The sequence below is a fragment of the Juglans regia genome, chromosome 8 (assembly GCF_001411555.2).
Source record: "Juglans regia cultivar Chandler chromosome 8, Walnut 2.0, whole genome shotgun sequence".
Lineage (NCBI taxonomy): Eukaryota > Viridiplantae > Streptophyta > Magnoliopsida > Fagales > Juglandaceae > Juglans > Juglans regia.
In genome coordinates, this window is record NC_049908.1 from 12066251 (window position 1) to 12123412 (window position 57162).

At 36.3% G+C, this 57162-nt stretch overlaps 3 protein-coding genes across 5 annotated transcripts; 2 read left to right on the forward strand and 1 right to left on the reverse strand.

Annotated features, from left to right (window-relative positions):
- Nucleotides 1-3931: 3931 nt before the first annotated feature.
- LOC108997982 (membrane-anchored ubiquitin-fold protein 3-like) lies at nucleotides 3932-7992 on the forward strand. Of its 3 annotated transcripts, none has more exons than XM_018974386.2 (5): nucleotides 3932-4064; nucleotides 4571-4714; nucleotides 5065-5289; nucleotides 5887-6057; nucleotides 7601-7992. In XM_018974386.2, exons 3-5 carry the CDS (start codon nucleotides 5157-5159, stop codon nucleotides 7648-7650), a joined length of 354 nt encoding a protein of 117 aa, XP_018829931.1. In that variant the 5' UTR covers nucleotides 3932-4064; nucleotides 4571-4714; nucleotides 5065-5156; the 3' UTR covers nucleotides 7651-7992. The 3 variants fall into 3 exon arrangements, with proteins under 3 accessions (XP_018829931.1, XP_035549551.1, XP_035549552.1); XM_035693658.1 differs by having other exon boundaries at nucleotides 3935-4064; nucleotides 4551-4714; XM_035693659.1 differs by lacking the exon at nucleotides 4571-4714 and having other exon boundaries at nucleotides 3947-4064.
- A 16517-nt stretch (nucleotides 7993-24509) lies between these two features.
- Nucleotides 24510-30637, forward strand: LOC108997981. The gene is made up of 3 exons (XM_018974380.2): nucleotides 24510-24805; nucleotides 29704-29813; nucleotides 30182-30637. Exons 1-3 carry the CDS (start codon nucleotides 24625-24627, stop codon nucleotides 30473-30475), a joined length of 585 nt encoding a protein of 194 aa, XP_018829925.1. The 5' UTR covers nucleotides 24510-24624; the 3' UTR covers nucleotides 30476-30637.
- Nucleotides 30638-35005: 4368 nt separating this feature from the next.
- Nucleotides 35006-38793, reverse strand: LOC108997972 (protein TRANSPORT INHIBITOR RESPONSE 1-like). Its single transcript, XM_018974361.2, has 3 exons — nucleotides 38181-38793; nucleotides 36411-36903; nucleotides 35006-36280 (listed from the first exon to the last, which is right to left on the reverse strand). The coding sequence occupies exons 1-3, from the start codon at nucleotides 38642-38644 to the stop codon at nucleotides 35483-35485; spliced, it is 1755 nt and encodes a 584-aa protein (XP_018829906.1). The 5' UTR covers nucleotides 38645-38793; the 3' UTR covers nucleotides 35006-35482.
- Nucleotides 38794-57162: the final 18369 nt, after the last annotated feature.

Consider the following 57162-nt stretch of genomic DNA (forward strand, 5'->3'; position numbering starts at 1 on the left):
AGGGAAGGTTAAAACCTTGGAAATTATACTATGACTTGGATTCAAAGTTGTGTTTTGGAAATAGACCAACGCATACCATCCACACCTCCTCACCTTTCTTTTAGAAAATGCATCCCAAATAAAAGAGAGAACAAAATCTACCTCTGAATATTGTACAGATCGAGTAAAACGTATATCCCACTGAATGCTTATATTATGGAACCGCGTATGATTCATCACCCACTGATTTTTAAAAATACTAGTCATAAATCTTCACAATGCGAAGGCCAAAATAATTGAATTGCTAGAACAATTTAGTCAAGCACCTCAAGTGAAAAGTAGTGAAGGGTTTTTTTCAACCCTAACCCGATCCGAATCACTCGATGAGTCATTTGAGTTCGTGTCATCCGGATTCGTTTCGAGTCAGCCAGGTTCATATCGAGTTAACCTATATTTCTCAATCTTCATACTCTTACATACATTTTCAAATACTATTTAAAAATATAATTATCATACATTTTAGGAAAATAATAGTTTGCCCTCTCAAGTGGTGTATTTATTTATTTTTTTTAATGATTAAAAAAGTTATTATTAGTGCATTTGTGTGTATTTTTAACATTTAAAAAAAATTAAAATGAGCTTGTGGTAACTTTGAGGGAGTTAATTGAGGTGGCACCCAACATTTTAAGTTACAAAAGTTCTGAATTGAGTAATGTTTATTTCACCTTACTAAATATTAGAAGTTATGTAAAAAAGTCAAAAAGGACAATCATTCTAATTAAACTTTTACAAACTTCAATTTTGAAAGAAATAACAAACAAACAGGAATACTAAGGCTCGATTTGAATTGAGAAATACTCTCAATCCATTTCATCTCATCTTATCAGTATAATTTTTATAAATTTTTACGTAAAATATAATAAATAATTCAATTTTTTCAAATCTCAAAACAGTAATAATATTAAAAAAATAATATTCTAACAATATTTTATTCAACTTTTAACTTTCATCTCAATTTACCTCATTTCAACTCATTATCCAAACCTAACCTAAGAATATCACATGTCATAAGATGCTTTGTGATAGCAAAATTGGTTTTCTTTTCAAAATTAAAAAATGTACAACTTTGCACTCCTATTACTCCTAAGTTCATCAATATATATATATTTATATATATATATAGAGGTCATACGGGTTAACCCGTGAACCCACAAGTTCAACCTAGATTTGATCCGATTAATACCGTTTCATATTCAGATTGACTTGGATTAATCCAAATTCTATTATATATATACACAATCCTAATTACCTTATTATATTTTAGTATAGAACTCACGAATTGTGTTAAATATTGACAGCCTTACCTTAAAATAAGAACCCAAAGACAAACCCACATCATCAATAGGAACTATCTCAAATTTGGCCAAATTAATCATCAATCCTAAAACTGCTTCAAAACACAAGAGAAGATCATTATTCATATATCATGTGTAATCATGCATGGCACATGCAGATAAATTTGGGTAACAAGTTCCTTTTAATTCTTATATATATATATAGTGAATGAATATACACAGAGGTAGCAAGCTGCATATCATGTCCAAATTCATCTTCTTTTATTGCAAAGAAAAAAACAGGTTGATTAGAGAGATTACAACGAGAGTAAGTTTCGACTAGAGATATGTTATACATTAGTCACTATTTACTTGACACTTGACGTAGTTTTTTTTTTTTTTTTATATGTCAAACCCATCACAGACCCATCATTCTAATTTCAATCTCTCTTTCCTCAAACTCTTTCACTCTCTTCGATCTCTCTCTGTCCTCAATCTCTCTCTCTCATCAAACCCCCTCTCTCTCTCTCTCATCCAGATTTCTCTTCTCAAGTTCTCTCTCACTGAACCCCCACCCCCTCTCTCGCTCTCTCTCTCAAATTTTCTCTCTCATCGAGTTCTCTCTCCAATTAAGTTCTCTCTCACCAAATCCTCTCTCTTTAAGAGAGGGGGAGATGAAGCCCATTCACACGTAGGATGTGGGACGTGGGATTTGGCACATGAGAAGATTTATTATTCCTATTCGAATTAATATTTTATAAACCGAAGAAAATGTAAAGCATTAATGGAAGGCACAGATGAGAAGATTTATTATTCCAATTAATATTTTATAAACCGAAGAAAATGTAAAGCATTAATGGAAGCAGAATAATGGTTAAGTGAGAATCGAGTACTGACGGGACAGACTAGTACTGATCAATGAATGTACCAATATTAATTGTTTAAAGCTTCACATTCTTATTAATTATTTGTAAATAATAACATCATAATGGGCCCTCTCAAGCAATTGATAATGGTTTTAGTGACTCTGAGAATCCACTACAAGTCAGTGGAAGTAAGCCCAACTTCTTTAAGATTGATTTTATTTTTATTTTTTATTACAGAGAATCATATATATTATATATTCCACCATGTTAAGAGAATAAATGTACTACTTTAATGACAAAAGTGTTCATAAAATTATATTCTGTTGTGTTGTCTGCAACATTTTCACTAATAACTCATGCTTTCAACCCCTCAATTTCATGATTTCCCAAACAAAGTATCGATACTTGATCTCGATGAATTAGTACCAAGTAATCTCGATGTACAGACATGTGGTATTCTTATCATATCTCAGAGTAATCTTAAAATTACATATTGAAGAATAATCTCACGTTACATGTGAATAAGGTCTTGAATATGTTTATAGAGAATAAACAATCTTCTTTTATAGAACCGATTTTATGAGATGAGTTAGGCTCATAAATTTCTTCACTACTTAATACCTTAATCTCGAACTAAAATGGTACGGGATTGCATGCAGACCTGACCCTATTTTGTTTGGATGCAGCTGTTTGCATTCAGATTCCATTAGTCCATACATCCTTTAACCTCCATCTCCTATATGGCTAGCCATTGAGAAGAAAGTGTGAGAGTTTGCAACTTTGCATGCATCTTCTAATGTTCCTAAAGAGTTGAGAATGCAAAGAACATTGAAAAATCCCACCAAGTTGGGTTTTGGGTTGGAGCATGATCCAATTTGTCTATAACCCCAAAGACCTAAAGAACATGATCTTTGGTGATCTAATACACACCTAATATCCTTGGTTGGTCTACTTACCTTCTAAGCTAATCCCATCATCCATCTCTTACCTTCATGTCAACAACTACTAATGATCACTACCCCTATATTTCCCTTGTAATCCATCTCTTTCATCCTTTTCTTTGTTTGTTTTTTTTCTGTTCTTTCCTTTCTATTACTCGTCTTGCTATGTTTGAGAGAATTTTTCGTAAAATGTTTACAATTTTTATTATTGTAAAATTATAATCACGATGAAATGTCATCATTATTGTAAAATGAAAAATGTTTTAGTCACAAGAAATCTTAGAAAATTAAATCTACAAACTAATATATCTTAATGTGATTCGTTAGATTATAAAATTATTTTTATTATAAAATAAATTTAACGTATCATTTGGAATTATGTCAATTTATAAAATTTTTTTTTTATAAAATTTATTTAAGAAGATAGCATTTCTCTTATAAAACAAATCATTTATTAGTGATAAATTAGACCACTTCCAACAAATATATTATTTTTAGAAAATTCTTTGGTAGGCTCTATAGGGATTGAGCCTAAAATCTGATGAGCAGTCAACGTGTTACCAAAGAGCAAATTGATAACCAACACTAACGGACTCATAAAGACAATTTACCGAACCCCAAAAGAAATCTTCACCATTGGATCCCCAAGATTCTCTCGCTCATCTAACGCTTTCCCGTCCTGATCTAGCCACGTCGCACTCAGCGGCGGATTATGGTAATTTTATGTGAAGCTCTTGGCGACGTGGCACACTTTGATTGAGGCAGAGCTTCGGATTCTTTTCGTAGCCACACCTAAACATATCCCAGACACACAAATCTCAGTATCTATCTCTGATCTGTACTCTCTCTCTCTCTCTCTGACTCTCTTGAGCCAAAATCGTAAGCAGACACTGAATCGAATCTCTGAACTCTGACTGATCCTCAATTCATGGCTTCTTGACCAGGTATCATCTTCAAATGGCCCCCATTATTCTCCGTTTGGTTCCTGAGAAAATGAAGGAAATTAATGCGGTATCTTTTTCTTTTTTACCTTTTTTTTTTTCCATGTCCTGTTGCAAGAAATTGGAAACCCAACCGACTTGTGATCTAATACTAGCTTTATTGGTGTCACTGCAGTCTCTGTTTTTTTTCTCGCTCTCTCTTTAACCTCTCTTAGATTTAGATAATGGAAATACTAGTTTCTTTGCCCATTATATATTTCCTTAGAAACCAAATCTAGCCTCTTATTTCTATCTCGTTCGTCCGTGTAATAAGCTAGATTTCGTAGAAATTTCTTTGGAATAGATTGCCTTGCATCGTCGTCCCTTTCGTCTTTCTAAGATTTATTTAGGAGGTTGTGATTCGATTTATTGTATTAGGGAGTATGGTATAAAATATCGATCTTTAATTCTTGGTGATCCTCTTGAATCCGAATCTTGATTTTAATATAGGTCTAAATGTATTATTCTAGAGATATTCTTTGGGGCACTATCGGCTGTGGAAGCTGTTCGATCATATGAAGTGCTTACTTGGCTGGATTGGTTCGATAGCCATCGAGTCAGATTCACATTTGTTTCATGCTTTCGTGCAGGATCGTTTCTGTAAATTTGCCCAGGTTAGCGTGAAAAAATAAATATTTGGTAATTTGCAGTTTTAAGTCATTGATATCTGGATACCCTTTGTTTGGTTCCCGAGAAAACTAATGAGAAGTTGAGAAAAGTGAGTTGGAAGTAGTAGATTTCCCGCTGTGGACTGAGAATTCTAAAAACTAAGCCCTGCCCAAGACTGTCGACTACGATTATGAGTCAGTTAATTCAGTTTTCCTAACCTTAAGGCAATGAAAATATAAGGGTTGTAATGAGTATTCTTTGTTTATTTATATTTTTTCCCCTCCATTTCCTCCAAGGCCAAAAGGAGTTGCATGCTAATTACATTAAGTTGGAGTTTTTGGGTATTCTTTTTCAGGTGGGTAGGGAGCGACTAGATTCATTTAGTAAGCACTGTTTTGGTGTTACATTGTGCTTTCAAGCTTGGCAAAGGAGGAAAAGGGCTATATTATGGGTGAAGGAGAGGAGGGTATTGAACTTAAATTCCGCATTTACGATGGTACCGATATGGGCCATAGTACTTATGCATCATCAATGACGGTTGCAACTCTTAAGCAAAAGCTTGTTGCTGAGTGGCCTCAAGGTTTGTCATCTTTTGCTGTTTAATTCTTTCTTGACTTCATCTATGTCATATCTATATGTTTTCTTGTCTTTGCTTTGTGTTCATATCTACAGATTGTATAGAAACACATTTTCTCTCGATCCGCTCTGATTTATTGCCGATGCCCAAACTCAATGAAATGGTTTTTTATGGTGATTGATTGATGCAATTAAAGTCTTCAGCTCTTTACTGTGTGGGTATATATGCTGTCTCTAGATTTTTCGACTTACATTGCATTTAGCTGGAAAATTACTCTCATAATGATCTGTTTTGTTGATTTGAGGTAAAGCGTTAACTGATGCCAAAATCTATGTTAACACCTTTGTGAGATGGAACCTCTAATTTACTAAATGAATGAAGTACATGAATACTTAACTTCAATACAATTGCTTCCATAACCAAGAAAGATAATTTGGAATGCCTTTGATGAATTGCCATGTAGAGACAATACTTTTCCTGACAGTATGTGGACCAATGCACATCCCCTGCCTGTATTTTCCTGGGCTTTGGTTTCACAGGGTCTCTATGGTGGTGCTATATCTTTATCTCAGTTTTTAGAGAGAGAATTTGTATTTGCAGACAAAACAACCACTCCAAAGGCAATTAATGATGTAAAACTCATACATGCTGGTAAAATCTTGGAGGATAACAAGACACTTGCTGATTCCAGAATAACTATTGGCGACCTTCCTGCTGGTGTTATTACCATGCATGTTGTGGTACAGCCTCCTGCCACCAAAAAGAAGACAGGTACATGTAGTTTATCATTCATTAAACATTGGGGTAGGATTTGTAATCATGCAATCTCATGAGTCTTGAAAGTTTCCCAAAACATTGATTTTGTAATCCCTTCTCCTTTGACAGAATCTCTGAAGGTCTGACTCTAATCAAAAAACCCTGTTAATTGTTCATTCATCACAAAAATTAATCTCAATTTTGGTAATTTTTGTTAAAAATGAATTTTGCATGTCTCTTTTTTCTACTCTTCTTCAATGATTTTGGTTGGTTTATGGTGATCTAAATGCTAATCTGATTGCCAGAAAAAATAATTGCCAATATATGCTGAAAGAAGAGGGTATTGTGATACTTTTTGCCAATGCTGTTCTGATTCCTGAAGGGATTGTAATAAGCTTGATTCATGGATGTAAATTTCAGAATTCTTTCTATTCTGATAGAGAATAAGTTTCAAGATTCCCTAAAGATGAGATTGGCCCCCAAAATAAAATAAAAATAAAAAAGTAAAAAGGAGGATATCAATTCCTCTGCATGAATCTGGTTAAAATCCAACTAAATGCTGGGTTTTCAAAACGTAAGTCAGTGATATACCCAACACCTTAAATAGGTGTGTGAGCAAAACTCTAATTAGGGCTTGTTTGAGAAATGAGATGATCTCATCTCAAAACTTCTCATAATTTCCTTCCCAAACATTACTCAAACACAAACACTTTTCAATTTCAAATTTTCAAAATTTTCATCTAATCATTACAACTTTCCCAAACTTCCAAACAAACACAAAAAACAATACTACTTTTTCAAATTTCAAAATAAAATAATATTAACAATTATATTCTAACAATATTTTATCTTTATAATATTTTTATTCAACTTTTCTCTCTCCTTTCCCAAAACCCAATAAAATATCGTAATTCAAATCATTTCACTACTATTCACAAACCATTTTACTACTATTCGTAGAATTTTCATCTTATGTCACTTCGCAAACGAGCCCTCTGTATAAGAACTTCAAAAAACTTTCTTGCTGAGAACATGTCAAATGAAGTTGATGCCAAAGTCAACTACCCTAAAGTCAGTAATATTTTTTAGTAATGCTAGTACAAATCTTATACAAGCTCTTTATAAACAAGTGAGTCCCACTAATAAAAAATAGTTTTTTTTACACTTTTTTTAGGTGGAGCCCACTTTTTTACAATGACTTGTATGGAACTTGTCTATTTAGTGCTTGTACAAATCATTTATCTTCATGAAGAGTAAAGGGATCTCTACAGGATTTGGATTTGGATTTGGTAACAGTTTAGTTACCTAAGTTGGCCCTTTTGTGTACCTTGAGAGTAGGGAGAGGAGCAACTTTATGATGGGAGCAATTTTATTCTGTTTTAGACATTGTGTTCTCAATATATTCAAGCTCTAGTTTTTGTTTTACTGATCAAAAAAGAAAAAAAGTAAAGATATTCAAGCTCTACTTTTCTGAAGTTTCCTCTGCATGGTTACAGTTATAGGGTCTAACATTCTATCTTCATTGTATCTTTCTCAATGGATGCTTTTGTGGACGAAGATGAGGAGCATACGCGAAAGATGAATTCATGCTCCTGCACCATCCTTTAATTTGCGAAGCATACTCTGTATGCTGTTGAAGATTTGAATCAGTAGTTTTACATTTTTGCTTTCCTTGAAGATGGAAGTGTAATGTAGCCTTATAAATAGCAATTATGATCGTGCGGGTTGCCCTTTTTTGTTGTTGTAATTTCTTCTATTGTCTTTCATTTGTAGTCATTCTCTTCTAAGTGAAATCAGAATATCTACCATGGTCCTTTTTGTCGAGATAAAGTTATGTTGTGAAATGTAAATGCATGAGAGAGAGAGAGAGAGAGAGATGATATTCGTGCAACCATTTGATATTAATGTTGAACAAAGCCCATATGAAGGGTTTATATTGTTTCACAAGTATTTATCAGATGTGTCTCGTGAAAACGACCCAAACAAGTTACCATCATCTGTGAGATCAGTCATTGATGCAATAGGCTATTAGATTCGTTGTATATAGACTGGTAGTGAAGAGTTAGGTTTAAATCAACTTCTTAATTATTCGATTGATCTGTCAGCATTTGGCTATTACCTTGCATATATACTCTAATCCTTTGAAGTACTGATATTCCTTAGTGTGATGCATGTCACTGCAAAGATCGACATGGCGTTCCATGTGTTGAACGGATTTGTACAGTTTTAGATATGAGACAATTTGATTAAAGAAATGCTTGGTTTACACAAACATAGTATAAAAATAAATTTAAAATCTAATGTGTTTTAATGTGGTAGGTCATATTGCACATCTCTTTTTATTATAAAGTATATCTGACGTCTCATATCGAGTTACGTTAGTTTATAAATTTGTTTTTATAAGATTTTTCATCTACCAATCATAAGATAATTAAAAGAAGATGGTGAATAACATCTTTCTTTTGACACCAAGAAACTACAATATTAGATATATTTCAAAATATTAGCTGCCGACCACGTCCAGATCTCATACCAGAAGCATTTACTGCTAGTCAAGTTGTATAATCACAAAGAACAAATACGTTTTCCTACAGGAATTAGCTAATCCCATAATATCATATACTTACTAATCTCCAGGTGCTCTTGTTTTAGTTTGAATTCTTGTGCACTCCCAAAACAGCAAGGAGCACAAGCAAAAGAAAGGTAAAAGACCCAACAAGAGACAGGAAGATGGCGGCTTCTATGTGGTGGCAATAGCCATCAAACACATCACAGACCTTTCTCCACTGCACGTGCGAGTTCCCGTCGCGGCCAATGATTCCGTGTTAAGACTCTCAGTGATGAACAGTAATGTAAAATGAACACAATGACGATGATGCACCACAATGATAAAAATACCTCAGAGATTCATACGCAGTGAGGGATTCGAGGTCCCCACTTCCTCCTTAAGAAACTAACGATTCTGATGAGAATTTGCTCCAGAATGAATACAACATTCTCCTGGCATGATACTTAACAAACAGTAATTAAAAATACAGAAAAGCCCCCCGTAACTACCTTCCGAAGATAACTAAGACTACACCGTTTTATAACAACTCAAACGGTGCGTTTACATCAATAACCCAACCCCTTATGTTGCCTAAAACTATGCCGTTTCTCTTAGCTAGGTGACGTCGTTTCTTGCCCATAAAAGAATTATCCAAAGCTGCGCCGTTTTGAGCTCTTGAAGACACAAAATCCCCAAAGCCTGAACTCCACTTCACTTCGCACACTTCCGTCTTCCAGCCTACTCACCACAAACCCTAAAGCTCTCATCTTGCCTTCCATGGATTCCCAACCTCGAGGACCCTAACATTCTCCCTCCCTTAAAAAACCTTGTCCACAAGGTGTGGATACAAAGCCCTCATTTTCCACACTTTCTCCCAACTATTTTCTTCCTCCGATAGCCCTATCCATTTGATCAGTATTTTGGACACTGCCCTTCTTCCTTGCTGTCTCATGCGTCGATCTCGTACCGCCTCTAGCTCGGGTAACACCTCGCCGTCGCTATTTGTGGGTGGCAAGGTGGCCAATGGTTGGATCCGATCTCCTAACTTCCTCTTTAAGCACGACACATGGAAAACGGGATGGATCTGCGACGTGGATGGCAACTCTAGTCGGTAGGCCACCAACCCGAGTCTCTGAGCCACCCTGAACGGCCCGTAAAAGCGTGGCGCCAACTTCATGTTTCGGCGAGCCGCCACTGATTTCTGACGGTACGGCTGCAGGCGAAGGTATACCCAATCTCCCTCTGTAAACTGTCGCTCCGTTCTATTTTTGTCAGCATAATTTTTCATTCTTACTTGTGCTGCCGTGAGGTTTCCCTTCAAAATGTTGAGAATCTGTGTCCTATTCCGTAGCAATTGATCCACTGTCACATTGTTAGAGGTTCCCGGGATATAATCCAGTAATTTAGGGGGTGCATACCCGTAGAGGGCCTCGAAATGGGACATCTTGGCTGAGCTGTGGTAGGTGCTATTATACCACCATTCAGCCAAAGGAAGCCACTGACTCCATCCAGTAGGCTTAAGACTTGCATAACAACGCAAGTATCCTTCCACTACCTTGTTCACAGCTTCTGTCTGCCCATCGCTTTGAGAGTGATAGGCAGAGCTAAAGTCTAGTGAGGTCCCCTGGAGTGTAAACAAACCCTTCCAGAAGGTACTTAAGAACACGGGGCCTCGATCTGGGACTATGCTTTTTGGGAAACCATGTAGCTTGAACACTGAACCAAGGAACACTTGGGCCACCTCTGAGGCGGTGTAGGGGTGTGCTAAGGGCATGAAATGCCCATATTTTGTGAACCGATCAACCACCACAAAGATAATTGAGTACCCTTTTGATTTCGGCAACCCTTCTATGAAATCCATTGAAATATCCATCCAAGCTTGTTGTGGTATAGGAAGGGGTTGTAGGAGTCCCGCTGGTGGCAATGTTTCATACTTGGATGCTTGACATATCTCACACTCCCTAACCCATTTTTTTATGTCTTTTTTCATACCAGTCCAGTAGAAGTCTCTCTTGGCTCTTTGATAAGTCTTCAAATAGCCTGAGTGTCCAGCCATGGGGTCAGTGTGTATAAATTGTAGTGCCTTTAGTTTAAAGGGGGAATCGGGCACGATAAGAATTCTTCCTTTTCTCAGAATCAGCCCTTGCTGCAATGTTGTTCCCTTAGGAACTTCATGATGATTCAACAATTTCTCCATCAAGGCAGAATATTCTTCACTGTTTAGGTAACTTTGCTTTAACTTCCCCACCCAATCAGCAGTCGGAAAGAAAATTTGTGCACACAACCCCACGTTTTCCTCCCTTCTTGAAAGAGCGTCTGCCACTAAATTTTCTTTACCCCTTTTGTACTCAATAAAAAAGTCGTACCCCATTAGCTTAGTAATCCACTTCTGTTGCACCTCAGTTCCCACACGCTGTTCTAGCAGGAATTTAAGTGCTTGCTGGTCTGTTTTAATGACAAACGGTTGTCCAAGAAGGTACGGTCTCCACTTTTGCACGGCCTTGACTAGAGCAAGTAGCTCCTTCTCGTATGTTGATAACAATAGTGCCTTACCCTTAAGAGCCTGACTGAGGTAGTAAATAGGCTGTCCGGATTGCATTAAGACTGCCCCAATGCCCTTTCCGCTGGCATCACATTCAATTACAAAGGGCTTGCTGAAATCAGGTAATTTTAGCACTGGTGGTTGGGAAACAGCTTGCTTTAGGGTTTTAAATGCCTTGCTGGCCTCTATGTTCCAAGAAAAAGAATTTTTCTTGAGTAGGGAGGTGAGAGGAGCAGCAATAAGCCCATAATTCTTGATGAATTTCCGATAATACCCAGTGAACCCTAGGAATCCTCGTAAGGCCTTCACATTTTTAGGCTCGGGCCATTCCAACATAGAGATAATTTTAGAAGAGTCAACCATAACACCCTTAGCACTTATGATATGGCCCAAGTAGTCAACTTCCTCCACCACGAACCGACACTTTGATTTTTTTGCATACAAGCAGTGCTGTTTCAACATGCTTAAAACTGCCCTCAAGTGATTCACATGCTCCTCTCGAGACTTACTATACACCAAGATGTCGTAAAAAAAAACAAGCACAAATTTCCTCAAGAAGGGTTTGAATACATCGTTCATTAACCCTTGGAAGGTTTCCGAAGCGTTAGTGAGGCCAAAAGGCATCACTAAGAACTCATAGTGTCCATCATGGGTACGAAAAGCTGTCTTAGGAATGTCACTAGGCACCACCCTCACTTGATGATAACCCGATCGTAAGTCAAGTTTAGAAAAAATCGCCGACCCAAAGAGTTCATCCAGCAACTCATCTATCACTGGAATAGGAAACTTAGCCTTTACGGTTTCCTTGTTAAGTGCCCTATAATCCACACACAGCCTCCAACTGCCATCAGCTTTACGGACAAGCAAAACCGGGGAGGAAAAGGGACTAGAGCTAGGTCTAATCACCCCACTTTTTAACAACTCAGCCACAATCTTTTCTATCTCTGTTTTCTGGTAATAAGGGTATCTATATGGCCTGTTTGTGATGGGTTGAGTGCCTTCTTTGAGAATTATTTGGTGGTCATGAGTACGAGATGGAGGTAGCTCCTGAGGTTCATTAAATACCTCTTTGAACTCATCCAACAGTTCTGAAAACTGCTCCCCAATCAATTCAGCCTTTCCTTCCTCTTTTCCTTCACATACAATTTGCAAAAGAATGCCCTTTCCCTTAGCCATAGTTGCTTTAAGCAACTATTGGCTACCCTCTACAACCGAGGGACTCAACTTCATTCCCTTTAATTCAATGATTCGGCCCTGCCACCCAAAAGTCATTATGAGCTTCGAAAAATTCCAAGTTATGTTGCCTAAGGTCTCTAGCCATTGGACTCCAAGTACGATGTCACATCCCGCTAGGTCCAATAAATGAAGAGGAGGGTTTAGCCAATTACCTTGCACCTTCAGCTGGGCTGTTTTGCAGATTCCCTCACTGCTAAGGCCTTGTCCATTGGCCATTCAAACCTTTAATTGCACTGAATAATCCACTGGCAGCTGCAATTTTGACGCCAAGGTTGAGTCTATAAAGTTATGCGAACTCCAGGAGTCCACTAATATTACTACTTGCACTCCAAGAATACTTCCCATTAAACGCATTGTTCGCACATTAGGAGTTCCTGCTATGGCAGCTAAGGAGATTTCCAGCACCTCCTTGCTGCTGGTTAGTGCTTCTATTGGCAGTTTTTTCTCTTTGTCCTCACCTGTTTGCTCCTCTTCTTCTTCTTCCACCTCTTCTTCATTCCCTTGTATCAAGTAAATGCGGGGATTTTTGCAAGTGTGTTGAGGATTCCACTTTTCCTCACAATGATAACACAAACCCTTACGTCGTTTCTCATCCATTTGCATGGAAGAAACTGGTTTAGTGCCCCCCATAGGCTTCCTCCACTTGTTGTACTGATCACTCGAGTAAGATCCTTGGGAATAGTTGCCCCCTATCCCAACAGAAGTTGATCTCTCCCCCATAGGTTTACTGATTTTCTTGATGCTGTTAAGGTACTCTTCTTGCATTTTTGCTAATCCATATGCTGCATTTAAATTTACAGGGTTTTGCATCCGAATCGGAATGCGAACTTCATCTCTTAAGCCACTAAGGAAGTAGCTGAGCTTGTGAGGATCTGAGAGGCCTCTCAAACAGTTGGCCAATGCCTCAAATTGGCTCATGTACGCAGCCACACTATTGGTATGTTTCAGTTTTGTCAATGCTTCCATCGGATCATCGTAAGCCGTGGTTCCGAAGCGAAGAAGTAAGGAACGGTAAAAGGCTTCCCAATCACGGAATAACCCCCCTTCAGAGGCATTTTGGAACCACACCAATGCATTCCCTTCCATATGGTAAGAGGCCATCAATAACCTTTGAGGCAGTGGAGTTTGATGGAACTCAAAATAATGGTTGGCCTTAAATAGCCAAGTAGCTGGCTCGACACCTTGGAAATGAGGAAAGTCGAGTCTGACCCCTCTTGGATTAAATCTTCTCGGTTCTGGAATTTCAAGGTCCAGGTCATGGTGTGGGGGTGGAGGAGGAGGAGGAGGAAGATTGTGTTGTTGATTGAACCAGGTGCGTAACATATCTTTGATTTCTTCGACATCCGTTTTCACCGTATTAACTTCTGTTTTCAACTCCAGGATTTCTTGTTGGTGACTCTCCACTTGATGTTGCAAGGCTTCTTGTTGGTGTTTAGATCTTGTGTTGTCGGCCATGGTGGTGGATGATTCTGTTTGGATTAATTTCTGAGTGTATGTGTCTGATAGTGGAATGCGTTTGTGTGGATATTCTCTGGTTTGGTGATGGATGAATATATCTCGGTAGGATATGTTTCTGGGTGGGTGTGGGTATCTTCTGGTTTTGGCTATGGATGAATGTATGGTTTTGGCTATGGATGAATGTATACTGATTCTGTTTGGATGAATTTCTGAGTGTATGTGTCTGATAGTGGAATGCGTTTGTGTGGATATTTTCTGGTTTGGTGATGGATGAATATATCTCGGTAGGATATGTTTCTGGGTGGGTGTGGGTATTTTCTGGTTTTGGCTATGGATGAATGTATGGTTTTGGCTATGGATGAATGTATACTCGGTAGGATCTGTTTCTGGGTTGGAAATGGGTAGGATCGACGGCACTTGATACCAATTGTTAAGACTCTCAGCGATGAACAGTAATGTAAAATGAACACAGTGACGATGATGCACCACAATGATAAAAATACCTCAGAGATTCATACGCAGTGAGAGATTCGAGGTCCCCACTTCCTCCTTAAGAAACTAACGATTCCGATGAGAATTTGCTCCAGAATGAATACAACATTCTCCTGGCATGATACTTAACAAACAGTAATTGAAAATACAGAAAAGCCCCCCGTAACTACCTTCCGAAGATAACTAAGACTACACTGTTTTATAACAACTCAAACGGTGCGTTTACATCAATAACCCAGCCCCTTATGTTGCCTAAAACTCTGCCGTTTCTCTTAGCTAGGTGACGTCGTTTCTTGCCCATAAAAGAACTATCCAAAGCTGTGCCGTTTTGAGCTCTTGAAGACACAAAATCCCCAAAGCCCGAACTCCACTTCACTTCGCACACTTCCGTCTTCCAGCCTACTCACCACAAACCCTAAAGCTCTCATCTTGCCTTCCATGGATTCCCAACCTCGAGGACCCTAACATTCTCCCTCCCTTAAAAAACCTTGTCCACAAGGTGTGGATACAAAGCCCTCATTTTCCACACTTTTTCCCAACTATTTTCTTCCTCCGATAGCCCTATCCATTTGATCAGTATTTCGGACACTGCCCTTCTTCCTTGCTGTCTCATGCGTCGATCTCGTACCGCCTCTGGCTCGAGTAACACCTCGCCGTCACTATTTGTGGGTGGCAAGGTGGCCAATGGTTGGATCCGATCTCCTAACTTCCTCTTTAAGCACAACACATGGAAAACGGGATGGATCTGCGACGTGGATGGCAACTCTAGTCTGTAGGCCACCAACCCGAGTCTCTGAGCCACCCTGAACGGCCCGTAAAAGCGTGGCGCCAACTTCATGTTTCGGCGAGCCGCCACTGATTTCTGACGGTACGGCTGCAGGCGAAGGTATACCCAATCTCCCTCTGTAAACTGTCGCTCCGTTCTATTTTTGTCAGCATAATTTTTCATTCTTACTTGTGCTCCCTCTGTAAACGTCTCAGCTCTTGTTGTGCCATAAACCACAGTGGAGACACCATCAAACACAAGCAAACAAATCGAAATCATGGAGACCATCATAAATAGCCAACACAAATCCCCTGTTTCCTCTTCGGCAAAACAGAGAATCGCTGCGTTCAAGAGAAACCAACGAGTCTCCACCACACCGAAGCAGCTATGGACGGCCCAGAATTTGCCGCTGGTCATCGTCGGAATACACCCACCAACCATCTCGCTAGAAACCACCCAGACAGCCACATAAACCACCACCCAAGCACTATCAGTCGGCCCAGATCCGCCGCACGTTGCTCTATGTTGTCGCACTCACCACCATCAGCCATGGCAGCAACCATGTCTCATTTCTCTTATCTCGACGCCACCACACGCACAAAGGAAGCCAACTAGCAACCATCGTGATTCTCAGCCCAGCCACCGTTCTTTCGGTCTCTATTTCTCTTGCATGGTGTCGAGTTACGAAGTGATATTAAAAAAAAAGCACAGCAAGGTAAGTAATTTAATCATAAATTAGGATCATCACAGTTCAGTTTATATATAAGTATTATTTAAGTCAGTTCATTGATAGCCATTATTTATGAACCACTAATGTCATATGCAAACATATCATCCAGCATAGCATACGATCATGTCATTCCGCATCATGTTCAAATTCAGAAATTATATTTATATATGTATTATGTCATGCATCTCATGTGTATAAAACACATAAGACATCTTAAGTTCAAGTGCAAGATAAGAGTAGATCAGTTAATCAGATGGCCATTCAGATGCATGGTACCAATGCAGTTCAATTTCAGGGTGGATGTGCAAGTCATGGACTCAACCGTGGTCCACCATAGTATGCCAGAATACTATCAGCGACTCCCCTTACTGCAGCAGGATGTGGGGCCTAGGGTTGATACCCGCATGGTGAGGGGCGGGGGGTACCCTCCCCCGCACCATGACGGGGATGGGGGTTTTTCCCCATGATCAAAAGATGTCTCCCTACTACCCTTTTGAAATGAAAAATTGTAATTGGGTTTGGGATCGATAGACTTACCGCGCACAATGCCCGCCCAGGATACAGTCTTGGCTTGAGAAGCTGAGTTGCCAGTTTGACGATCCACTTGGCCTGTTTGAATCAGAGCAGACTCGAGGCCTCTCTTTCTCTTGTGCTGAAGCAGGCGGGGGCGGGGGGAAAAAACCCCATCCGCCCCGCCCCCTGCCTAGGCCAACACACTGTATTTAAAAAAAAGTTTTTTGGTCTAAAAATACTTTTGTAGACCAAAATTATAATACAATTTAAATAATAAATTAAAATTTATAAATATAAAAAGAACTTAAAATTCATTAGAGTTAGATTTTGGATTGCATTGGCTTCCAAGGCCAGCCTTTATATAGGATGCCAATGCAATACAATAATCATCCTTAAATAATGTGAGACTTAGTAGTAAGTCTCACATTATTTAAGGATGATTATTGTATTGCATTGGCATCCTATATAAAGGTTGGCCTAAGAGGTCAAGGCAATCCAATGAATTGAATACAATTTTAAGTCTTTAATAAATTGTATATATCTATATACAATATATTTATTTATATATATATAATTTATATATATGGAGCGGGGCCGGGGCCGGGGCCCTACTGGGGTCATCCCGCCCCCCGCCCCCGCATGGGCGGCGGCACCCCGCTGCCCACCCTTAGTGGGGCCGATGCACAACCTCACACACAGGGTTAAGTGTGTTGGCCAATCAAATCAGTCCGTTAAGTCAGATAAATCAAATCATGCATAACATAAGTATCAATATGAATAGTCATGAATTTTAAGCTCTCAACATGAAAACTTTTCTAAAAATCTTATATTTATTATGTTTACGTTGTGATGGATTTCTTGCTGAGTCTTCGACTCATTTTAGTATGTTTTCATGTTTTAAACCATCCAAGTGATGATGATGAATACGAGCAGGCAGGCCAGGATTAGGAAAAGCAGTTGATTTAGTTTCAGACCTTCTAGAATAAAATTGCTTTTATGACAAAAATTTTATTCATTTAAGATTTTTGAAGACATTTTATTAGACAGTTTTCTACAAAATAAATTCTAAGTTCATTTATTAAAAATGAGAAATCTTGCCGGGTTTATTTTATGAAAAACACGTTACACTCTTAGCCTACGGGAAGGGGGTGTTACACTACATCTTATCAAAAGTAAGTTATTAGTACATTATTGATAAGAAATCGATCGATCTAGTCCTCATAAATGAATACTCTCTTTGTTTATAAACCCTCTTCTAAACAATAGCTAAGAAACACAAGGCCATGTCGTGGTCGTTGGTCTGCTGAGAAACTCACAACTCTGTCTCCATGGCTGATATCGTGAATCTCCATCTATATTTCACTCTCAATCTTTGTCTTTGATGGTCGAATGACTTGTGGATCAATCCACCCGCCCGCATAAGACTAGGCCAAGTGCAGGAACAAAAAAAAACCAACACAATCACTGTTATGTTAGTGGATAACCCAACCTAATCAATGATGTGGGGGTCCTGGGTAACAAGCCTACTAATCACTGATCTGTTAGTGGATAACCCAACACAACAAGTCGAGCCATTTTAATGGTCTGAAATTAGTGTCGTTTAACTATCTAAGTGCCGAAGACAACGTAGGATTTACAGTAAGCATCGGTTATGGGAAAGGAAATCCACGTTATATGTCGTGTTTTTATAAATTCAGGACCAAAAGCTATGTAATAAGAGAAATTCTATTCCTAGGCCGGTCTGTGATCACACACCACACACTTATGATGTGGCAAACCCGGTCCATTTCAAAATGGTCTAGTAGCCGATAATCTCTCTCCCCCGTCGACACCATCCCTCGAGAAAAGTCCTAACAGATATGAGAAATCCCCCTCAAAATCCACTTCACAAAGTAGCCCTAACACTAGGGAAATCCATGTGGGTGGTTGCGCATCCCTCTCCCCCCGTGACGTTCGCTTGATCCAATAAGATTTGAGATGTATGCTCACCAACCAGAACCCTAGATCTATGTTATTGCACGATTATGATTTCTGAGTTAGGGTTATGCTTATTTCCGATTTGTAGGCTATTATTGCACGATTTATGGTTTCTCAGCTGGGTTTTTTATTTTTGATTTGTAGTTCTAATAGACTTATGCTTGATTTCTGGGTTTTGTTCTTGAAGCCACATCGTCCTCATCCAAATCAAAAATTGAAAAAAAATGGGAGTCAACGTACTTTTCATTGTGTTACTGATTGAAGTTCGTATTCATTTTGTGTGTGTGTGGAAAGTTTGAAGCAGTTGAATCAAGCCAGATTTTGAATCACCTTTATTTGATTTCTAGGAACACCTTTATTTTGTTCATCTCTTTACTTTAAATATGAATTGGGATATTTTCAAAACAAGAAGAGATAGGAAAATCATCCCAAATGTATCTACTAGATTCCTCGCACGATCTTATAAAGTCTTAAAGTTCATACAAGACATTTTGGACATCCTAATTAGACATGAAATCAAACTTCCATATATGATTAAAGATCGGTGAAAATGAGAATCAAAAACTCTCAAATGAGACGGACAAGAATTATGTCACATTTATCTCATTAGGGAGTTTTATATATCATTTTTACATTTTCTAGTAGATTTGTGAGGCTTTTTTTTACTTTTCTATTTTAGTGGTTGGATCTTTGACTTTATTTTTACATTAATACTCTAATGGACGGCTCATCCAAGTTCACATTCAAATTATCTTTCCTATCTTTTGGCTCCTCCACATTTATGCTCTAGACTTCATGTGATTCTCTTTTCTTTGCACTAGAATTGGCAAGCAAAACCACGAGTTTTGACATGAAGAGAATAGTGGTTAAAGAGTCTAGCAAATTATCGAACTGGCCCTCATGTTTTACATGCTGAATAATTCAAGACTTTTTAACTCTCCCTAGATGTTGACTTGGGGAGACTGGAACTAGTTCTCCAATAGAATCTATATAGGTGTTCCAAAAGGAGTTTTTGAAATATAATTATTAGCAGAAGTGGAGTTTTCTTGCAGCCAGCTTTCTAGAAAAGACAACAATAATAGCACTAGAAAAATAACAGTGTTATTTTGGTTGCCCATTACCAATTAATTACTCATTAATGAGTTTTTGCAAGCCAAAAGTCCTTGTCTTTAGCATTTTCAAGACAATTCCACAAAGCTTTAAGGATACTTATAAGTTTGTTAATTTGCTACACATGTTAATCTTAGTTATCTCCTTATTCTTTGCTACAATCAAGCACCACGTGTTTCTGAATGACTTTGCCTTTTCCATTTTACTTAGCACTCACCAATGAAAGATTTATTTACATATCCAGTGATGCATGGGCTTCCCATTTATCAGGATTTTAATGGAATATTAAATAAATGCAGTCTAAAGTAAACTTTGTGTTTTTAATCGATTTTTTCCAATATGGACATTTTCCTCATTGTTTTCACTGTCATTTATGATTCTCATTTAGATCAGCTATAACATCAAGTCAATCATCATCATATGTAATTGATGCGTTTCAAATGGAATCATCAATTTGTTGGTGTTGTTTGAAAGCACCACTAAAGACCTACCAAACTAGCAAAAATCCAAGAATAGAGTTTTATGCTTGCTCGAAGTTCGAAGTATAAGACAATAAGCCAAATTTTTATTTTGTAAATAATTTTTATTGCGTTAACAATTTGTCATATTTTAATGTTTGAAATTCTTGAATTGTATGCAGGGAGAAGCAAGTTGTCAATTCTTCATATGAGCTAATATATTTCAACTGGTAGAGGAGAAGTTTATGACGAGAGAATGCACTCCAAAAGAGAGAGGATGATTTATTGTTCCATGAGTATGAGGTGCAGAGAAAAAAAGATAAACTAATACATAGAGAGAATGATCTGCACAAGCAAGAGGACAAACTTCGAAGGCGGATCGTAGAGAATAGATGTACACATATATTATTGTGTCTATATTGAGTGTGTTCTATTGTAATATTTTTTTGTTTGTTCGAATGATAGATGTATCGTGTTACCATTAATTGTATATGTATCTTTCAACCGTTATTGTAATTGCAGAATTATCTATGAATATTTTGTAAATGTGGAATGATTTGAGTATGGTAATGGATGTTAACTTTTTTGTATTTGTGAGAATGGTACTAGAATGCACAAACTTATCGAAGAAAGTATTCATGCTTTCAAATCGTTTTGTTGTGCTCATACCAGTCCAAAATACACCCTTCAAGTAAACTGGTACCCAGAACGATCTCTCGTTGTACAGTCCTTCCACCCATGCATTATCACCAAGATCATACTTCTGAATCAGTTTCTCCCACTTATCCTTAAATTTTGCACAGGTTTGTAAATCATATATGACACTTTGAATGGAAGTCTTCAACCTGTGTTGAATTGGGAGTGGGATCCCAATTTCTTGAGTAGTTTCCGCATGATATGTCATAGACAATATCTATAGCAAGTTTCTAGGAATACTATCGCAATAGCACTCTTCATTGTCCTATCTTAGTCTATTATGATTACTTTTGGAGACTGACCATCCATGCATTGCAACCATGCTCAGAACAAAAGTAGTTGTATCCTCGCTTGAAATCAAGTCAGCCTCTAACAGTATGAACTTCCCATGATGATTTACCCCAACAAAAGAAGTAAAAGGCATACCGTAAATATTTGTCAGGTACATCGTATCGAAGGTGATCATATCTCCAAAATACTCATACGACGCTCAACTTCTTGCGTTAGCCCAGAATACGTTTCTTAGTCTCAACTTATCATCCACATCCATCACAGAAAGAAAGCCATCATTCATCTTCCTCATCCTCTCAAAGTAGTCACTAAGTACTTCGCTACCACCCTTACCCAGCCTTAAGTGTCTGGTTTTGTCAATATAATTCCGACAATCTTTCTCTTGAAATTTAAGATTCTCGAACCCCCTGCATCAACAAGTGCTCCAAAATTCTTGTTCATTCGAATACTTGCAAGTAAGAAAACATCTCAAATGCATGTAAGAAAAAAAAAAGTTTAATAAAATGAATCTACTTGGATGGAAGGTATGTTGAGCTCATGTTGACTCCTCCGGATTACTCAATGGAGGGTAGAACATTGTTGGTGCAAAAGGTGGCATTGACAGAGGCTGTAATTAGACACAGTGTGTTAAAACATCTCAAATGCATGTAAGGAAAAAAATAAAGTAAAAAAGTTTAAAAGGAATCTACCCGGAAGGTATGTTGAACTTGTGTTAACTCTTCTGGATTACTTGACGGAGGGTAGGGCATCCTTGGTGTTAAAGATGGCATCAACGGAGGCTGTAATTAGATATGATGTTAAACAATTCCAAATGCACATTGGAATTTGTTTTTTAAAAACCTTAAAAGGAATCTACCTGGCTACCGCAAGTGTATGTATATGGATTTGGATATGCATTTTGAGGCATCATAAATGGTGGGTAGTACCTTGGACCATAATATCCCTATAATACAAAGATAAAAAAACACATTAACTAAATGTCAATAGCGAACATAACGACATTTCCAAATGACCAATATGTATCATACATGAGTCGGTGAAATCGATGTAGAAGGCCTAGATGGCATTTCATCTTCCTTTTTGTCCATCCCACTGTTTTAACTGAGTTTTGAGGATAATATTACTAAACAGAAATGGATAAATCATTCTTCATATGAGTATGTTAAAAGCATGGTGGTTAGTTAAACATAAGTCTTCAACTTAAATCCAGGAAATAAATACTTCAGTTTAAAAGCATGGTGGTTAAATAATCCTTAAAATGATACTTCAGTTCAATTTCGATAACTAAAAATCGAATTTTTTTGACACCTTCAATTTCGATAACTAAAAATGTCTTTCTTAGTGTAGAAGGGATAACTCAGATTATTTGTGTTTTTTTTTTTTTTACAAAAGCCCATTCCCAGATCATTTACCAACTGCAACAAGTCATCCATATATATTTTTGTCAGTGAGCCAAGTCGAGATTCATGATCTCCTATTGAGTAAAATTCTTTATTCAACAAAGTAATCACCATGTCTAAAACCTCATCTTGAACTACTCCTAAAAGAAGTTCTTAACATTTGAAAAAGAAACATTATTTTCACCATCTTATAATGCATTTCATGCTAGGTGTACAGAGTCGAGCCCGTATATGTCCTCCATTGATTTCAATATCGAGTGAGGAAAATAACTTAAAAGTCAATAAATTCCTCCCAAGTCCCACCCATTTCATGCAAAAGTGTAACCTCAAAAAAGATGTTTGTTTCCGAGCTCCATGTAAGACATTTTCTAAACAATAATTTTTCAAAATCTACTAATAATTAATAGAATGACGACAATGAAGAACTTTGCAGTGAAAACCTGTGTGAGTTGAATAGTAGACAAAGATGCTCTCCTAGCTTCTTCTCGTCGGAGTTAACCTAGCGGTGAGTTTTGGGTATTTAGGGTGAAGACAAAATGTGGCCGTTCTTGTCGATCCTGAGCTCAACAAGGGCGGTTGTCCTAGACGGAGGGGTGAAGCTGGCAGAGGGTGAAGTAGGAAGGAAGAACGTGCTTTGGGAATTAATACATACAATCGTCGTTGGTGGGAGTCGTCGTGCAATCGACATTTGACATGGCGTGTGTCAATGAGAAATGAGAAAAAAGGGCAGCATTTCACTATTGTTTTGTTTCATTGCAGAAGAGTTCCAATTCCAGTACCCGAGCAAATCTCCTCTCTCCCTCCCTCAGTTCCCTCAGTTCTCAAACCAATTTGCAGTGAACCCAAGGCCGATATCTCCTCTCTCCCTCCCTCAGTTCACAAACCCATATGCAGTTTATTTTCATTTCTACAACTTTGCAGCCAACGTTCTCCTTCTCTCTCTTTGAGCTTCAGCAAATGGATTAGCACTCAGCGGTCCTGAATGCCGTAAAATTACCCATTGGATTTCTCTCTTCTTTTAAAGTTTTCATTTCCTTTGGCTCTTTTATCTATGTCTCTTCATTCATGGATCTTCCATTTGAATATTCTAATATGCTCCATTTTTCTGCTTTTTTGTCAAAAAGCTTTCTCATTCTTGCAGGGACGGTGATTTATTCCTATTGATTTTTCTTTTGGTTTGGGATTTATTTTTCAATATTCTTTCTCCACAAAACCATTTGATTCTCATAGATTTTTTTAATTCTTCATTTTTTAGCAATTCTTTTAGGGGTGTTTCCAATTCTCATCCCTTTGTAGCTATCTGGACCTTAGAAGTTTTTATTTGGTCTTAAGCTCCAAATCACCACGGATCTTGAGAGGAAGGAGGTTCTAAAACGAGTGGCAGTCCCATCTGTAAATGACCCTGTTTGGGATATTGTAAAATTTGTTTCATCAATAGGATATTACTGCGAACACTTGTATCTCCTCCCGTCAAACACCCATCTGCAGTGAAACACAGCTATTTCATTAAACCATGTGGACAACTTACGTTAAGGCCTCGTTTGCATTCAAAACTCACATCAACTCATCTCATCTTATCTCATCATTACAACTTTCTCAAATTTTCACACAAAATATAATAAATAATTCAACTTTTATTCTACTATTTATAAACCATCTCAACCTATCTCAACTCATCTCTGAATCCAAATCACTCATAAGACTTGCGCCTATTGCACAATGTTGATTGGAAGTAGATTTTTTCTTAGAGTATTAGCATTGGTTTTTTTTATATGTAAATGCAAAATTACATATTTTAGAAATTGTCTTTACCATTCAACAAAAACTCTCACATTGAATTATGTATTTTTGAGTCAAAATAATAATAAATATATTATTATTATTAATTTTTTTTCATAAAATTAATTTTTTTATATATATTTTATAATTAGCACACATTACATTCATTTGGCATTAATAATACAAATATAATAATAAAAAATATAATGTGTATTGTTAAAATAATATTTGAGAAGTAAATAGTGCATTGTTCATAGCTATGAAAATATTTGTATATATATATATATATAATCTAATATAGTCAATTTAATGATCTAGTTATATGCAAATATGTTTTTGTATTTACATATAGATAAAATAACTCCAATGTTCTTTAAAAAAATGCATGTGTTTAAAAAAAAAAAAAATTAAATACCACGTGGTATATGTGGAGTAGATGGCAGATGAGTATAACTATTAACTACTCATGTAATAATTCTGTGGAATAGCCCTCCGAAATTGCAAGCTAGGGTTTCCAATTCCGTTTTCCTATCTCCCCCGTTCCTTCGCTGTTTTCACCCAATCTTCACAAAACTCCTTTGCCGCAATGAAGAGTAGGAAGCCCAAAGATAAGGAAAGCAGAGTGAAAATCGACGGCGCAGAATCGATCAAAATGCAAAACAATAGGAAGAAAAAGAACATACAGAGGTTGGGCGGGGGTGGCCTTTCGCTCGAGGCCTTTGCTAATGCCAAATCAACGAGCAATTTCTACAACCCAGCTCTGATAAGTACGTATATGTGCTTTATTTTGTTTCTTTTTTTTTTTTTTTTTAATATTCTGCTGCATGTACTTTGAAGATTAGTGTTCTATAATAGTTGGGGTCTGTTATGAACCTCACAGATTGTATAGACCGAATGACAATGGGAAATAGAGAAAACTATGAAAAGAGAAGGAGATGATAGAAATGCTACGGAATTCATACGCTTTGGGGTATTCGAGGACCCCAATTCCTCCGAAAAACTACAAGACTCCACAGAAATTCCAGAATGTCCTCTCCAACTACCCCATTCCCTCTATATACTTGAAGCCACCCCTCCAATAATCGTCGGCCACCAAAAGAAGGCCATGGTCCAAATTTCTACAAACACCATAACTAAGGCCATGGGTAAACAACTTAACACTTCAAATTAAAGTGCAAACAACCTAGCTAGGGGGGACCATTAAGCCCAACCAACTTAATTGGGTTCATTACATTGTCCACCCCTTCAAAGAACCTTGTCCTCAAGGTTCAGAGAAGTGATGCAACTCCATGACTGAGATTCTAGTCCTCAGAATCTTTCGGTTCCTCAGCGACATTGTTTACATTTCCATTCCCTGCACCAACTCCAACCAAAACACATGGCTGAAAATACAATACCACTTCGTCTCTGGTGGTGAAATTCTTTAAGATCACTCCCCCCTAGAGTCAACCTTAACCTGCCCATGGATTAAGTTGTGGACCTTTGTTGACCAAGACAACACAGTGCAGCAGTGACGTTCCTTGACAGCAGCAGCAACAGCAGCTTCCCCATAGAAATCATTCTCTGCAAAAGATCACTGTTTGGTTCCAGCCTCTGTTGAAAGTACCTCAGTGCAAGAGATGTGGTGTTCGGGTTCATCGCTCTAATAAGAATAATCACAGCCTTTGTAACGGACTTACCAAGATATGATTCCACAATTTCAGCGTAAGTTTCTCCCACTTGCTTTATTGCTGCAAGAGTTATCTTGACAACCTCATCAGCAGCCTTGCAAGCCACAATTGTAGCATCAATGTCGCCCGTATGCCCCACCATGTCATCATTCGGTAGAATGACACGCACCTGGTCGAATTTACAGCTAAGTTTAGCATCTCTCACTTTTTCGGTAATTCCCACGGTCTTCATCTTTGGCTGGACCTTGAATGTAATTTTGGAATCACTTGGTATTTCCATGTATTCCTCCAGTGTTGGGTTAAAATATCCAGAACAGTTCCCATTCCAGCCGAAAGTTACATGACCCACTTCAAGGGTCTCTTTGCCAGCAATTCGATGGATACCATTTTTCAGATATTAATCAGATGCTCTCTCAGTTTCTTGAGGTGAAACATGGTAATGACTTGGAAGCTTCAACTCATATCTACGAGAAGCATTCCTGGCCAAAAGTGTACTGTAGAGAACTATATTTAACCCCATCCCAGTTCTCACATCAAACCCACTCGTCACTCCACATTCCAAATTCTTTCCTACAGGGTTTCCTTCTTTTCCTCTATCAAAGGGGCTTAAAGACCACTTTAAGGGGCAAAGCATCAAGCAACTAAGGAGGAAAATATTTCTTACCCTTAAAATTCTCTGCAAACTCAATAATGCAGCCTGCTTCATCAATCTTCATCAAACCAAATGCGGTGGTACATCCTTCATCCATGGGCAGTGCTGCCACAATAATATCAGCTTCGATCTCTTCATAATCATCATCATCAATAAAACTATCTTCATAATCATCTTCATCACTATCATCTGACCTCTCTGTTTCTGTGTTAGCCATATCTTTCCCACAAGGTTCTGAATTGTGCTGGCCATTACACATATAGTAACGAGTGAGGAAGACACTCCGAAGACCATGAACTGAGAAGGCAACATCGTCGGCCTCTTCAAATTCCAGATTCAGTTTAAATGGACCAAAGATGTGTCCTCGAAAATCTTCCATTGCTTTACACTAATGGCCTTCAAACGACCCAGTTCTGAGACCATGCACATCACATAGGGTAACGTGAATTTTATCTAAGTAACACCAATCGGACTCGAAGATCTCAGGGAAACGAGGATCCTCGGCAGGGTATGTTATGATGGCTAAGACCAAGGGAGGAGAAGAAGTTGGTGGGTATGTTGTTGGCCAACGTTTTGGGACTGAGCCACAGACAAGGAGAAATTGCGATGGTGACAACAGGCGAACCCAGCATTCCAAGCCATGTGGCAGTGTCTATGGAGGTGTTGGAGTATTCCGCAATGGTTCGGCGAGCGGCTAGGCGGTCATTATACTATGCCTTTTGGTATTAAACCAAACAGCATCGTTTTATTAATAACGTATTAAAAAAAAATTAAGTAGAACGACGACATCGTTTCTAAATTAGGTTGTCTTCTTCGTCAAATTCTTCCCAGAGCCGCGATCTCATTTCTCTCTCTCTCTCTCTCTCTCTCTCTCTCTCTCTCTCTCTCAGACGAAGCTCACCGATGAACCGACCGTGAACTAACAGTGTCGAGACGGCCGGTATTTCTCCTCCCCATTGACCGGTTTCGGCCGGTTTCCTCCCCCAAAAATGTTGTATCGGTCGGCGTCTGTTTTGCCCCAAAACCACGCCGATGGGGTCAGTTTTCACCCCTAACTGAATTCATATGCTTTGGGGTATTCGAGGTCCCCAATTCCTCCAAATGAAAAACTACAAGACTCCACAGAAATTCCAGAATGTCCTCTCCAACTACCCCCTTCCCTCTATATATACTTGAAGACACCCCTCCTATAATCGTCAGCCACCAAAAGAAGGCCATGGGCCAAATTTCTACAAACACCATAACTAAGGCCATGGGTCAACAACTTAACAATTCAAATAAAGTAAAAGTGCAACAACCTCTAGGGCCCATCAAGCCCAACCCACTGTATTGGGTTCATTACAAGGTCTTTATTTCATTTCAGAGCTATTGTATTGGCTTCTTTATCTTTTTTTTTCTTTATCTTTTTTGCTCGTTTGTTTGCTCTGCAAGAGTAGTGGGAATTGACATTGTTGTTTGCCTATCTAAATTTCCGGGTTTTTGATGAGGAGATCGAAGGATATGAAAAAAAAATCTTTAGCTTTACTACTGTTTTTCAAATGGGCTATTTACATGTTTCACGGTGGAAGATACTATGACCAGGAAGTGACTGAATTGCCATGAATTCTATAGGATGCCAGTAATTTCCACAACACAGAGTATTAAGAAAGTTTCTGGCAGAGTAATGTTACATCGGCGTGGAAACCAAAGCAGGCCTTTTGAAAAAATGGTGGCACCTATGTGAAAAAAAAAATTCATTTTTTCATGATGGGTCCCGCTTTTTTTTAAAGAGCATCTACGGGACTTGGACGCCCTAGGCCTTTAATACGACAGAGAATTAAGCTGTACAATAGATGTTTGATCCAGGGTTCGTAATATTGGGCACAAATGTACTTTTTTTAAGAAGTTTTTAGTTTAATACTTTCTTTTTTTTACAACTTTTTAGTTTAATACTACAAAACTATGATTGAAAAACTTGCTGATATAATGTACCCAGCTGCAATTGACTTTGCATAATGGGTTTTCTGGTTTGGATGCCTTTTCTCTCTGTTTTAAGTTGTTTGCTGAGCTGCATAGGGCGTAGTATGATGTGGTCTGGCCTCCCGTGGGCATGATATACATTGTGTCAAATATTGGCTGTTTTCTCAAACCGGGCAGTAACTTCAAACCTTTGAGCACTGAATAGGAAGAGGGGGGACACCATGGATGTTCTTGATTCTTCTGTTCTTAAAGATGACCCAAATATTGCTCAAGCCCCCAATTTTAAAGGATACCAACGAATGTCAGTCCATTACAAGCAAGTGACAAGTTGGCATCAATTCAAAGGTGCTGACAAGGGTTGGTAGTATGGGCTTGATCCAACTGACTTCCACTCCCCATAAATTTCCTCCCTCCATGCCCATTCCCTCACAGCACTCAAACAAGTCTGACCTACTTGCCCCTCATTTCTTGAACCTTTGCTCTATATGACTTGCACTTACAAACTGCCAAGGCAAGGCTCAAAGGAAGCAATTGGCCATCAAGGAGGCCCAAAAGTCCATTTTGATCAGCAGCAGAGTGAATAAGGCTCGGTGTTCCATGGTAAGCGAAGAGTGTGGAGCTCTTGATCAAAAAGCTCCCAGAACTTGATTACCCAACCCAGCCAGCCAATCAAACCAAAACCAATCAGTTGCCATTCGTTCAACTTGGTTCCATCAGTTAGGTTAGTCTACATAGGTTCAGGGGCTGGATTTCGTCCGTTGACCCTTTTGGTTTGTTCATAAAACCGCACCCAATACCAACCTGAGGGTTGTTGCTCAACCGTACCTGTTCCCTTTGGATAAATATAGGCATGCTCCAGCTAATAATATTTGTAATTTGCATATCGGAAAATAGAAGTGCTATAGCCACAAGAATTACACAAAAGTAATCCTACAAATTAATGTGGCTTCATATGATTTGTTAGATCTATTTACAATAAAAGTAAGTTTACAATCTGACAAACCACAGCAGTTTACGGGATTACTTTTGTGTAATCTCTTTGTGGTTAAAGTATTTCTCATCGAAAAATATGTTCAGAAAGGAGTATACAGAAATTTATTTTCAGAGAAGGTGATTATAGTTGTTTTAAAAAACTAAGACGAGAAATGACAGGAGAACTGGTTTTAAACAAGAACTGCATTGGTTTGATATACATAAAAGCAACTAAATCCATGAATGGACCACAAAATCATTGTGCGATATGCGGTATAAGTTCTGAGCAACAATGATTCATCTACCATCTCTCATCTGTTATGTTGTGAAAGAGAATCCAAAAGATTTCGTGGATTTATTTTTCCTGGTTTGTTGCAAGCTTTGACTAACAGGTGCCTGTTTTATCTGTCAGAGAAGCAGCAGGAGTTCTATAAGAATGCAAAGTACGTGAAAAAGTATAAAAGGTTGCTGAAGCAACAAAGTCTGAAGCATGATACTTCCTCAAGTATTAACCCCCTCGAGGTTTGATATGATATCTTCTTTATCTGAATGTTAGGATTGTTTTATTTGTTTCTTGTTGACGGTGGGTTAAGACCTGAAGAAAGTGCCAAAAATTGGAAGCTTTTTATAGATGATCGTCTGCAATTTCATTGGTTGTGTACTATAACACTAGTGTTGTTTTTAATTTATTTTCAGATTTTGAGGTTTAGGCCCTAATTTCAGTTCCTAAATACCATATCATTGTCTTGTGACTTTTTGAGAATGCTGATTTAATAGGAAAAATGGTCGTTGGCTTTTAAAGGTTAAAGAAAAGCCAACTCACTATGAGATCTGCCGTTGCACATGAAGGTTGGACTCTTAAGTCACTACCATTCTAACTGTCACTGCAGGATGAGATTGAAACAGAAGATGGAAGAATAATGAGGAGGAAGAACAAGAACAGCAAGAATAACAGTATACCCAGTTTGAAAGAATTGTATGAGAAGAAACATGAACAGAAAGAGAAGGCAAGGATTGAGATGGAGGCTCTTAATCAGGCAAAGAAGGAACAAAGGGAGAAAGCTGAAGCTCGGAGGAAGGCCACGAAGGAAAAGATGTTCAAAAAGACGCGGGCAGGCCAGCCTGTTATGAAGTATAGAATTGAGCATCTGTTGGAGACTATACAAAATTCAACCAAAAACTAAGTTGAACTACCCGGAGTTTTTTCTTTGCCTTCTACCCCCGCCCTGCTGCCCCTTTTATTTTCCTTGTTGTTTATGGATAAATCTAGCTACTTTTGCATTAATGGTCAATTGACGAAAAGAATTGTGATTTCATAGAGAAGTTGGCAATTTGTATATCAATTTTAGCGATTTAACGAGTTTCATATAGAAAAACTTTTGAGGGTGCGGTGCACGGGACTAGAGTTTACTCTACAAGGATGGGTACGAAAGGTCTTGTCTTGAAAAGGTTTTCCGACGTTAAAAAAAAAAAATGTTTATCAATTAAAGTTATTCTCAATGATTGATGTGGATAAAACTACTTATGATAAAAAAATAATAATAATAAAAAAAATCATCCTAGGATGAAGAATATTATTTCTCATGCTAGACGATTTAATCCATTTCATTCTTGTATCCAATTGTTAATCGATCTGTGTTCAGTTTAGAGCAGTCCTCGTGCTGGGAAAGTAAGATAAGAACGTAATAAATATATAACATAATTCTATCAGAAAACATGTTTGCCCATGTATTAAACGGGATCATACCAATATCATTCCATAAAATTGAGAACTTTCTGTGGTAAAACATTTTTTACAGCAAGTCTACAAATTACAAACCACACGATTTATAGCAGTCACCCCACATATAGCAATCGTCTCATGAACTACTATATATATCATCAACTAAAGCCAGCTATCGATGCTATGAAATTTCTCAAGGACATAAGTTTAGACACCAAATACGTTCAAACAACAATTAGAAACTCAGACAGGACAAAAACATGGTAGAATGAGCATGTTTGGCCAAGAACACCGGCGGTTAGCGACAATGATAAACAATTACAGCCCGCCTCGGACGGGGAGTAGTGCAGATGATCATGAGAGTCATAGCTATGACCAACGCCAGGAGTAGTCCCATGAGATCAAGACCACCACCATCATCTAATTCCGAGCAAAAAACCTTACCCATCAACCAAAGCTGCGAACACCAGAGCTTCCTGGAGTCTCTTCTCTGCCACAATCAATGAATGCGAGATGAAGAAGTCCCAGAAATATGAGAGGGATATATATCACTTTGCTGAAGTCAGTCAAGTCAGACATGGAAAATTAAACATGATTTCACAAATGATTTAAGGTTATGGGTTGAATAATCTTGACTGTATAGGCCAATGAGAAGAGAGGAAGACCATTGGCAATTTGACTTAAGATGATTGCTATTTTGTCACGAAATGATTTTGCTGTTCGGACGCGGGATTGCCAACATTTAGGATCGGTACAGACTCTCATTACACTGCTAGTGAGAGTTTGAGCCCAAATGCCAACGGCCAACCAAGTGGGCTTGCTTACCCATCCTTAGTCCTTACAGAAGGGTCAAAGCCTTTATCTCTTTCTTTTTTGGATAAAAAAAAAATGTAGAAAGAGATCACAGGAAGAGGTTTCCATACCTAGATGTAATAATAGTTTGAGACATAGCTTATATCCCATCCTTACGAATCTTCAGGTAGCTAATACCAATAACCAAAAATAAATTTATAATTTTATATTCGGATTCAAATCCGGGATCTAACACAAGTTAAACCACTTACGAATAATCCAAAGACCATAAGGTTGCGTTTGGATAACGAAGTATTTTCAGGTATTATATGAATAGACTAACAGTAGTAAAAATTAATGATAAAATATTGAATATTAGAGAAAAATAATAATAAAATAATGAATAATAGTAAAGTATTCTCACAGAATACTTGAATACCCAAACTAGCCCGGCACCACCCTTGGGAGTAACCGAAGGACCTTTGATTTTGTTTTAAATTAAAGTGAAAGACAATCTTTCATGCCCCACAACTTTTGCAACAATGGAGGAACAAGTTTCTAGAAGAGAGCCCTAACTCCTGCAGGCCAACAAATACAAGTGAAAGCTTTATGCATAATATGAATTGTATGACTAGAATAATCTTTTTCATCATCTACCATTTTTGTGACAGTAGTTATGGGTTTAAGCCTCGACTTCTGCACTTTACCTTGTAAAAAGTTAACTGCCCAAGTCTCTAACAATTGCCATTAGAAAACTGCTACAGAGATTACACAAAATAAATTTACAAACTGATGTGGTTTCATAGAATCCGTTAGATCTACTTTATAATAAAAGTAATTTTATAATTTGACGTTCCGCATCAATTTGTAGGTTTATTTTTATATAATCACTTTATAGCTAAAGTATTTTCCTTGCCCCATTATTGCATATGAGAAGTTTTAGTAAAAAGTAATTGTTTCCTTCCATTTAGATGGAAACTAGAATTGTTTAAGCACAAACGTGGGAAAGGATTTCATTGATCTGCATTTCTTTCTATGAGATTCTCAGACCATAATCATTGTAGCTCAGAAAGCCAGAATCAATCATGAAACACACAAATCAGACACTCTCATTTGAGATGTTAAGATTCATATTGCAATATTTACATGGTCACTTGTTTGGTCCCGAAGGGTCTGTCTGTCTGGACCATCCATGAACTGAACCATTAGCAACTTTAGCTGAACCATTTTGTGACTTTAGAGCACAAGCATGAATCAGTAACTGTGATATAATGATGAATGTGTTGTGGGGGAGTAAAAAGAGAATAAAACCAGAGTACTGGTGAAATCAGCAAAAGAAATCATAGTAATAGTAATGAGAGAATATAAATGATCATCATCATCATCATCACCATCAAGTATAAAACGTGTGGCCATCATCAACCAATAAAAATGTCTGGAGTTTGATAACGCCACCCACTTTCACACACAGGTCCCCTCTCGCTCACCTCTCTTTTTTTTTCTTGGGTTCTTGCTTTGTTGAGTCAGTCTGGTGGGGTTGGGGGTGTCAGTGTTATGTTGTTGTCTGTCTTTCTGTACTGATATCTTTTTGTTTTTAATTTTTTTTTTCTTTCAAGAAATTTCGTGACATAGTTTATTTGCATAGATTTTATTCTCTGTGGAATATCTATCAAACTTCAGAGAGAGAGAGAGAGAGAGAGAGAAGAGGATCAAGTCCTTTGGTTGCTGGGTCGTTTAACAGGCGGTGGTGTGGGTGTAGAAAAGCAGGCGTGAATTTAGCAAAAGGCTGTGGACACCATCCAATGTCACCGCATCTATCACGTGGCTCACCATTCGAGGCTCTCTCTCTCTCTCTCTCCCCAATGAAGTTGAAGAAAAAGTGAAAGTTACCATACCTATGAACATTTACCCGAGGCAGAGGCTCATGCAGAAGCTGATGCAGGGTCGTTTAGCTTCCATTTCCTGATAGCCCTCCTCCGTAAGTTACTCCACATATTGCTGGAGACTGGAGAGACAACTCTTGGGGTTTGGTGATCATAGTCCCCTCTCTTAAGTTTTGGTCCCAATCTGAGCGAGAACTTCCAAGTGAAATAGGAACGACAATGAACCTACGATATTTAGTAGAGATTGTTTAAAGGCACCACAGAGTCTTCTTATACCTGAAGTGTACGACGTTTCTTTTAATGAAATGTATCTGATAATGTCAAGATATCTCTTTATTACAGCATTGTCCCCAGTACCATGTTTTTGTAGTAAACGATCTTGATGTCAAACTTTTTAGAATTTGAACATCTACTCTCTCTTTAAGACAGAGTTGGTCGTCATTTTTCTTTTCTTTTTATTGATCTTTTGTGGAGAAAAATAACAAGAGCAGTATAGTTACATTGGCTACAGTTTGGCGAGCATTAAAGAAAACAAGCATTCGACTAGTCAACTGATCGACTAAAGATTTTGGCGACCATGTGTAATCATCAGAGAACAGCACACTTGAGATCAGAATCATCAGATGCCTTCGAGCAGTCCCAAATGACCAATTCAATCTATTAGAGCATTAGCAATGGTCTAGATCCAAAAAATGACTAAAAGTTTAAATTTTGGCTAAAGCCATTTTCACGTTAGACTATCCATGTTAAAGTTAAAATAATAATATAATATTAAATATTTTAATAATAATATTTTTAATTTTTTTTCTTCTATATTTTGCAAATACATTCTATATATTAATTAATAATTTAAATTTTACTTAAAATTATTGTCTCCCAACTATTTTTTTCCTCAACCTAATTATCTAACAAACACATTTTGCCAACTTGGAGAATATTTTTAGAATAAAATATTGTTTTGAAGATAAAGTAACTGGATAATTGTTTGACTTTACTGTAGCTCAAAAGTGGAGCATTGAAATTTTAACTACTCCAATGGAGAACAGCTTTAGTAAAAGTTGGCCAAAATTTGACTGGCCCCCTGGCATTTGGTTAGGCCAATGCTCGACCTCCTAAACCTAGAGTAGAGTACAGCAGAACAAAAGAGGCCGGTAGGAGAGAAATGGGATTTGGTTTTTTGTTTTCTCCCCCATTAGCAGTAATCACTAGTTCAGTTAGTTGTATCTTATATGTCAGAAAAGGAAAAATCAAATGACCTTCAAAGGTCGAAAGAATGAGAGATTCAGATCCAACATGCAAATGCAATAACAATGGTCTAATTTGAACAGAAACTCTTATTCCTTCAGAAGGCTATCACTAATACAACTCTTTCTCCTTTTTTGATATGCAAGTTATCACTAATACAACTGAGTCCACAAGATAATTAGCCCCTGATGAAAACATGAAAATATGAATTCATAAACAAGTAAAAGTCTGCCAATAGTTTACATGGTCACTGCCGATTAAAACAACAACTCTATTAGATACACATACAACAACAGGAGTTTTGATATCTTTATTAATTACTAATTGGTATTTCATAACTCAGCCAAGTGTAAAATCAGTGGCAATCGACACCTTGAGCCTCTATATACCGTCCCAAACTTGCTCAACCTTCAATCAGGGCTGCAATTATATTGAGCTACATAAATGTAAATTCGAAATAATTGGGTGTCATATAGAGCATGTACCTGCTATACCCATTAGCACATTCAGGGGGCCTGATTTGGGGCCATAATAGATGAGGAGAACTGTCAAGAAAGCCTCATCGCCGAATCTTCATCAATTGTCCAAACAAAACCAGGCATGTCAAACCTTGGCCCAGCAACAGTCCTATATATGTAAAGCTTCTCAATAGGGCATCTTTCCGGTCTTGAATCTGGGGGTCCCCTCTCATCAATAACCTCTACATTAAGCCTCGGCATCTTCTGACCTAGTAGCTTACATGCTCCGAAAGTTACAGAGCAAGAAGACATCCAAAGGGATCGCATTGTCTCCAGCTTTGCAGCATTGGCCAAAAGAGCCTTGTCACCAAAGGGGCAGTCCCTAATCTCCAGCTTCCTAAGGTTTTCACAACCAGACAGCACGTGATGGAGTCCCAAATCACTTTCTCCAGCAAAGGCCACAGACAGCATCTCCAATTTTTTGGCATAAGTCCCAATGTACTCAAACACACGATCGGTGAGAAGACCAGAAAGGGAAAGCCGTTGTAGATCCTTGCAGTGCTCAACAATGGCTCCAAATCCAACATCAAGTGGTTGAAGGGTAAGGTAATCAGGAGTTCCAGGCTCAATAATACAAAGACGAAACCTGGTCATATTAGGTCGATTCCTGGCAATGGTCATCAAGGCAGCATTAGACATTTGACGGCAAAAGTACAGAACTGACTGGAGCTTAGGGCAGCCTTCAGAAACGGAGACAAGGCCCTGTTCTGTCAACAGTACATTAGGTTCTGGTCCAAATGGATCAGATGGAAACACCCTCAATTCTCGTAGACCCTTGCAAGATGCTGCAACGGCATCAAGGCCAGCATCTTCAATGTAATCCAGCACCTGTATTAACGTCCTCGATTAAAAATAGAAATGAATAAACATCAGGAACAGTCTTGTGTCCAGAACTGAAACAAAAAACAATAATGAAATTAGACAAATAATATATGTTTGAGGAAAAACTCAGATATACCCATAAGCGCTGCAAATTCTGACATTGGCCAACTAGCTTGATGAGATCAGGGCTCTGGATGGTAGCATAGCTCAAGTTCAATGTTGTTAACCTACAGCAGATAGGGTAAACAGCTGGAAGATACCCAGGGACTACATCCCAAAAACCCGATAGGCTCTTCAGTTCCTTGCATCCAGAAAAAGCTCCTGATAGGTTGGAGAATACATCAGGTCGCAACTCAGATGAGTAAGCCCCTGTGCCCAACTCAACCAGTTGAGGTGCCCGACGAAGTAGGTTTGCAAGCTTGTCAAGGGGCACAGCACGGTTGAGCCGAAGAGTCCTCAGGTTGGGGCACCTACCCACTAGGCGCTCCAGGGCAGAGAAACTCACCTCACACCCTAAGCAGGCAATGTTAAGGGACACCAGTGAGGTGTAGTCATCAGGAAAATGGCTGAGCCAGTGCCCACTCAGGTCTTCCACTTCGCTCTCCCGCAAGTCCAGCTCTCTCAGATTCCTGCAGTGTTAGTATGATCTGCATTGTAAGTATGATCTGCAATATTACCACATGAAGTAATTGAGTAGAACAAAATCAGCAGATACTAAACTTAGTAAGTCTACTGATATTGATAAGGTTATCACCCCATACATATCATTGACACTGACAAAGATTACCCCTTTTTTCTTCTTAGGCAAGTAGTGACATGATAAAGATTAATAGTAAAGGGGATCACTTATTCCTTCTCTCTCTTAGGTCTTCATTAACCCATTATCAGATAAGGACATTTGCTTTACCAATCCCAGAACCAAATTGTCCAAAAAGAGCGCAAACAAGTTTTCCGTAAATGTCTTAATGAAGATTTAGAAATTTAAAAAAAAAAAAAACGGAATCTTCAATTAATAACATGAACACCAAATATAAGAAGATTCATTATTCCCAATACAAATATTTAAAGTAAGAAAACGAGAAACTAGTTGAGAAATTCAAAAGAAACCAACACTACCCAGGAAACGACTATCCAGAACTCTGAATAGCTAAAAGAAAAGTAAGCCAAGCAACCTTAAGTGACCTGCCAGATCTACAAGATACAAGAGCAGAAAACAGACCAATTAAAGCAACGCAACAGTTGCTATCCATCATGGATCTCCTATCTATAAAACCAAATCCCAGAAACTTAAAGCACAAAATGCAACATAATTAAGTTTACCTGCTGACTCGGGAATCAATCATGAACGAGCAACAGATTTAGACTCGCGAATTGACCAATATCGCGAACCACCCAAAGAGTAAAAATCAGAGCAAAACTAATCGACCCAAGAAACTCAAACCCTTCCCCATATTGATCATCATTACTCACTCAAATCCCATCCCAGCCAAGACGTTATCCTTCAAAGCTCAAATGAAAGCCCAAATAGAACAATGCTGCACCTGAGGCACAGAAATGTCGCTAAAGGCAAAAAATCTGACTTCCAAAATATCAGATTTATCAGCATCTGGGACCTATTAAAACTAAAAAACCTCAACTAAGCTGAACCAAACTAAACGATTTAGACTAAAAGCGAGTTTGCAAACTATCTTCAAAGCCAAACGAACATAACCATAAAGATCCCAACTTGTACACTTTTCCATTCCACCCATATTTCTCAGAAACCAAACACAGCAACCCAGAGCACGTACGACTCAGTCTCGACAAAGAAGCAAAAAGAAGTTCTCCATTTCTACTTTCCTTCGTTTTCTCACCAGCAGAAAATAGAGAGAACACAAAGCCCGAAAAAAGCAAAAGAAAACCGAACCTGCAATTGGCAGCGACGGCGGCGAGGCCCTCGGTGCTGAAGCCCTCGCAGGAGGACAGCACGAGGACCTTAAAGTTCTTGAAGGACTTGGCAATGAGCTCCAAGTTCTCGTCCGTGATGACCATACGCTTAAGCCGAATCTCCTCGAGCCAAGGGTAAGCGGCCGCCATGGCGGAGATCCATGGGGCCACGTAGCCACCCCATCCGTCGGGGACGAGGTTGAAGTCGGCAAAGTGTGGCTTCCCCTTGAGTTCGATGGACCGCAGCTCCGGGAACCGTCGGATCACCATACCGGGGCTGATCGCGTAGCAGTTCCCGACGAAGACCCGCCTCCTGCTCCACCGTTCGATCTTGTACCAGGACTTGCACACCGTCGAGATCGCATTCCGGTCATTGTCGCACTGTACGAACGAGAACACGTGCTCTAGCACTTCGTCCGGAAAAGAGCAGGCCATTCTCTGCATCACCCGATTCGGTGTCGTTTTACGCCAGAAGCCGAGCGAATGACTGTGTCTGCGCCTCCCGGAAGGATAAGCAAAAGCCCAGAGAGAGAGGAAGCGAGAGAGCACTTGACATTACAGATGAAGAGGATAAGGGGTAGTCGTCCATGCTGTCGCGGGTGAGGTTAGAAAAATTAACCAGGGTTAAAGAAGTGGAGTGGCTGGTGTGATAGTGATGGGCGGTGTTCTGATTGGACACGTGGTCGGCCTTGATGCCATCTTATCCGTTAGCGACTAATGGGAGCCGCATAAAACGGGTGTACGTAATAATAATAAAGTGAGTGAGAGAGAGAGAGAGAGAGAGGAGCGCCCGCCGCGATATTAACGAGTTCATATCACAGCTTGTCGTATCGTGAGAAAATGAGTGGGTGAATAATAAAGTGTTATGATGTGCATAGCGTAATGGGTGGAATCTCATTATGATTGGGATTGCACGGCTGGATCAGAGGCCGAGGATATTGCGGGGACCACACATTTCTAAATATTATAAAAATATTAAAACATTAACCAACTTTTTTTTTTTCCGTTTCACCATCCAAAAATAAAATTTCGGCAAAGTTTTTGTTATATTTTTTTAATAGAAGATGAGTATAAATGGTGTATAAGATTTTATATTATTTTAAAAAAAAAGTTTTTATAATAATTTTAATGAAATTAAATATTTTTATTATCCAAACAGAGTTCAAAAGGTCTCTGGTTTATAAGACATACATTACTACATCACCCTTTAAGATTATATAAATTTTTAAATTTTTTTATAATTAATTTATAACTCTATTTAAAATGAATTTAAGTGATATAATTGAAATAAATTTCTATAATTATATTAGCTAAATAAATAACGAAGGGTAAAAAGAGTGGCAATTATATTATTAAAAAAATTAAGGAAAGAAAAAGTCTTTAAAATAACAAGGAATGATATGATGTGAAATGTGGTAACGTAGATGACATCATGGCCGTCCAATCATACTGAGCATTTCAATCTTGTATCAGTCATTCTTAAAGTCATCTCTCCAATGGTAGATGATGATTCATGATAATCAAGGCATGCATAATGAATCCATAAATGAGGCGGCCAGCAATTTATTTATTTTTTTATTTTTTTAACAGAATTTATGATGTCGCAGATCTTTAAATGAAATGAATTATATATGTGTGGACGAGCAATTACTGATCATACTCTTATCCTATTTATTTATTTATTTATGCACACGCGTTCCAACATTAAAAGTGTGAACAGGTTGTATTATATTTGTTTATTGAAAAATATTTTAGTTTTAAGAAAATTAAATTTATAAATTATCGTGTCTTCGTACCATATATTAAATTATAAAATTATTTTTATTATAAAATAAATTTAACGTATTCTATCAAAACATATCAATTTATAAATTTATTTTTATACGATCAACAAAAATATTTTTATTATTTTTTTATTGATTATAGATCAGTAATAATAATGATTTGTATAAATATTTATGATTTTTTAAATTAATAATACATGTTAGTTATTTTTGGTATCTTCATCATATTTTTCATCAAATAATTCAAAATACTTTTCAATAATTGGTGAGGTCCACCACTTTATCAAATTTTCAAAATGTTAAAAATTATTTCATTTCATTTTATTATTCAAGCACATTTTTTTACAAATATTTCATCTTATTTTAATTTAGAAATCTCATTAATATTTAAAATATATCATCTCATTTTATCTAAATTATGTAACCAAATGAGTGAAACACTAATTCGAGTTATACAAATTGCATTTATAAGTCAAGAACATTAAAAAAAACATCTATACACGATGCTGACTATTAATTATTAAATTAATCAATATTACGTTTAGTTTTAGAGGGTACAATTTTTTCATAATCTCTTAAAAAAAGTTGGACACACTAAAACAAAAGAAAAAAAGAGTAATGTTAAATATATTAATGAGTTTTACAAACGTCGTGCACAATCCTGAAAAAAATTATTATTCATTTTTTTATATAAATTTGATATTTATTCATTTTTTTCAAAAGAACCGCATGACGTTTATGCATTCCTTTACTACAAATATCATTTTCCTAAAAAAATAACTTTTTATATGAATCCCATGTATGCACCATTTTTTTTTTCTAAGGAATTGAGTAGAGCTTATAAATTATTTTTCTTTAAATTATTTTTAATTAAAATATTTGTTAGAAAGTGAGATAAATGTATAATATATATCATTATTTTTAAAATTATAAATTAATAAATCAATATTCAACATGACGGACTTAGCCCCAATCAAGAGTCAGAGTGTATGTTTGGGATTGATGTGAAATATAACTTATAACGTTAGAGCTTATAATTTATAGTTTAAGTAATAAGTTTTATTATTAAAAAGTTATTTACTATTTGTTAACTATATGTTTAAAGAACTTTTAAATATGTTACATTTGTTTAGAAACAAATTAAAAATATATTTTTTGATATAGAAATGATGATTATTTGATTTTTTAAATATTATGATCATATCGTTAAAAGTTTGAAAGTTATAATTATTTAAAAATTAAATCGATATTTTTGTTCATTGATAATATTTTTAAAATTTGAACTATATTTTAGATTATCTAGAAAAACGCGTTTGTTTGATATTAAAAAATATTTTAATATATAAGACTCAAAAATCTAATTTTTTTCGTTAAAGAATTTTTAAAATTATTTAAATACTTTTTAATACCTTTAACCCAATTACAAAAATGCCCTTGAGGGGTTAACGTTATAAATGAGGGGGTTACTACTGTCAAGATTTTGACAAGGACATGGTATTATGGGGTCACGTCGATTCGTCATGGACTCCATGACCTGTCCCTTTTATCCCATGTCTCAAAAGCCGAGAGTTACAAACCAACGGTTCAGGTTTATACCCTCTTAAAGAAATTTACATCCGGACCGTACATTTGGGTTCGCTTTCTTTCCTTCGCTTCTTGTCCTCATTATCTACTCGGATTTCGGAACTGTTTTTCTTCCCTTTTTTTTTAATTTAATTATATATATATATATATTAAAAATAACATAATTTAGCTAAGTAGAAAACATTACCATCGGAAACGCAGAAAACAAATATTTAAACATTTTAAACAGATTTTATAAAAATAAATTTATAAATTAATATAATTTAATATGATATGTTAGATAGTAAAATTATTTTTATTATAAAATAAATTTAACATATCATATAAAGACATATCATTTTATAAATTTATTTTTATATAAGAACTTTGTTATTGTAATACTTATCTTCATTTAACTTCTTTCTATCTTATATATATTAAGATATTAATAATGGGTTCAAGTCATGGTTTTTTTTTTTGAACATTAGGTCATGGTTTTAACACGAGCTCAATATAATATTAATATAGGACATACAGATAATTGTCTATAACGCTTCAAATTGTAAAAAGATTTCATTTAAAAAATTATAGAGCATCATAAATTATAATTCTTCTATATACAGTCGTTAGATATAACCGATGTGCAGTTGTCTAAGCCATGTCAGATTTAAAATGAATTATTCCTCTATCAACTCTCTCTCTTCAGTTCGATCTTTCTCTCTCACCAGCTTCAGCAGTTCGGTCTCTCTCTCACATCAACTCGATCTCTCTCTCATCAAGTGTCTCCACGTCAGCCACGTTTGTACGCCGTTTGCACCAAGTGCTTGCAACAAGCGTTTTTGCATAAATTATAATCCTTAACCTAGACTCACTATAACTTTTTAAAAATATGCTTGCTAAGGAAAGAGATTTTATAAAATAAATATATACATTTAACATAATATATTAGATTATAAATAAATTTTTACGATAGAGTATAAGTCTAGTTAATTTATAATTTTTTAAAATATCTTTATAGTTGTAATAGTACTTTCTCTAATTTCCTAGAAGATTCTATTTAGTCTATATATTTAATAATTAAGTAATATTAGATACAATTATAAATTATGTAAGTGTCGCATATTTTTTTTAAAAAAGAATAAGATTTACTATTAAAACAATTAATTTTTTCATATAATCTCATTTTTTTTTTCAACTGTTAAGATAAAAGAGAGGAGACGATCTTTAAATTCGTTTGATATATTTTTAGCACTTTCTGATTCTACTAATGTTTTTGGTTATTTTATGTGAGACGTGTGCACGTGATGTGGCACAATAGATGTGGATGATTTGAAAAAAAAAATGGAAATTACAAGTCTCATACAGAACAACCAGTTGAAAAGGTTTGGGACTAGTGGCACACAAAGCTCAAGTCATGTTAGGATGTTAAAAAAATTTGTGAGCACTTTGAGATATTTTGAGTATAGGTAACGAAATAATTTATGAATAATAATAAAATAATTTATAAATAATAATGAAATAATTTGAATTAAATATTAAAATATTAAAATTGAATAAAAATATTATAAAGTTAAAATATTATTATAATATATTTTTATTTTTATTTTTATTTTGATATTAGAAAAAGTTTTTTTTTTTTTTTTTTTGTTGAAAAATTATAATCACACGTACTTTTTACAATATTTTATACAATAATGTTTTAAAATGATGAGTATTTTTGTTAAACTATCTTATAAAACTAACATCGTTTTATAAAGATATTTTTATTGTATAATATGTATTGTGAAATGTATTGTATGGATACCCCAACATCCAAACGAGTCTTAAACACAAACACAAGGCATTGGGACTTTTGAGGGGAGGACGAGTTCTAGATTTTGAAGCTTGACGACCTTGAGTTAGTTAGGGTCCATTTGAATATAGGTTAATTATACTTTGCCCCTCCAACTATCACTTAATTTACAATGTGCCTCCGAAACTATTGATTGCTTCAAAGTGAACTCTCTAACTTTTATAACGTCTGAATCCCCTCCTTCCGTCTACAATGAGAGTTAAATCAAACGGAAGACTCACCCACGTGTTTTGCTAATTCTTTAATGCAAAGACAAAATCACCCCTCACTTCATCGGCTTCCATTTCCTTAAATTGAACTTCATATCCGAAAATCCCCAAATCCAAAATTCGAAAACTCTAACTCAAAAACTAGTGACCATCAATCGATTGCTGTTCGCATTGGTATTTTGTTCATCTTCGCACCAATCTGAGTGGCTTCATCAAATATTTTTGTTCGTCTTCATTGAGTTGGTATCTATCTTCTTCGAGTAGTGGGTGTCGCAGAGGTGAGTCCATCTCGAAATGACTTCATCTTTGTCTTCATTGAATTTGTATGTTTTTCGTGTGAAACTGAGTAATTTGGAATGTCAAATGTTTCGATTTTAAGGATATCCTTGTCCAATGTTGCACATGGGTGGGTCCAATGTTGTATGCCTCCTAATATGACGCTAGTGCATTACTGAGTAGCGTTAGTTGTCCCAGTTTGATAACACAATAACATGGAAGTTTTGTTATTGTCTTTATTGTCGGGTTGAGGGACCACAACCTCTATGGTCCCTCACATAGGAAAAGACACAAATTTATCTGTTTGATCCAATAATTTACTTTTGTTTATTTTATAATTGGTCTAATAATTGACTATAGTTTATGACTAATTTAATAGACAATATTTTGTAGGATGACTACGAGGAATTTGTTATTTCAAATCCATCATGGTGGGGTAATTAATAGTTGGCAGAATAGGGAATATGTTGGGGGTAAGACTGATGTGTATCATGAACCATATGATGAGGATTAGCTATTATGGATTGAGATACAGACGATTGTGACCAAGTATGGTTACCATCCAGGTGACCTAGTCTACTATAGACACATTGGCTTGGGATGCACAATAATCTTAAATTGCTTACATCTGACCATGATGTGCTTTCTATGGCGGTTGCGTTACAGGATCAACAAGTGGCTCATTTGTATCTTGTGTCTCATTCTCGAACTTTAGTGCACCAATCTTCTTTGTATGATCATCACGTCAAGAATGATGTGAGTGAGGATGATGAGGAAGCAGAAGCACGTCGCCTTGGACTCAACGATCCATTTTGGAAAGACGTGTTGAGTAGTGAGGATGAGTTGTATGATATTAATGTCAACACAGTGGGAACATCGAGATCAAAGCCTACACAACCAAGGAATAAATGTGTTGAGTCTCAAGTGACAGTTGATGATAAAGAGCCACAATCTTGCTCAGATGTTGAGGATGAGGAGGATGAATGGAGGAATCAGGACAGAAGTGGTCCAATGTGGCCAGAGGAGGATGACATAGGTATAAAATACTCTTATATTTTCTTGTTTATTATTTTAGTGTTTATTTTTCAGAACTTGCTAAACAATGCTTGCTTTCACAATTAGCAGGTAACTTATCTGATATGACACCAAGTGACGTCCTTCAATCTCTTGTCCATAGTGGCGACGAATGACATCGTGATTTTAAGTTTCCCGAAAAGTTGTTGACTTGGAGAAGCCAAAAATATCTATTAGAATCAAGTTTGGATCTACAGCACAGTTTAGAGAGACGATAAGGAGGTTGAACCTAAATATAAGTAAGTCTATAAAATTTGCAAAGAATGATAGGGGTATGGTTACTATTGTTTGCAATACCCTTAAATGTCCTTACCGAGTTTATGGGTCTTGGATTAGAGGACAACAAACTTTTCAGATAAAGTCTATGAATCCAAGACATGATTGTAACAGGAGTTATAAGAATCTCATTGTCACATCATCCTGGATTGCAGATAAGATGATGCCACTAATTATAAGCCAACCTAATGTGCCTATCAATGCACTTGCTGATGAGATTAAGAGAAAGTGGGGAGTGGGGAGTGGAAGTTCCTAAAATGAAGTCGTATCGTGCTCAAGCGAAGGCTCAATTTACCATATTTGGCAGCCATAGAGAACAATATGCCAAGGTATGAGACTATTGTGAGACCCTGAAACAAAGGAACCAAGGTAGGGATGCAAATGACCATTTAAAGGGCAGCTCCTATGTGTTGTTGTAGACTATTGATCGGTTTGGACGGTTGTTTCTTAAAAGGACCATTGAAGGAGCAGCTCTTATGTTCTGTTGGTAGGGATGTAAATGATAACATATGCCTCATTGCAATGGCCATTGTGGAGGTAGAGTTAAAGGATAGTTGGGATGGTTTATTGAGACACTTATATTCGATCTTGGACAGCAACCTGAAGGCGAGTGGACATTTATCAATGACAGACAAAAGATAATTTTGTAAATCTTTCAATATATTCTATTAACTAAAACCTATTAAATGAGCCACTCATTGAATATTTTTTGCAGGGTTGAAAGCCAGCAATGGAGGAGTTGGTGCCTTACAATGACAGCCGTATTTGTGTCAGACATTTATATGCCAATTTTCAAGATACTGTCCACAAGGGTGTGGCTTTGAAGAACAAATTGTGGCAGGCAGCCACATCATACACCAAGAGGGACTTTGAGAGAGCTATGGAGGAACTGAAAGCCCTCAATCAGCCTACATATGACTACCTGAAGGTCATAGACCCATCACAATGGTCTAGAGCATGGTTTAACACATTTTCAAAGTTTGACCTGGTAGTGAATAATCTTAGTGAATGTTTCAACGCGTATATTCTGCAAGCACGGGATAAGCCAATTGTGACTATGGTGGAGACCATACGGAAGAAATTGATAGGACGATATTAGTTCAAAATGGAAGCAATTGGTAAATAAGAGAGTACAATTACGCCTCGGATAGTTGCGAAGCTTGAACTTATGCATGACCTGTCTATCTATTGTACTTCAACGTATGCAGAATGTAGTCAGTTTGAAGTTAACAATGCTGGTAGGCAATATGTGGTTGATTTGGAAAAGAGGACCTGCTCATGTTTGAGATGGGACATGACAGGTATTCCATGTCCGCATGCATACACATGTATTGTGTATTCTGACCAATACCCCAAGGGATATGTGCATCATTACTATAGTGTGAAGATGTGGAGGGCAACATATGAGCCTTTGATTTACCCTATGCCAAGTGAGGATCAGTGGCTTACTACCACATACGAGAAGCCCACTGCTCCTGAGGTTAGGAAACAACCCAGGAGACCAAAGAAAATCGAAGAAGAAATGAGGACGATTAACAAGGAGTAAACAAGTTGAGGAAAACTGGTGTGCATATGACATGTTCGAGATGTAATCAAGTTGGTTACAACAGAAGAAAATGTTCGTGTGGGAATGCAGGCACACCCTCATTCACTTCTGCAGCAGAATTTCAAGCTCCTTCATTTCCAGATGAACAAATTAGTGGCTACTTATTCCTTATTTACTATATAGTATTCATTTACATATTGCTTAAAAATATTGAGAATGTTAATTTACATTTAAATGTAGTACTAGATCATTTCACAACCTCCAATGTCAGAGCCTTCACAGCCAACAACCCAATGCATGCAAACTGAGCATGCTCCACCGTCGTCGTCTTCGCAGGCAGCATGGCAAATAAGTCCAACTTTTCAGACTCCCCTGTCAAAAACTTTGCAGGCAGCATGGCAAACAAGTCAGGCAGGCCAAACTAATCAACTGCAAGCCAATGTGGGTCGTGTAAAGATGTTGGCCAAACGACTACCCAGGAGGCGGTCTGCAATACTTGGGGGCTACCTCTCACAGACTAGTACACGTAGTCCTGTGTTTGTGGACTTAGATGTTGATACAAGTAATCCAGCACAAGGAAGACTGTGTTCTTGGGGCAATCCTGGAAGGGGAGGCATGCAATTTAGAGTTGGTCAACTGCCACCGAACACCCAAGTGCCTCCTGCCAAGGCTAATGCATCAGTACAAAAAGAGAATGTTGTAGAGTCATCTTCACGTGTGGAGAGAATGAAAGTAGATAAAAAGGAAAAATAAAAGCGACCAAATTAGCAATATTGACTTGCTGTTGTAATGGTGTAGTTAGGGTTTAATGACATTATTGTTATTGGAAAACTTTTGTTGTAATGGTCCATATTTTACATTTTTGGTTTTATGGTGTTATGGTGACATTCCAATTGAGAGATTTTGATATGTAGGGTGATATTATTATTAATCATTATCAGCACAGTAAGTTGTTGCCAAAAAATTCACTCCATAACCAAATTACATACAACAAGTGATGTCCAATACAACAATCAAATTCAAAATAACAACCACAGTCAATACACATCCAAAAAATTATATTAACCAATCATACGTTATCATCAAGTAATGAAGACTTTCATAAGCATGATGAGATATTTTCATGTAGATAATAGCAACAACTAGAACAATTATAATAACACCACACCATATGCAGTTATTGTATTTCTTGTGCAAATATTTAGATTTTTCCTTCTCCTTATACAAAAACTGTTGGATATACTACATGCTCTCCCTCTCCATCACTAAGTTAGCCTCCAATTCTGTAGATTTTTCCTTCAACTTATTGCATAACTCTTTTATATGCTCCATGCGCTCCCACTCCACCACTAAGTTAGCATCCAATTCGGACTTCTCAATCTTGAACTCACGACTCCATATCTGAAGTCTATCTCTTAGCTGGCCAACGAAATCTCTGCACGTGGAGCAAAAATATCATCTACCCAATAAAAAAATGTACAAAACTTGTCTCCACCCCCATGTTGACAACTAGGAGTCCAATATGGGCATTTCCAGAACTTTCTTTTATAGTTATCATCCGTAGTTGACACTCTTAGACGTGCTCGCAGATTGCAATGACAAAATGGGCCATCTAGTGGTGCTTTACCACCCCAGCTTGTGCTAGATGAATCAGTAGACATCTTTCACAAACTGCTGAAATATGTCAGAATTATAAGTGTAGAAAGGAAACAGTCAAAAAAGAGGTTGATGAGCCAAAAAAATTTTGCTCTATAGAATTGAATCGATATTATTCTTTACAGACTACTGCAGCTTTATACAAAAGAAGAAAAGAATCCTAATAAACTAAACTAGAACATTGTCTAAGCATGGTATCGAATCAATATCATGGCAAATAAACTGAAACATTGTTGAGCTACAATGTACAATTATTTATAGCATTATTGAGCTACAATAAGCTCGAATCATTTTTTTACCTAACAACATACAATCATTTATAGCATTCTTGAGCTACATCAAGACAGGAGATTTGCTATCAATATTAACAGTCACTTAGATACCTGCGATGGAGAAAGCCATTTGAATGAGAGCTCTACCAAAAAACTCATCTGCAATGAAGTCACTGATAGCTCGAAGGGGACGCCGATGTCGTGGTCGGCAACTTTGCTAGGGTTCGTCGTCGCCCACCTTCTTTGCAATCTGCCCCAACTTATTTCTCCATCGCTCCTAATGGCTTCAAGCTAGACGTTCTTCACTTTGAAACAAAATCGTTTTTGGGCATTAATAAAACGAGTCGTTTTGGCCATGGAGTTTGGAGATTTTTGAATATGAAGTTCAGTTTCGAGAAATGGAAGCCGATGGAATGATGGATGTTTTGTCTTTACATTGAAGGATTAGCATGTGAGAAGCACGTGGGTGAGTCTTCCATTCGATTTAACACTCATTGTAGACGGAATGAGAGATTGTGACGTTTTGAAAGTAAGAGGGTCCACTTTGATGCAATCAATAGTTTTGGGGGCACATTGTGAATTAGGTGATAGTTGGAGGGGGCAAAGTGTAATTAACCCTTTGAATATACAAGTATTCTCATCTATTCTAAGTATTATCACATATTTTCTAAGTCACTCAAACACGAAAACATTTTCAATTTCAAATTTTTATTTTTTTCATTTGATCATTGCCTAATTATTACCAATTTCTTAAAATCCTAGACAAAACAAAAATTATATTACAAAATTATATCTAACAATTTTTTAATTTTATAATATTTTTATTCTATTTTTTTCTCTAATTTCCCAAAATAGAATAAAATATCTTAACTCAAGTTATTTCACAATTACTCACAAATATTCTGAAATATTCTAAATATCCAAACGGGCCCTAAGACTCCCATATCACAAGTTTTATCTCTTTCTCATTTCTATCTTGTAACAAAGAGAGTCAAATGAGAGCTTGCAATGTACAAGTATTATTAAAGTAAAGTTTCTTCCCAATTTTGTAATGTAGGAACACGTAAATCTCTGTCGTATTAATATATATTAGCAATTTTCTCTTTATTTTGTCATATTATAACTACGCTTCTCCTTTCTTGACATCATTGTCAAGTCCTATGAGCAACTATTAACTTGTTGGGGTCCAAAATTTGGTATAAATTGATCCATAGGAGACATTAATGGATTATGGTCCTCACGCAATTAAGAGTTTTGTTATAAATTAACAACTGTTCACATCACACACTCTACATTTATAGTTTTTTCATAGAGTGTAAGAGTGTTTTTCATAGGGTGTGAGGTGTGGAGTGATGAATAGTAACTAATGAAAAGAATTTTTCTACAATTCACTAATGAGATTTACTATGCATCAATTACTATTCACTCTCACACCCCACACCTACAGTTTTTTCATAGGGTGTGTGATGCTTTTTATAGGGTATGGAAGTATTTTTCATAGAATGTAGAGTGATGAATAATGGCTAATGAGAATGAATTTTTATTTACTAATAGTCAATTTCAACACAACTACTTGTAATAATTTTCTTATTGATTGTATGTGGTCGATCTTCAAATGTTACAAGAGCTTGAATTGAAGTTTTAATTATCAAACAAAGCTTATTGAATAGCATAAGCCTTTTATTTCCATGCTTCTCTGATGTTTACATTTATCATTCAGATATTACGGTTGGACATATTATTCAACTTATAATTACATGGAAGCTCATCAATCAAACCGGATGAACTCATTCATGGAAGCTCAACTGACCAAAACCTACTTAGTAGAAAATCTGCAAAAAGAGAAGGGTGCATGGCATAATACCAAGTAGGGCTGTAAATGAACTAGTCTGTTCGATAATCCGCTTGGTACTCGTTCGGTTAAACTCGAATCGAACTCGACTCGTGAAAAAAATAAAAAGTTTGTTTGTGAAAGTAGATACCCACTCGATTTGTTAATGACATATACCCGACAAAACTTGACTCGACTCGGCTAAGGCTCGTTAAGGCCCGCACGTTTATGCTCGAGTCGACTTGTTAGCTTAACTCGATTAAAACTCATTCATATATTGATAAATATATACATACACAGATATATATACATATATATATATATGTATTAGCTAATGATATAAGCATACTACTTTTATAATTAAATATATAATCTGTAATCTAATTACTTATATCTATATAGTAAATATACTTCATAATTATATTTTATAATTTGTATAATAATTAGACGATAAAATTTAATAATTTCTTATACTAGTATGTGAGAACCATATATGAAATAAATATATACTATCATATTAAGTGTATGTATTAATAATATATGTAGGCATATAATATATTGTTATTTTGGATAAATATCAACTAGTTAGATATTAATTATTTATAAACTTTTTAAAATTTTATAATTCAATAGAGATTCTACTTGTTAGTTATATAAATTCAAATTATATCTTTTATTTTTTATTTATTTAATTTATTAATTATTAAATCTTATTCAAAAAATTAAAAAAAATAAACAATTCGAGCTCAAGCTCGAACTCATTTGTGGGACGAGCTCGAGTTGAGAGTTTAGCTTATTGAGTCGAGCTCGAACAAAAAATAAAAAAAAAATTTCAAGGTCAGACTTGAGCTTGAGTATTTTGAGTTGAGTCTAACTCGACAAGCCAAAGACCTGTTCGGCTCGGCTCAACTACAGCCTTAATACCAAGGGAGAAAATTATAGATATATATTGATTGTAATTATGAGATGGGCACGTGCAAGCTGGGCACGTATGTGGGCTCCCCATGCATGCAATTATGATCAGTAAATATATATTTCTTATTTAGAAAATAGCTAGATTGATCTTCAAAACAAGCATAATTCATGATATTAGATATTATTAGATACTATATTATATGATATTACATATTATATATACCAAATCAAATCAAAAGAATATTAATAGAGTACATGACGAATACGATCTTTCACACAAGAGGGAGCTACCAGCTGGAACACCGTACATGGCAATAAAATTTTCAGAAACAATATTACTAAATTCGGTGCCAAGAAAAAAAATAAAATAAAAGAAAGCAAATTAACAGCACGCATGGAATTAATTGCATGCAAGAAATTAAAGGCAAGAAAAGGGGCAACGTGTCAGAAGTAAAGTGTACGTACAATTAATGTTGTTTTAAAATGCCAAGTCATGAATGTGTGTTGAAGTCACACAAAAAAAATCATATATTATTTTAGAAATTTAATTATCAGCACGTGATAGCGTACAAAAAGAAGCTACCTTTTATTATTTTAAGTTCGATTATGTTAATGTTTAATCACTTTTTATTAGTGGAAGAGTCTCTTTCTTATCATTGATTATGTTAATGTTTAATCACTTTTTAAGTTTGATTATGTTAATGTTTAATCTCTCTCTCTCTCTCTCTCTCTCTCTCAACCATGCATGAAAAACCCATGCATAGAGTCTGAGCTTTTTCTAAGCTGAAGGGCCCCAATGCCGGTGGCTAACTTTTGTTGACCATAACATGAAAAAAACATCACAATATATGCGGGGGCCCACTTTTTTTTTTTTTTTCTAAACAAGTAAAGTATTTATAGATAAACTAATAGATAATACAAAGATACAAGTTCGGTGGGTGAGAATCTTCTATAATCTTTTCAATAGATCAACTGTATAGTAAGGGTGTGTTTGGAAATTAAACCAAACTCAACTCATTCTAATTTATCATTATAAATTTTTTAAATTTCAACATAAAATATAATAAACATTTAAACTTTTTCAAATTTTAAAATAATAATAATATTTAAAAATAATATTCTAATAATATTTTATCATTTCAACTTAACTCAATTCAGTTCAACATTCAAACGCATCTTAAATCTCATGTTATATTAATAAATGTACTTAAAATAAATGATGAAGTATTCGTTAGCAGCCGCTTTATTCTTTAATTCATTCTATAGTTTCAATTGTCTTTTATCGATTATGTTCACTTTTATGATATGATAGAAAAAACACGGTAGGTTAAGTGGTTTACATGCGAAAAAGTCACGTGGATATGTAAGTTTTTTGTACGTACAATTAGCAATGTTGCTCTATATAAGGCATATAAGTATCATTTTCTTCATGCATGGTTTTTGCTTGTCTGCCCTCTGTAGATTGTCTTATATCCAGCATCATACATACATGCAAGAATTAATGAAATATGGTCTTATATTCTCTTGGCTAGCTAGTAGACTGCAATATGGGTGATCTAAAAGAAGACCAACCATGCATAAATGTATTTTGTTGACAGTCCTCAAAGAGGTTCGTCCAAGGTTTCCACTGCAGCTGTAAAAAACTCCTGTAAATTAATGGGGTTGCAGTACCAGCTCTGAATCAATTATTGCGGTTGAAGAAGGTCCCTAACTCAGAGATTTAGGGAAATTAAACAGTAATATAGGTGAAAACAGTATCAGGAAGCTGAGCAAAAATGCTCACCACTTATGAAAAGGAAAAGTGCGGCGAGCATATATCATTGAGAGCATCGTGGAAAGGCAAAGTGCGGCAAGAACCACGAAGAGTAAAATTAATTGTTCGCCTCTAGGCAAGTACAATAGAGAGCAAAAGTGCTCGCCACCTAAGCCAACAATATGAAAGAGCATAAAGCTCGCCACCTCAATGAGCATCGTGGAAAAACAAAGCGCTTGCCCCATACAAGCATAAGGGAGAGCAAAATGTCTATATAATGGTGTTTAATTCTGTTAATGTGTATATAAAGTGGAAAAAATGGCAAACTACTATAATGATACTTTGAAACCCTTTTTTTTTTTTTTTTTGTTTTGGCCAACTTGGTTGAATTTGGTAATTTGAATGAAAATAAATTATCCTTTTTTTTTTTAATCTATTATATATTACATGCGCTTTTCTTTAAATAGAGTTAATTTATTTCCTACCTCCATTTAACTTGTACATTAAAATGATCAATCATAATATCATTTTTACTACCGACAACCATAATGTATAGATATTAGAACTCATGCTACCTTTGAGACTACTAAACTTGAAATATATAGCACATGATTTTCAAATAGATCGCTAATTATATATATATATATATAAGCTATGATAAATTACTATGTATACGTTCTTTGCATTGTGCATCGTATTACATCAACGTAAAATAGAAAAATTTTACTCAACGGGCCTACACCATATATATATTGATAGGAAAAAAAAATTAAAAAAAAAAAGTAAGTGGATGTAGAGCTGCTAGTGAAAGAATTCCATAAAATATTTATGCTGATTATATATATTTGACATGGGAAGCCACAGTGCCACACGTCCCGGCCATTAATTACAGTACATGATGCCGTTGTGATCACTAGTCGTCGACTCAAAAGGGGCAGTGCCGTGATCGATTACTGTACCCAACAACGAAAGTAAAGCCAAATCTTACAACCCATGCAATAACCGAGATCGTGGTCCACAACAAAAAACCCAAAGAAGAAGCTGGCTAGCTAGCTAGAGTGTACATGCATGGCCAAAGTCTGGCCGGCTACCTGTAGTGCATGCCGGCCTGTAAGTACGTACTGTGATCCAGTCAAGCTGGTGCGTGCATGGTAGTCTTCGTGCATGCAGTGAGCTTTAGTAATGACCATTTGACGCAAAAATATAAAAAAGATAAAACCAATGAAAAGAGAAGGATCAAGCTTTACAAAAGTAAGCTCCCTGCTACGATCCATCTTCTCCCACAGTTACCTCATCACCAGCTTACCCTTTTTTTTTTTTTTTCCTTTTTCTTTCAGTTTTAGGGTTTGTTTTTTTTACTTGTTGGCATGATTTTATAAGCTGGTACGTACGTGACCTGCAACTATATTGTGAAGGTGTATTCTCTTTCTTTTTTCAAAACTGTTAATTAATTTTATTGTCCGTCCAATTTGTTTTTCTTCTCCGTCATGACTAGAGTCGGTACGGATTGTGGTTCAAATGGCGGTGCTTTATCACCTAATTAAGTTGAAATAAACCGGCCAACCATTTTTGTCTTCTGTAAAAATAGAAAGATGAGACATCCTAGGTAGCTATATATCATTTGTTGTACTTATAATGTCGTATTATATTAGATATATTCCTTTTAGACAGGAGTAGTAAAAAGAAGAAAGAAAGAAGCATATATAGCGTGAAAAAGAGCTTGTCCCGCATGAGATTACCCTCATTTCAAGCCAACAAATACTCCTATATATATATATATATACACACACACATAAATATAGATAAAGGCTTAAAGCTAGCTTGGCAATTGGCATCCATGCATGTTGACTTACTTGATCAATCACAGCTGGCCGTAATAAGAAATTAAACTTGTCTATAGATCTAGCCCGCCCCTAGAATGAAAATGACAGATTATTTATGATGAAAATAAATTTATTTTAATAAAAAAATAATTTTATAAAAAATAACTATCACAAATAAATATATATATATTTTTTAATAGTAGAAAAGGTAGAGTCACCGCGCGCCTTCTACAAACAAACTGCCTTTGATCTGCATGCATGCATGCATGATTCCTGAAAGCTAGCTAGCAGCAGCTGGCGGCCTTTTTGACCGTTGGTACGTACATTATAAGACAAATGTAGATTCGATCGGCACGCTAGCTTGCTAGCTTGAGTCCATTTTTAATAATTATACCTCTAAACATGAGTCGGGATTTTTATAGAAATTAATCTATGCCGACGTTTTCCATCTTTGACGACTTGAGTTGCCGACACAAATTATTAGTATACCCTAGCTTATAGCCTGCATGCATGCATGCGTGGCTCATGACATTTTTTAAACTAACCATGCATGCATAATATGAAGGAAGGAAGGAGAGAAAGAAAGAAAGGGCATTCGGCTGGAGCTCATACTCATGATCATCATGTATATATCGAAGTCATGTACTCATGATCTAGCTTATAGATCATGTTTCATGCATGCAGTTGATTAATTTGGAAGAATATGCATAGCTAGCTAGTGATCAACTTAAAATGCAGTTCGAATCATCATCTTTATATATTATATGTTAATATAATACACAGGTTAGTATTAATTTATAATATAAAAATTTTTATAACATAAAATATATATCATATTAAATTACATCAGTTTATAATATTTTTTTTTTATAAAAAAATAGTTTTTTTTGTAATTAAAGATGCTTAAAGTAATTAAAGAACTGATCATATGAAATAGATAAGAGGTAGGGAATGCAAGCATGGCAACTGCAGCTAGCTGATCATGATCATCAGGACCACCACCATGCACTTACAGGCCAAAATGATATATATGCATGCATGCATGGCTAGGCTTCGAGTGATCAATTGTTTCTGTAGTTTTTTGGCTCTTTTTTCATGGCCGTTTCTGAAATTTTTTTCTTCATAATTAAAGGCACGTACGTACAGTATAGTAGTACTACTTTTTTAAATTGGCCATTGATGATATTCATGGTCCCTGGCTAACTTTATATATATACATATATATATATATATGCTGCATGCACGTGGACCACCCTGGCCTCCTCCATTTAATCTGTCCTTAGGTTATAAGGGGACCATCATGTGTTTCTGACATTAATTTCTTTAATTATGTAACAAGCAGAAAACGAACGCTGCATGATCAGTACTCGAAAAGATAATCTGGACCACACGATATATAATAATTAAAATAAATAATAAAATTTACATGATTTTTTCAAGTGATATTAATATTAATTTCTTTTCAATTTCCATTCACTTTTCCTGTTTGGTAATTATTTCCATTTTATTTCTAGTTCTTTAATTTAGATGAAAAGATCTAGACCACACGATCGACTTTTTATCATGAACCCTAAATTAATTATTATTTAGCCGACTTATCAGTACTATTATTAATTTTTAAACTAATCATGTTTAATTGCATGAAAGAATTAAACTTGTGGGTGTGGAAATAAAAGGGTTTTTTTTTTTTTTTTGGATCATACTATATCATGTAGATATTGGGTTCTGATTATGAAAGAGAAATTACTGAAACATGCACAATTCATGATCCGCAACTCATGATTAACGTTGGTTGGTGGCTGTATGCACGTTTTACAGGAAAAAAAAAAAAAAAGAACACCCACAAAAAATAATAATATATAATATTATGGATTTGTCTTAAGATAGTACATCTCAACTTATTTTATACATTTAAATATAGATTTTAATCTATTTACATTCAAACACATCTCAATAAAACTTACAAAATATTACTATTTACAGATCAACTCAATCATCTGATATCACCTAAGCATTCAAATTTCAAACACAACCTTAATGCTGATTTGAATTTAGAAATGAGATGCAAAATTTTTTAGATAAAAGATAAAAATTTGAATAAAATATTATTTTTTAATATTATTATTTTAAAA

Excerpts from the sequence above, each read along its gene's own strand:
- LOC108997982 (XM_018974386.2), top strand. The coding sequence starts at position 5,157 with ATGGGTGAAGGAGAGGAGGGTATTGAACTTAAATTCCGCATTTACGAT. Across the intron at positions 5,290-5,886 it reads TGTTGCTGAGTGGCCTCAAG|ACAAAACAACCACTCCAAAG; the intron begins GTTTGTCATCTT and ends TTGTATTTGCAG. Across the intron at positions 6,058-7,600 it reads TGCCACCAAAAAGAAGACAG|ATGAGGAGCATACGCGAAAG; the intron begins GTACATGTAGTT and ends TTGTGGACGAAG.
- LOC108997981 (XM_018974380.2), top strand. The coding sequence starts at position 24,625 with ATGAAGAGTAGGAAGCCCAAAGATAAGGAAAGCAGAGTGAAAATCGAC. Across the intron at positions 24,806-29,703 it reads CTACAACCCAGCTCTGATAA|AGAAGCAGCAGGAGTTCTAT; the intron begins GTACGTATATGT and ends TTTATCTGTCAG. Across the intron at positions 29,814-30,181 it reads CAAGTATTAACCCCCTCGAG|GATGAGATTGAAACAGAAGA; the intron begins GTTTGATATGAT and ends CTGTCACTGCAG.
- LOC108997972 (XM_018974361.2), bottom strand. The coding sequence starts at position 38,644 with ATGCAGAGAATGGCCTGCTCTTTTCCGGACGAAGTGCTAGAGCACGTG. Across the intron at positions 36,904-38,180 it reads GCCGTCGCTGCCAATTGCAG|GAATCTGAGAGAGCTGGACT; the intron begins GTTCGGTTTTCT and ends CTAACACTGCAG. Across the intron at positions 36,281-36,410 it reads AGAATTTGCAGCGCTTATGG|GTGCTGGATTACATTGAAGA; the intron begins GTATATCTGAGT and ends ACGTTAATACAG.